Raw genomic sequence first — 72,089 nt, 5'->3', positions numbered from 1 at the left:
TTAGCACCCTGGAATAGATGGGTCACAGAATTCCCTCTTTTAGATCCAAATTCCTAGTCTAAAATAAACACTGAAAGAATAGGACACAAGGCTTAGATATTATAAGAAAAATAGAAAAGCTGACTTATTGTATATTAGTTTTGAAATGTAAATGTAGTCAAGTTGAACATATATGGTGTAAATCTAAGAATATTGATGATAAAGAGAGATGGCAAATAACTTTTAAAAATTATAAATATCAGAGAAATTTAGCTAAACAAGCATATTCTGAACTTGTGGGGATCAGTCATTCTAGTGGAGTGGAGGATTGGCCCAGTGGTTAGAGCACTGGTCTTGTAATCCAGAGGTGGCCAGTTCAAATCCCACCACTGCTCCTTGTGATCTTGGGCAAGTCACTTAACCCTCCATTGCCTCAAGTACAAACTTAGATTGTGAGACAGAGAAATATCCAGAGTACCTGAATGTAACTCACCTTGAGCTACTACTGAAAGCAAAATCTAAATAAATATTGTATTGGCAGCAGTAATACAAATCAGAGGCAATAGATTTATGCAGAATTACTCAACAATGATGGTAAAGTACTGAATTTATGTACCTGTCAAGGCAGGGTAGAGAACACACACACAACCCAGTCCAGAATAGTATTAGGACACCTGACTCCCCAGGCACTATGAAGGAAAAGGAATGTTTAACCTGACAGATAGGGAAGACTATCCCACACTCATGAACTCTCGATCTGGAGACAGTCAGAAACTTGTTAGGATGGAGAAGGCAACACAGCTGGGATAACAGATGGTCCTTCTCTGGATGATCAGGCAAATGGTGGTCAGCAGCAGGTGGTCTCACTCTCAACCAGGTGACCCTAGTCAGTCAGCAGGCAGTAGCTCTCCCCAGTCGGGCAAGAGCATTCAAGCAGGTGATGCTACAATTAACAAGCCTTCATCATATGGCTGGCTCGGGCCAGACTGATAGCAGCGCTCTCGTGAACTGCACAAGATAACAGCCAGCATACCTCATAATGCCTAGGGAGGTTTGGTGCTATGCTAACTAGCCAAGTAATTGGGCAGTTGCTATTTATGTTATTGGAGGAAAAAGCCTCTGTATTCCCGATTCAGAACATAATGACGTCTGTTAGACCGGGGTGGAATCTTCATTGGCTAAAAAAACCTCCAGGTAACATAGTAACATAGTAAGTGACAGCAAATAAAGACCTGAATGGTCCATCCAGTCTGCCCAACAGTCATAGTCATTATCATAAGAACATGAGATTAACCATACTATGGTCCATCTAGTCCAGTATCCCATTTCCAAACAGTGGCCAAGCCAGGTCACAAGGACCTGGCAGAAACCCAATTATTAGCGACATTCCATGTTTCCAATCCTGGGGCAAGCAGCTGCCTCCCCATGTCTGTCTCAACAGCAGACTATGGACTTTTCCTCCAGGAACTTGGCCAAACTTTTTTTTTAAACCCAGATATGCTAACTGCTGGTACCACATCCTACGGCAAATAGTTTCAGAGCTTAACTAATTGTTGAGTGAAATAATATTTCCTTCTATGTGTTTTAAAAGTATTTCCATGCAACGTCCTTCGAGTGTCCCCTAGTCTTTGTACTTTTGGAACTAGTAAAAAGAAATTGATTTACTTCTGCCTGTCCTATACTACTCAGGATCTTGTAGACCTCAATCACATCTCCCCTCATCCATCTGTTTTCCAAGCTGAAGAGCCCTAACCTCTTTAGCCTTTCCTCATACAAGAGGAGTTCCATCCCCTTTATCATTTTGGTCTTTGAACCTTTTCTAATTCTGCTATATCTTTTTTGAGATACGGCGCCCAGAACTGAATGTAATACTCAAGGTGCTTGGAGCAATACAGAGGCATTATAGTATTTTCTGTCTTATTCACCATCCCTTAATAATTCATAGCATCCGGTTTGCTTTTTTGGCTGCCACCGCACACTGAGCAGAAGATTTCAGCGTACTATCTATAACGACACCTAGATCTTTTTCTTGAGTGCTGACCCCCCCCCAACCAAGGTGGACCCTAGAATCAGGTAACTAAGATTTGGATTAATCTTTCCAATGTGCATCACCTTACATCTGTCCACATTAAATTTCATCTTGAAACTTTAATTAACAATTAATCCCATCAAAAAATGAACACTTAACTTAGTGCCGCAGGTGCAGTATGGTTTCAATCTTGTACGCTCGACGGGATCCCGTTTCGCCGTCGCAGGCTTTATCAAGGAAACAACCTTGTACTGCAATGTGGAATTTGTCGTTCTGTGCAATTTTGTCAAGAGAAATTGCACAGAACAATAAATTCCATTTATAAATTTGTGCAGAGTCTGTGAGCATTTAGAACTGTTATTGGTGAAGGAAGGGTTGGTAGAGGTAAAGGGAGGGAGTTTTTTTTTTTTTTTTATAGTTTAAATGGATGACAATGCTGATCTTAGGAATATTTTTTACATTTATTGTAGGGAATTGGGGGTTTCTCTTATGGATGTTTTTAACATTATTATTTATAGTTGCATCTCTAGGATATTGTTTTAAGGTTATGTTGCTGTTCACTGTTATTCTGTTTGCTAGCATTTTCTTTTCATTAATTTTAAAATAATAAAAAAAAGTTGAAAATGGCTAATTGGAAGCATTCTGGCAACCAACTCCTGATCAGAAAGGCCCTACTTTTAAATGTGGAAATTGTGGATCCCACATCATTAAGCTCCTACTCAACGTTTGGCAGTTCCCTAGTTCTGAAAGAGTTTGGTTTGTGAATTTCTGTATGTCATTAGACATAGATGATTTTCCCTATAGGAAATAAGGAAAGAAATGGAGTCGGTCAGCTAGTGACCTCAGGCATAGGAGCCAACTTTTCAAAATTAATGGGGGTGCTAAGCCCAATGGAAATAACCCTTCCCTGGATAGATACAAGGAATTTTCTCAATATTGGGGGTGCTCAAGCACCCACAGCACCCACAGAGTCGGCTCCAATGACCTCAGGTGCTAATTTAAGACAAGATATCTTTAACAATACTTGTTGTTGAACCATGAGGTGGAGGAGTGGCCTAGTGGTTAGGGTGGTGGACTTTGGTCCTGAGGAACTGAGTTCGATTCCAGGCACAGGCAGCTCTTTGTGACTCTGGGCAAGTCACTTAACCCTCCATTGCCCCATGTAAGCCGCATTGAGCCTGCCATGAGTGGGAAAGCGCGGGGTACAAATGTAACAAACATGTCAGAAGCACATTCAAAAATGCTTAATGAAATTTCAATGTGATTTGACCTTCCTGACATATGAACTGAATTGTCCTATAGGAAATAAAAAAGAAAGGAAGGTGTCAAAAGTATATGAAAAGTGTGAGGCTGGGTATGCTACAGTCAGTCTGTGGCAGAAACTTGAATGAAATCAGATGAAAAGTTATTAGATGAACAGAAAAATACACGGGGAGGAGGGGGAGGGACAGATAATGATCTTACAGGAGGCTATCACAGGATCTGGAGGATTTTTTTTAGCATTGGTTTTCATTAATCAGTCTATGATGCCATCAGCTATGTGATGTGTTCCTTCTGGGCTGCAGTGGTAAGGAAGCATAGCTGCTATCTTCAAAGTTACAATGCTTTCTCTGTCTGTACAAAGAAAAAGCAGGCAACAAGTTATTAAGAGGAAAAACGTGCTGTTCTAGAAAGACAGATTGTGCAGGAAACCCCCCCCCCCCCCCCAGCTCATTTCCACTTTGCTCACTTTCATCTATTAACTGCTGTACCAGGACAGTAAATTATTTGCATGTTCCATGGCAATGTACCAATAATAAACCTCAAGAGACGCCCCCTCATACTGAGCATAATTCCTGTAATTAGTTACTTAGATGGTTTTCTAAATCAGCTTCCACTTCCTCTTACACAACCCACTCTCAGCCTGATATTGATCTGTGGCTGGAAGGTCTTTGATTTTCAGCAGGACGTTATCATAGATCTGATGCTCTGTAGCACATTGTAATATTAAAGATTTACGGGGCAAGTCTATAATCTCGGTGCTCATATCTACATATACATTATCCCCCTAATTCTAGAAACTTATATGAACAAATTTGCACTTGCAAATTAAAGAATAAGGTCAGTTGCACACATAACTGTTTAATAATGAGCTGATAATTGGTGTTAACAAGCAATAATAGACTATGATTGATCTTAATTGGTGCATATAGAACATAAGAACATAAGAGTTGCCATACTGGGACTAGCCAAAGGTCCATCAAGCCCTTGAGTTGACCTACTGACCACACAATGATGGACTCCCCCACCCCCTATGGTTTTCTTGGCACGATACAGGACTGCTTTGCCATTGCCTTCTCTTGTGCAGTATGAGCCACCACTATGTTGATGTTGCCCAACATAGAGGGCATGACCCAAACTGGCATTGCTGCCAGAACCTTTCCAGCATTGGGCCCAAGGCAGTGTAGAAGCTGCCATGAGATTTGAACCCGGGTCTTGGCTGCTCTAACCATTAGGTTACTCCTCCATTCTCGTGCAGGCATAGGACAAGCACAAAGGAACTTTAGTGTTAGAAGGTGGGAGAAGACCAATTAAAAACACAATAGACAGAAACAAATGGGCAGACAGGATGGGTCAAGTTGTGCTTCTCTGATGACATCTTCTGTGATTTTATTACTCTCTTCCAGTTCCCAGTCAGTAGCAATTTTCTGCCAGGTCATTCTAGGTCAACAACTTGGAGCATTTTGTCACAGACCAAGTACCATTTAGAATTTGCTTCCTTTTCCCCATTGCAGCTGGAAATAAAGATGGAGTTCCACTCCCCATCCAAGCACTGGATCCCACACTATCTTTTCTAGAAAATGGCTCTTGCACATAACACTTCAAATCCTGAAGACTAATACAGACACGTACGTCATTCTTCCTGATTGAAGGGATGTGATTGCCATGCTATCCACTTAGAAACATAAAAATAGAGGTTAACAAGAATAGGTGGTACAATTTGCACAGACATAACATGATGCTTCTTTTGACTAATGTTTGCAAAGTAAATTCCCTTAATAAAGTCAATATGACGGGAATGTACAAGTGGGGATGGATTTATTCATATTGGACTAGATTTAGTAAATGGCATCCAAATTTGGGTGCTGAAAAAAATGTACACGGCGTGCTATTCTATAAACAGTGCTCCGAGTTGGGTGCTGCCCAATTTTGGGCATGAGTCTTTACACCTACTGAAACCCGGTGTAAATCTTCACGTATAAATTAGGCGCAGAGCCCCTGAATTCTGTAATAGTGAAAGCATCTTTAGTGAATGCCCCTGACCCACCCTTGCCCCTCCTATAGCTACGCCTCCTTTTCAGTTACACGCTAAAGATTTGCACTCGCATCTTTATAGAATAGCGCTTAGCAAGATGCACGTGTAAATCCAAATTATTGCAAATTAGTGCCAATAATTGATTGTTAGTAGCCAGTTATTGGCACTAATGAGCTCGTTACACAATTAAATTGCACATGCAAATTGAGCATTCACCCAAATTTGCATGTGCAACTTTGAGCGCCATTTAGAAAATCCAGGAGATTGTGACTCCTAAGCTGTAACATTTAAGAGGCCCATTTCAATTAAGTAGGAAGTAAATTTTAGGTTTAATAGTTTTCCATGCTTGTATGCATAAAATGCCACATCACATACATACACTTTTATTAACTACTAGTAAAAAAAGACCGTTGCTCATTGAAATGAAACGGGCGCTAGCAAGGTAATGACCTTCTGCCATTAATGTTTTTAAGTGAAGATTCTTCTCCCCTTCCATTCTCTCCACTTGCCTCCTCCTTTGATGCCTTTACCTTGGAGTTCATTTTCAGGGAGTGGAAGAGAGAGATACACGTAGAGGGACATAATCGAACGGCACCGGCCATCTATATGGCCGGCACCGCAAAGAGCAGTCCTGAACCATATTATCGAAAAAGATGGCCGGCCATCTTTTGTTTCTATAATACAGTTGGGGCTGGACAAATGTCAGAGATGGCCGGCATCGGTTTTTTGCCGATATGGAAACCGATGCCGGCCATCTCAAACCCGGACAAATCCAAGGCATTTGGTTGTGGTAGGGGCCAGCATTAGTAGTGCACTGTCCGTACCTCGAAGTTCAACTTTCTTGAAAGTGAGAGTCCTGTCAGGCGGTTTATGTGCTTCCTGCCACCGTGGACCTCTGTTCTCTGGTCGTGGCGTTACTATGCAGCCTTCTCTTCCCTCCGAGGCCGGGGCATTGAGAGCAAGTGCGGGGCAGTGATCGGGAGTGCAATTATGAACCCCACGAACACTACACGGCTTCACTGCCACGCTGCCATGGCGTCAGCTTCAGAACATTGGAGGTGCGAATTATTATATTAGATTATTAAAGTAATGCATAATAATAATGAGGCTCTTGCAATGTGAGGCATTAAGCTGAAGCTTATCTAGTTTATAGGTAAATCTTGCCCTGTATACAAGAAAATGTTATTTTTCATTAGGGCAGGAATGGGCAAATATTTGGGCCAAAGGAACACATTAGAGGCTTGGCCCGAAAAATGGTGGGTAGGGTGTATAGAGAGGAATGGGATGAAATTTCCATAGAAGCCTGATGGTGAAATCCCTTTTGAACAACTAATGTCATTTCCAATCACAAGTGAGAAGCTTTTGTTCTGCAGGCCAGAAGGAACCTTTCTATAGCCAGATACAGCCTAAGGGCCATTAGTTTGTCCAAACTCTTTATCAAAGCATCAAGCATTTGTTTTCAAAGAAAAAGGATGTTTTTAGAGAGGGGCGTAAACTAAGGATGACAAGGAGAAACTGCAGAATTTACAGCTAGCTATAGGAAGGCTATGGGGCTTTGTAAGTCTAAGTGCTTTGAAAATACATCTTCCTTTGTCTGATAATGCGTTAGGAAATAAATTTCTATCCATATAATCCCCATTAGAACTCTGCTCTATATCTAAGTATATGGAAAGTTTGCATTAGCCTGGATAGACATTCATTTCTTCATTTCCAGAGCTGTAAATTCTTACAGTTTTGAAAATAAACACTTGGGGTTCTGATGAAAAGAACAATTTACCTTTATATTCAGGCAACATCATCCTTAGCTCATTTTGCATTAAGTTGATAAAAGAAAACCGCTCTCAAAAGCTCATCAAAGGTATTGAGTTAGTCCAAGAGAGGTATCACTTATAGCTTGTTTCTACATAGTGTTTCACAGAATTAAGTCTCATGTTTGCTCAAATGCAGGTACTTACGCATATGTGTCTACTTACACCATCATGTAAAAGCATCTAGTTGAAAAAGTTTTAAATAAACTTCCAGGAAGTCTTATATAAATGCCCTTATTAGTTTTCAGAACTTTAAGCATTTTGCTGGAACCAGCCCAGTGACTGGGCTGCAGTGCTGCACATGGATTTGATTACCGGGCCAAATCTCCTGTTCCCCAGGAAGCCAAGGCTGGTGATGCAGTAGAAACAGCACCGGAACAGCACAGGGTGTTATTGGACCTATGATCAGAGATAATTGCATGTAAATGTAAGCACTCAATTCTCTCTGATCATGGGATAGAAGTGCGGGAGGATTGTGCCTGAGCATGTGCTCAGGCACTATCCTCCCGCACTTGTTTGACAGCCCAGACCTGTAAAACACAGGGGCTGGAGGTCCATGGAACCACCAGACCCCAACTACACCTGCCCTGAACAAGGCAAAATGGGGACTGGAGGTCCGGCGGACCTCAGGTCCCCTGATCCCCTCCAACACAGGTTCAAGGAGGGCTGGCGATCTGGTGGGTCTCCAGCCCCCCCCCAGCATTTGTAAGAAGTCCCTGGTGGCCCAGTGGGTGACCGATGACCCCCCAGTGACAGGGGGCTGGAGGTCTGGTGGACCTCTGGTCTCCCCTCCCCTCCCCCACACAGGTTCAGGGGGGGCTTGAGATCCAGTGGGTCTCCAGCCCCACTAACCCCCCAGCATTATAAGAAGTCTCTGGTGGCCCAGTGGGCCATGGTCAATCCCCCCACCCCCTACTTTGAGTTGGAGGAGGGAGGTGGCCTCCCTCCTTTTCCTTTGGTGCTGCCTGCAAAATGGCGTCACCCAGCCCTGCCCAGTGTATCCTGGGATACGCTGGTGGAGCTTCACACAACTCAAGGTAGGGGGTGGGGGGATTAACTGTGGCCCACTGGGCCACCAGGGATCTTACAATGCTAGGAGGGACTGGAGACCCATCGGATCTCCAGCCCCCCTGAACCTGTGTTGGGGAGGGGGTTGGGGCACCAGAGGTCCGCCGGACCTCCAGCCCCCTCTCGCTGTGGGAGGTGGTCGTCAGTTCCTGGGGGGAATGGGGGCTTGCTAGCATGAAAATGCATGCTGGATAGGGCTCACCATTCCTCCCCAATGGTCTGCAAACCCTAACGCCAGCTCCAAGCTGGCATAGGGTTTGCTGCGGCCAGTGTGCCAATCTTTGGTGCGTTGGTCGCTGATCATTGGGGATGAATAGGTTTAGCATGCATTTACATGCTATTTGCGTTCAGAGCCCGCGAGTGCGTTGTTTCACGGACTCGGGGGCTCTGATCATGGTGCAGTAGCAAATGCAGGCGCCAGTATGGTGCTAACAGCCTCTAGTGCCTGTGTTTGCTTCTGATCATCAGCCAGTACATGCGCCTCAAGGACTGGGTTGAGAAACACTGGCTTGGGGATATGGGTAGCACAAAGAGCCCAGAAGTCAGAACCTTCTTGTGGCCCATGCAGTGCAGCCTAGGAGCTGTCCACCAGTTGTGGTGCTGAACTGACTTTGCCATACATCCCCAGATTCTATATATGATGCCTAGATTCCACACGAAAATGCGGGCATAATGTAATTGGTGTAACAAAGTAATCAGCATTTTTAACAGGACTTAACAAATAATAATGAGCATTAATTGGCAATAATTACAATTTATGCACAGAAATTGCTAAGCGTATTCTATAAAGATCTGTGCCTAAATTATAAAGCACATGGTTCAAAATAAATGCACATAGCTTTAAAAAGGCATGTTTATGGGTATATTTATGGGTGTTTGGTGGGTGTTCCAAAATTTCCATGCATAATTACAGAATATGGGTCAGTGCGCCTAAATCTACGTGCAGGAATTTATACCAGGTTTTTATTGGTGTAAATGGATGTGCATAGATTTAGGCACTACGGTATCAACTAAGCGTATTCTATACACTGCTCCTAAATCTTATAAATACGCTTAGTTTCACGTGGATTTTTTAGGCACCATATGTAGAATCTGCTCCATAGTGGCTCATACAGTAAGCTATGCTACCTGTAAGCACAACCATTTACAAAGTAGCAATTTACTCTTGATTTCCCATACTAATTTTACTCCCGATGCAAGAAGAAAGACTAGTATGGGAAAATCAGTGTAAAACCACAATGCTAAAGGGAAATGCAATCAGTATGCAAATCACTGCATAAAAGATAGCCTCCAATGTAAAACACTGTGTTCAAATAGTCTGTTTTTATTCTTTTTGCACTGCTGAATCTTTATACCAGTTCATGCTGATATGATGATGCAGCATGGGAGCAGAGGATGATCTGAGGTGAAATGCAAAACTTCACCTCAGATCAATGAAGATTCCTGGTGAGTCCGGTGAGCACCCAATCCCCTTGACTCACAAAAAACTAATTGGTGGCCCAAGTGGGCCCTTCAGATCCCTGACCTCAGTGGCCCAAGTGAGCCCCCTCTCAGGCCCTCCAGCCCCCCCCCCCATGAACCTGCAAAGGGATGCACTGTGCAGGATCAGGAACTGTCATTTTTGAAGATGGTGTCACAAAGGAGTCAGTATGTTGGGAGGGGGCCTGCTTGGCTACTGAGCTCATTTGTGGAGTTACAGGAGTGGGTCCAGGGGCCCCCTTGAGGCTCCAGGGATGTTTGTGAGCCAGGGTGGTGGGAAATCTTGGGGGCTTACTTGACCATTTATGTGCATTTTTTTGTGGTGGCAGTAGAGTCTAGGAGCCCACATAGGTCACCGGTGTTTGTTTTCTTGTGGGATATGGGTGGGGTATTCAGGGAGTCAGGGGATCAAGGGTAAGGGATTGGGCATGTTGGTGGGGAAGGGAGCAGGAAAGGAGTTGGAAGTCCAGCCTGTGTTTTTTAAAAATGTCCTTTCCTGTCAGTGTAATCCTTGCTCATGCAGTGAGAGGAAGGGAAATATTTACTTACAATATAGCGAACAGCTGCATCTTATTGCTTTAGTGTGCACTGGTTTTTTTTAATGATAATGCACATTTTCTAAATACAGCAATAATTTGCTTGTCATTAATTTACTGCATTGGGAGTAAACATTTGCTTTAGCATATGAATTAGAATTCTGTGCACTGGACTTTACTGAAGCATTGTAATGTAACACTTGCTGCACTGAGGCCATAGTAAAATGAGAGCAGATAAAGACCAAGTGGGCCATCCAGTCTGCCCAGGTGATAGCCTTCTTCTCTGGTTCTTTACCACTTTGGGTAGATAAGCATATCATTTCCTACTAGTAAAAAAGGCCCGTTTCGGTATGAAACGAAACAGGCGCTAGCAAGGTTATCCCTCTCTCCCTCCCTCGCTCTCTCCCTCTGTCCCCTCCAAGTCCCATGGCCCTCTTTCTTCCCTTCCGATTTCCAGGCCCTCCCTCCTTCCTTCCCTCTGTCCCTCCCCCGAGTTCCAGTTCCCCCTCCTCTCTGTCTCACAGACACGTCCTTGCGATGCCTCCACCCACGGCCCTCCCCTCCCCGACACTGGCCCCGCCCATCCCCCTAGGTGCACGTCGCCCCCCCTCCAAAATCGCCAACCCCTCTCTGCTACCCTCCCCTCCCCCCTCTTACCGGGGTCCCGGCAGCAGCAGTGAAGAGCCTCGCGAGTCTGCTGTCTTCCCTTCTCTTCGCTCTGACTCTGGTCCCGCCCTCATTTCCTGTTTCCGCAAGGGCGGGACCAGAGTCAGAGCTGAAAGCGAACAGAAGGGAAGGCAGCAGACTCGCGAGGCTCTTCACTGCTGCCACCGGGACCCCGGTAAGAGGGGGGGAGGGGAGAGAGGATAGCAGACGGGGGTTGGCGATTTTGGAGGGGGGGCGACGTGCACGTAGGGACGTCTCTGCCCGCTCCCGCTGTTCTTTAACGCGCGTCTCTCACTGGGATCGTAACCCCCTGCTGACGTCAGGCAAGCAGGGTTCTACTGCTGGCCAGTGACGTCAGCAGGGGGTTACGATCCCAGGTAGACACTTTAGAACGTTCACATAGCAAATTATTATATTAGATATTTAAACCAACACCTGCTTCCCCTTTCCCACCTGATGTCATTTATCTGCTGTTCCTGTCAGTGTCCTCAGTATCTGTCCAAAGCATGTTTAACTTTGGTTGTAATGTGGACTTCCATCACCTCCACTGGTAGCCTATTCCAGGTCATGTTCTCTTCTTTTTCGGTTTTTACCAAACACATACTAGACTAAAGGGCCCTTTTACTAAGCGTTGGGAAGCCCAACGCGGGCTTACTGCTCACTATTCCAGAACAACTGCCAGGCTACCACGGAAGCCCGATGGTAGTTCCCACCTTCTATTCATGCCATTTCCAGTGCTACAGAAAATATCTATTTTTGTAGCGCTGGTACTGACCCGTCAGTAATCGTTACCTGGTTACCGCCAGGTTAGCACCGGAGCCCTTATCACCACCTCAATAGGTGGCGGTAAGTGCTCCCCCCTGAAACGGCCATGTGGGCAAGTGGTTCACTTACAGCATGGCCATTTCTTTGTGACCAAAAAAGACAGCTTTTTACCCACTGCGGTAAAAGGGGGCCTCAGCGCATGTCAAAAAACATGTGCTGATGCTAACGCAGGCTCCCCCGTTTACTGTAGCTTAGTAAAAGGACCCCTAAATGACTATCTTTCCCCACTGTTTACAAAACTGCACTAGCGGCTGCTACGTGGCAATGCCGACAGCCCATTTATTTATTTATTTAACACATTTGTACCCCACATTTCCCCACCAATTTGCAGGCTCAGTGTGGCTAACATCAAACCGCAAAGGCAGTCGCCAATCCGGTAACTATACAGATAACATAGTGTAGAGGACAGGGAGATTAAAAAAAAACAAGGTATAAGGGCAAAAGGTGAAAGGGTAAAAGTGGTCAATACGGTCCATTAATTTGCTGTGTTGCAGAATATATTTATTTATTTGTTACATTTGTACCCCACATTTTCCCACCTATTTGCAGCCTCAATGTGGTTTACATGGTACCGTAGAGGCTGTTGCCAATTCAGTTGATAACAGATACAAAGTTATGTGGTGATCATATGAGGTAGGTTGGGTTCAGGTATCAAGGGGTCGAAAGAGGTCAAGATTATACATTGTCCAGTACGATCATTGGTTAAGATATGTTGCTGGGTGCTGGGATTTTATGTTGGATCGTTGGGATAGGAACTTATGTTCAATCCTTGGGGTAGGCCTTTCCGAATAAGCTGGTCTTGAGTGATTTCCTGAAATTAAGATGATTGTGGATTGTTCTCACAGCTTTTGGCAGTGCATTCCATAGTTGTGTACTTATAAAGGAGAAGGTGGATGCATAAATGGATTTGTATTTGAGACCGTTGCAGTTAGGGTAGTGGAGGTTTAAGTATGAACGGGATGATCTGGATATATTCCTGAAAGGTAAATTGATTAGGTTTGTCATGTATCCCGGGGCTTCCCCATAAAGAATTTTGTGGACTAGGGTGCAGATTTTGAAGGTGTTACGTTCCTTAATTGGAAGCCAATGCAGTTTCTCTCGAAGGGGTTTAGCACTATCGAATTTGGATTTTCCATAGATTAATCTGGCTGCTGTGTTTTGGGTGGTCTGTAGTTTCTTTGTAAGTTGTTCTTTACATCCTGCATATATTCCATTGCAATAGTCTAAGTGGCATAATACGATTGATTGTATTAGATTACGAAATACTTCTCTCGGGAAGAAAGGTTTTATCCGTTTAAGTTTCCACAATGAAAAGAACCTTTTCTTTGTAGTGGAGTTTATTTGGCTTCCGAGTGTTAGATTGCGATCAATTATAATACCAAGTATTTTTAGGTTGTCACCGGTAGGCCGCTAGTGCGTCTTTGTAAAAGGGGGTTTGATAGGCTTATCTGATGTTTCTGCCACAAATAAAAAATGGTATCTTCCCAATATGGCACACAAAAGGAATTTTAAAAATTCTAGTTATGAAATGTACAGAAAGCAGGCATATACTTCCATTCATTGAGTTGAAAGAAAAATGTGACATTCTTAACAATCAATTATATATGTACTAGGAAAAAAGGCCCGTTTCTGACACAAATGAAACGGGCGCTAGCAAGGTTTTCCTCAGAGTGTGTGTGTTTTACAGAGTGTGTGTGAAAGTGAGTGTGTGAAAGAGAGAGAGTGAATGTGTGAGTGTGTGCGACAGAGAGAGAGAGAGAGTGAACGTGTGAGTGTGTGTGACAGAGAGTGAGACTGTGTGTGTGTGAGAATGAGAGTGTGTGCCAGGGGCCCCCTTCCTCCCAGTTTCAGGGTCTGCCCGCCCTCCTCCAATTTCCAGGGTCCGCCCTCCCTCCCACCCACCCAGTTCCAGGGTCGTTTCCTGCCCTCTCCCCCTCCCTCCCAGTTTCAGGGTCCACCTGGCCCCCCTCCAAGTTCCAGGGTCCACCCAGTTCCAGGGTAGTTGCCCCCCCTCTTCCCCCCCTCCAGCCACCCTGCGATGAGCTGTGTAGTGTAATAAAACGCACCTGCAACATTGTGAAGCTGACTCCGTGGCTTCATTGAAGTGAAGGGTTCGTAAGGTTTGTCAGATTCGTCAGTCTGTCACCATCTCTTTCGGCCCCGCCCTCACGCCTCTGATTGGTCCGCCGCCCTTGATGTCAAAACGTGATGACGTTGAGGGCGGCGGACCTATCAGAGGCGCGAGGGCGGGGCAGAGAGAGATAGTTACAGAGCGACGAACCTTACAATCCTTACGAACCCTTCACTTCAGTGAAGCCACGGAGTCTGCTTCAGAATGTTGAAGGCAGGGGTGTGCTGGTAAATTTTTAACAACAGGCTCTTTCTCCGAACTTAGCCAGCTCTGCAGTTGGAAGGGCCAGGGGTGGCCGGGGGGGGGGGGGGGAGCAACACTTGCCTCTCTCTCCTCCCTCCCTTCGTGTGGGCACGCTAGGCATACCTTTGCTGGCAGCCAATAAATGGACTGCCACCACTCCCAACGTCTGCCTTGAGCAGCATGCTGGAACTTCTCTCACATGCTTGAGAAGTCCCAGCCTGTTGCCCAGAGCTGGAAACAAGGAGCAGGGAGCAGCAGTAGTCTATTTACTTGGCTGGCAGGGCTCAGCATCCCCACCAGTAAAGTAAAAGAGAATTCAGCAGGGGGCCCAAGCCCACATTTTGGGAGCCAGTTGTTAAAGTAGCCATGGAGGGCCCTACTTTAACAACCGGCTCCCAAAATTCTTAAAAACTTAACCAGCTCTTGCGAGCCTGTGAGAGCCTGCTCCAGCACACCACTGGTTGAAGGTGCCTTTTATTATAGTAGAGATGTGCAATGTCATTATACAGTAATACCTCGGTTTTCGTTGACTTTGGTTATCGTCGGTTTCGGTTTTCATTGATTTTTTCCGCCAAAAAATTTGTTTCGGATTTCGTCGGTTGCCTCGGATTTCGTTGGCGTGCCCATGTGACCTTGCTGCTAATTTTGCGAAAACGCGTTCTCCTGCTCAGTGTGGCGTTGTTTCTCGCGTCTAGCCAAACAATTCCATTGCTTTCCAGTGTTTTTGTGCTTTTTTCTTTTATTCATATGGAAATAATTGCCTCGGTTTTAGTCGGTTTCGGATTTCGCCGATTGTTTTCAGATGGATTATCGACGAAAACCAAGGCATCACCGTATCTCTAGCATTAAATATAATGAGGTGCAAAGAGTGGTAGAGCAGGGCGTTCTGTGATATTTTCACAAAGCAGCACAAAGGAATAATAATGATCCCAAAATGTGGTACAATTTGGGAAAGTTTAAGTGATACAATGCTAGAAGCATGAAGTAAATGCTGGACAGAAAATTGTACTGCATCCATTATTATAGATGATGCAGCACATTTATTCCTGCAAGCACACTCTGTTCCAGTGGCTCTGAGAACGGCAATTAAAAATTATGCATATGGCTTTTGTTGATAAGATTTTATAAAACAACACTTACAGATTCAGAACTATGAGTGAAGTGTAAAATTGGTAAGGGTACTTTTATTCACAGCTTGCAATCTACATTTTTGGGAAAAAAAACCCCCAAAGGGAGATATTTAAAAGGAATATTAACCTGTGAAACGGCAAGGACCATACTAGGTTTGAGAACAACAGGCGATGACAATGTTAACCGTTTATTTAATTTAACTTTAGTACTACCGGTAACTAGGAAGCTTATATTCTTAATATGGTTGGATGATACACCATGAAATAAGGAATTGTGACAAAGACTAATCCTTGAAATATTTGAGATGGATAAAACTACAGTCATGGTTTTATGACGTTTATTGATCTCTGGCAACCATTCATGATAAGCCTCCCGTTAGAAATACAGCAAATAGTTATCACACTGTAGCAGAAAATTCATGGGACGAAACACTCATAACACTTTGGACATGATATTAACAAGAATATATTACAGCATTATGGCAACATTTAAGCTTAGTCACCAAGACTAAGTATATGTGTTTGAATGTGGGATATGTATATACTAGTAAAAAAGGCCCGTTTCTGACACAAATGAAACGGGCGCTAGCAAGGTTTTCCTTGGAGTGTGTATGTTTGAGAGAGTGTATGTGAGAGTTACTGTGTGTGAGAGAGAGAGTGAATGTGCAAGTGTGTGTGTGTGAGAGAGAGAGAGAGAGTGAGTCTGGGTGCGAGTGTGTCTGTGAGAGAGAGAGAGAGTGTGTGTGTAAGAATGAGAGTGTGTGCAAGTGCGTATGTGAGACACAGTGTGAGAGACAGTGTGTTTCACACAGATACAGTGTGTGCGAGAGAGAGAGTGTGTGTGAGACACAGACTCTCTGTGAGACTGAGTGTATGAGACCAAGAGAGTGTGTGAGTGACTGTGTGACACAGTGAATGTGATACAGTGTGAGGCACCAGAGTGTGTGAGAGACAGTGTGTGAGAGTGAGAGAGAGAGAAAGACATTGACTGTGAGAGAGAGAGTGTGTGTGTGACAGAGATACCTCCCCCCCTCTGGTGTCAGGCCCCCCTCCCTCTCTCTCCCTGGTGTCAGGCCCCCCCCCCTCTCTGGTGTCTGAGCGTTACTGTGCAGGATGCTGAGCTCTGGCTGTGCTTCAAGGAACTGACCAATCCTATTTAATAGAATGCACCTCCAACATTCTGAAGCCGAGAAACCTCGTGTGGTTGGTCACTTCTGCTTGTGACGAACCCGGAAGTACGTGATGTCAATTCAGGAGATGGATACAGAGAGCAGGAATGCCTCAGCCATGCAGTCAGCTTCAGAATGTTGGAGGTGCGTTTTATTATATAGGATGGGTAAATTTGGTTATAAATATGGGAAAGATTATGCTCAAAGGGGGACAGTATACAGTATATTAAAGAGCTAAGGTCCAGGTTTACTTTGCTAATGGTATTGATGCAACAAGAGAAATGCATTTGTTGAAAAATAGCTTGCAGGTGATGAATGGTAACTTGTGATACTTCATTTCTTTGTTTCTTTGTTCTGACAGTGGCTGAAAGACCTGCCCCCTACACCAATGTCATCATGCCTAGCCTCTTTGGCATTATTTGTTTCCTGGGCATCATTGGGAACTGCATTGTCCTTTACACAATTGTAAAGAAGAAGAAACTCCGCAGCAAGCAAACCGTACCAGATATCTTCATTTTCAACCTATCCATAGTGGACCTTCTTTTCCTCTTGGGCATGCCCTTCCTCATCCACCAGCTCCTAGGAAATGGTTCCTGGCACTTTGGAGCCACTCTTTGCACTCTCATTACTGCCCTTGATACCAACAGCCAGATTACCAGCACCAACATCTTGACTGTAATGACACTGGATCGTTACCTAGCCACGGTCTACCCACTCAAGTCCACCAATGTCCGAACACCATGTGTAGCTGCCTCTGTTATCTGCTTGGTGTGGCTTCTCTCCTTCTTGACCATCATCCCTGTCTGGATGTATGCAGGGTTAATGCCTTTGGATGATGGGACAGTTCGATGTGCCCTACTGCTTCCTAACCCAGAAACTGATATTTACTGGTTCACTCTTTATCAGTTCCTTTTGGCTTTCGCTATCCCTCTCGTTATCATCTGTGTGGTGTATTTCAAAATCCTACAACACATGGCAACCACTGTGGTACCTTTACCCCAGAGGAGTCTCAGGGTAAGGACCAAGAAAGTCACTCGTATGGCAGTTGCTATCTGCTCTGCATTTTTCACTTGCTGGGCACCTTATTACATTCTTCAACTGGTTCACCTGGGCATTGATGAACCTTCAGTAGCTTTCTTCTATGCCTATAATGTTGCCATCAGCTTGGGCTACGCCAACAGCTGCATCAACCCTTTTCTTTACATTGCCCTAAGTGAGACTTTCAAGCGTCAGTTCATGGTGGCCATTCGCCCAGCAAAGGAACAATTCCGTATCAACAACAGCACCACAGAAGCAAGTGTGTGCCTGAAACTTGCCTCTGAATCCACCCAACAGACACAGTTCTTGGAAGATTTTTCCCCACACTCACTGCCTGTGACTGTTGCAGTTCATTAAGGGGAGGTTCTCTACAAGCAACTGTGCTATGGACCATGAGCTCCATGAGAAAGGAATCTCATTTTCCACTTAAATTAAGGACCATAGTCAGCACTCAGCTCAACTGAGTATCTAAAAGGAAGCCTCCCAAGTTCTGTTTGGCCACCATGTGTGCCTAGAGAAAAGGACAGTGAATGTCTCAGGAGGCTAAGTGGAGCTCAGTGACACTGTGGGGAAAATGCAAGGCAGCCTCCATGTAATGCTTTTGTGCTCTAACTTTCCAGCATTTTCCAGTCACAACTGTAGACAACTAAGGAACTTGATGTTTTCTTGTTTCCTAGACCAACTTTAGAGACAGATGATCATAATAATTATGTTACAACATGTACATATATAATGCTAGAAATGTGCATGGTACTACCCAAAATCATTGGCATGGCTACAATGTATTTGTTACAAAGAACTTGCAATGTATGTTTGAGAATTGGAAGATAAAGTATCTTCCTGAAAGTCTTAGACTGAGTGATGTAGAGAGTGACAAAGTAGGGGACTCCCGGTTTACAGCTTTGTACTTTAAGAGAGCACAATAGTGTGAAATAAGCTCAGACTTGCACTTAGAATGAACACTACATGAATCTAACTCCTCGACCCTTTTTTTTAAAATATGGAGAGCCACGTTTTCTTTAAGAGAAGAGATGTGGTGGAAAGTGACATCTGACATCCAGAAGCTGCTGGAGTAAGCACCGCCTGAGGAAAGGCAAGCTGTACTAATCAGTCATCAGCTCCTATGGTTTGTTAGGCTCCTGGCAGAGGAATTGTCAGGTAGCTGCAGGTCTTAATGGATCCCGGCAGACTGTTGGTAGTGCTATTACTGATGGTGGCAAGATGATATAAGACCAAGTGAGGAAAAGGTTCTGAGGTCAAGGTAGAAATTTGAAGCCTTCTAGCTGTGTTATTGTGATGCTTCAGTGATCACATTTACTCCCCCCCCCCATCACAGTGATTACTTAGGTTCCACCATTATTCCTTGGTATCTGCTCCGGGGCCATTTTTAGGAATATCAGAGGCTCAAAGACAGACTCCTTAATGTTAGGTAAAAGAGAGAGAAACTATCTTGCAACATTTCTGAAGGTTTGTACAGGCTAGGAACAGAACAAAAGGTGAAATGTGGAGGATATCAGAGTGACTGGATTACGGAGGAGGCAGATGCCATAAAGCCTTCATGCTTGTTTTAAATACCTCTGTATGACATTAAGAATTTTTACCAGTGACTGATCTGATCTTGAACAGCACAATCATAAAGAATCACACATATAGCACAAACATACAAACAGACACATGGTTCAAACACCACATACAGAATGAAATTGCACACATACATTGTGACAGCACAGTAAACAGGTACAAATGAGCATCTTAGATGAACCAAGTTGCCCTTTTTGGTCAACATTTTTTGTGTTCTACATTCATTCTCACACCACTGCACAAAAATAAACATTGTCACTTACAACCACATACACATTTTGTGATACATTCAGAATCACACTGGCCCACAGTTAGCCAGGGGAAGACAGTGCAGGGTTGCTGAGAGGGGGGGGGGGCAGGGGGGGGGACAAAATTCCCCAGGCCCGGACCTCCAAGGGGGACCCAGTGCCACAGTCCCCGGTCTCATCCGCCCGCCTTCGGCTCCGTCGACAGCTCCCCCTTCGTCTGCCACTGGGCTGGGCCCCCTGCATTCAAATCACAGCGCCTCACCTCCATGTGAAAGCACAGCGGCAGATCGGCTCCCTTTGGGCCTTCCCTCCTTGTGTCCCGTCCTCGTCTGATGTAACTTCCTGTTTCCGTGAGGGCGGGACACAGGGAGGCAGAGAAGGCCCGAAGGGAGGTGATCTGCCGCTGTGCTTTCACACGGAGGTGAGGCGCAGTGATTTGAATGCAGGGTGCCTGGCCTGGTGGCGGACGGAGGGTGGCTGTCGACGGGGACCGGGGTGGGCGGGTGGAGACTGGGGACTGCGGTGCGGTGGCCTCGGGGGGGGGGGGGGGGGAGGCGGGGCCCCAGGGGCGGCCTTGCCCCAGGCCCGGCCCAGTCTCTCGGCAGCCCTGAGACAGTGCATACCTGAAAAAGAGGAGAAACATTCCCATCAGAGTGTTTTGTTTTCTGCAGTGAACGCCAGTGCTAAAACTCCAATTCATTCTAAGCAAAAGCACATATGAGGAATCACAGTGCTCTTACTAGAGAAAAAGCTGAACATGAATGCTCACGTCACTAGATGGTCAACAACAGCTCAAATTCACTCTGAGCTGAACAGAGCTCCCTTAAAACTCCTTTGTATTGGGAGCCGGTGGTGGGAGGCGGGGCTGGTGGTTGGGAGGCGGGGATAATGCTGGGCAGACTTATACGGTCTGTGCCAGAGCCAGTGGTTGGGAGGCGGGGATAGTGCTGGGCAGACTTATACGGTCTGTGCCCTGAAGAGGACAGGTACAAATCAAGGTAGGGTATACACAAAAAGTAGCACATATGAGTTTATCTTGTTGGGCAGACTGGATGGACCATGCAGGTCTTTTTCTGCCATCATCTACTATGTTATGAGTCTTTGTATGTTGTGCTACTTTCCATGGAACTGGTGTGAGAGTTACCCAGCGATGCTGCACATGAACTTTCGAGGCCCCCTAGTTTCTTAGTTCAGATGACAGATGCAGTACAAGCAGAACTCTTCACCACCGCTTCAACAAGAGGTGCCTTTTCCTGCTGGGCTGCAGAGTTCTACTCGTCCCTGCCCACTCAGGTTGCATCTTTACCCCCTTTCTTCCCCACTGAGCCACATCACTGTCTGTTCCTCCTACTGCTTTGCTGACCACATCATCCTGTTTCCCCCACCCATTCCCCCTGTGGCTGCGTTATCCTCCAGTTCATGTCCCATCTTCCTTCCCCCCCTCCTGCACCCTAGCCTTGCTGGACTAATTTCTCCCTTTGCCCTTCTCTGCTGCTTTGATGACCATGTTTCATTGTTTCACCTCCCATAAGAGCCAACTTTTCAAAATGATTTGGGGTGCTGCAGCTAAGAAAGCAAATAGAATGTTAGGTATTAGTAGGAAAGGAATGGAAAACAAAAATGAGGAAGTTATAATGTCTTTGTATCGCTCCATGGTGCGACTGCACCTTAAATATTGTGTTCAATTCTGGTCACCGCATCTCAAAAAAGATATAGTGGAATTAGAAAAGGTGCAGAGAAGGGCGACGAAAATGATATAGGGGATGGGATGACTTCCCTATGAGGAAAGGCTAAAGCGGCTCTTCAGCTTGGAGAAAAGGCAGCTGAGGGGAGATATGATAGAGGTAGTTGAACGGGTAGATGTGAAGCGTCTGTTCACGCTTTCTAAAAATACTAGGACTAGGGGGCATGCGATAAAGCTACAATGTAGTAAATTTAAAACAAATTGGAGAAAATGTTTCTTCACTCAACGTGTAATTAAACTCTGGAATTTGTTGCCAGAGAATGTGGTAAAGGCAGTTAGCTTAGCAGAGTTTTAAAAAGGTTTGGACGGCTTCCTAAAGGAAAAGTCCATAGCCCGTTATTAAATGGACTTGGGGAAAATCCACTATTTCTGGGATAAGCAGTATAAAATGTTTTGTACATTTTTGGGCTCTTGCTGTGTATTTGTGACCTGGATTGGCCACTGTTGGAAACAGGATGCTGGGCTCGATGGACCTTTGGTCTTTCCCAGTATGGCAATACTTATGTACTTATATACTGTGTGGTGAACTCAGCCAAGTGAGGTCTCTGCCAGACACACTGAAGATTTCACTCAGTATTGGTGCTGCTCAAGCATCCAACAGAGCTGGCACCAATGCTTCCGTTCACCACACTTTCTGCAGGGTTTCCGCACACACAAGGGAAGAAGGACAGTGGGGAAGGAAATGCTGGGGAAGGGGGACAGCAGAGAATTAACATTAAGGGGAGGGGTTAATACATAAGGCAGAATAGGTGTGAGGAGGGGGGGAGGGAAGTAGAGGAAGGTAGGAGAAGAAATGTGCCAGAAGCAGGAGGGAGCATCTGGGGGAAGTGATACAAGAGGAAACATTGTGGGGAGAAGAGGAAATAATGCAAAAAGAAAGAAAGGGAAAATTGATGGGGGAATGGGGAAGGGATAGAGAGGTAAGATAGGGAAAAGGGAATAGATGGAAGGGTGACTGTGGGGAACGGGCAAGGGATGGAGAGGTGGGGGGGGGGGGTAAGAGAGGATTGGTGGAAGGGTGAATCTGGAGAATAGGGAAAATATAGACAGGTGAAGCAGAGGAAGGAATGGGGTAACAGTGGAGAAGGGAGAATGAGGGGTGAGTGAGGGCAAGAGAAAAGGGATGGAGTGTGAGTGTGGAGTAGGTTGAAAGCATGAGAAAAAAATGGTATGACAGAATAGCGAGGGGGTGAGAGATAGGGAGAAGAAGAGAGATTGGGGTGAGATAAAGGAAAATGGTGCAAAATTAGAAGGGGAGAAAATAAACATCTAGATAAAAAGAACCATTGAACATGATTGTAGATCAGGGCATAAGACTGATCTACAATCTGCAGAATTTACCTGCTGGTGCATGCCACAGACCCCAGCTGATCTCTGCTTTCCGCCTCGCTTCACAACTAGGGATCCTCTCTGTACATCCAAGGTTTTCTTGAATTATCTTACGGTTTCTGGGTGGTGGAGACAAAAAGAAAGAGACTCAGAGAGTAGAGGTAGTTGAGAAGAAAAAAGAGGTCCTGTTTGGGAGAGGAAAACTCTAGAATGAGAGAGCATAGGATGAAGTTATGATGAAAACTCTGGAATGAGAGAGCATAGGATGAAGTTAAGATGAAAACTCTGGAATGAGAGGGCATAGGATAAAGTTAAGAGGAAATAGGCTCAGGAGGAATCTAAGAAAATACTCTTTCACGGAAAGGGTGGTGGATGCGCGGAATGGCCTCTTGGTGGAAGTCTTGGAGACAAGGACTGTGTCAGAATTTAAGAAAGTGTGGGACAGGTATGTGGGATCTCTTAAGAAAAGGAGGGGTTGGTGGTTACTGAGGATGGGCAGACTGGATGGGCCATTTGGCCCTTATCTGCAGTCATGCTTCTTTCTGTGTTTCTAACAAGCAGTCATGAGACAGAGGGATAAGAGAGAGAAAGAAGTAAGGAAAGGAAGTGGCCGAAAGAAAAGTAATTACAAATCTAAGAAGTGAGAAATCTGAAACAGAAAAGATTTTGTTTTTTTAAATGAGTCAGAAGAACAGATCAAATCAGTATAAAGTTTTATTTCAAAGTGAAGTTTAGAAGTAAATATTGATTTGCAATGAAAATGTGTTTCTATAATTATGTGCCAGTTCATGCAACATCCTACTGCATCTTGTGCAATGGGCCTCAGGTTTCCGACCCTTGCCAGAGAAAGCACCCCTGAGCTGTTGATGGAAGAAGGGGTGGGGGTGGGGGGGGGCTTATCTGCAATGCCGCAGAACTGATCATCAATCCTCTGTTTCCTTTTCCTCATCCCTTTTGGAGCCCTTTCTAAACAATCTGTGCTTTCACACCCACACATCCTTCATTTTTACAACTGGTAGAAACAAATAAACAGGAAATAAGTAGGATAAATGTGATTAGAAGCTGCTGGAAATCAGATTAAGCATTAAAAGGCAGCTTGTGAAGGCTTCCATTTAAAGCCTGCTTAAGTCAAGAGACAGGTGCGGTGCTTTCAGACTCCAGACTTGAATGCTGTGTAGAGAACAGAACGCTATTCCCAGATAACATGTTTGGTCATTAAAATAATTCCAACAGAATGTCAAAATAAAGAAAAAAGAAATGCTTTTCATGTAGCTGTTGCTAAATGTGCTTTCCTCAGGGTCTGACTGCACCAGTTAATTTGAACTTGCTTCTCCCTGTGGGAAGAACACACAAGGTTTTATATCTCTGGGTTCCAGTAGTTTTAGGTTGATCTGTCATGGTCTTACATCTCTTCTGAGCATTTTACTCATAGGTTATGGGGAATGGGATGAGGGATATCCCTTTTAAAATCAATAAAACAATGCTGTCATAGTCATATAATTGTAAGGCTATATTGTACAATGAGTCACTAAGGTCAGGGATGATAGATAAGTATTGCCACACTGGGACAGACCAAAGGTCCATCAAGCCCAGCATCCTGTTTCCAACAGTGGCCAATCCGGGTCACAAATACCTGGCAAGATCCCAAAAAAGTTCAATACATTTTTTGCTGTTTATCCAGAAATAGCAGTGGATTTTCCCCAAGTCCATTTTAATAATGGTCTATGGACTTCTCCTTTAGGAAGCTGGCCAAACCTTTTTAAAACCCCGCTAAGCTAACCTCATTCACCACATTCTCTGGCAACAAATTCCAGAGTTAAATTACACGTTGAGTGAAGAAAACTTTTCTCCGATTCGTATTAAATTTACTACTTTGTAGCTTCATCGCATGCCCCCTAGTCCTAGTATTCTTAGAAAGAGTAATCAAACAATTCACATCTACCCGTTCCACTCCACTCATTATTTCATAGACCTCTATCATATCTCCCCTCAGCCATCTTTTCTCCAAGCTGAAGAGCCCTAGACGCTTCAGCCTTTCCTCATAGGGAAGTCGTCCCATCCCCTTTATCATCCAGGTCACACCCAAAGAAGCAGATCCGGTCCTCGTTTTCCTCATTGCTTGCATGAAATTGTACTTCTGATATATCTCCTGACAAAATCAAGACTGGCTCAGGAGGTAGCAGCACTGCTTGAGCTGGGTCTCTTGAGGACCTTAGGCTTACAAGCAGTGTGGACATTAAGCTGCCTTCAGAGATACCAAGTTCCAGGCTGGAGAGTTTGGGCTAGTCCTAGATTTGAACTTGCATCCCGAAGTAATGTGGGTTTTGTAGTATCTGATTCTGCTCATTGAAATCAATGCTGCAAGTCCCACACATGCATAAGGATGAGGTGGTCAGAAATCCAGGACTGTTCCAAAATCTCCAGCCTGGAACTGGGTAACGTGGCATCTCTGTGCATCACACATGCATCACTTGTGCTTAGCTTTAAAACAAAATAAATTTATTTGTATCCCACATTATCCCACCTCTTTGCAGGCTCAATGTGGCTTACAATTCATCATGGATAGTGGAAATGAGAAGAGGTTAAACATTAGGAGTTGCAGAAGGGTTTGTGTTGAATGGTAATGGAATGCATAAAAGTAAGAACAGAAGGCATTGATGGTATAGGTGTGAGTTGCCTCCCTAAACTCACAAAACCCTTTTTATGGGTACTGGTTTGTCACATACATTTAGTTTTATGGGGGGTTGGAGAGAGTAAATGAATCAAAGTATGGCCAGCATTCCTGGCTTTGCATTAATGCCTATATGGTGCAAGATTTTGAAAAGCAGGAAAATGTAATCAAGAGGATGGAAGGTGAATGCAGAACATGAGTCAAACGCCAAACTTCATTAAGTCTCTTCAAAGAAGGGACCTGGACTTTCAGAGCAACAGCCACAAAACATTATCTTTAAATACCTCATATAGGGTCTCAAATGGATCAAAGGGGTTTTTTCCCCCTGGTATTTACCTTCCCTGTTTCTGCCTGTCTTCACCATTTCCTAAAATCCTATTTGAGTCCATTTTTGAATGAGCTCCTGATCTCCCAAGGTTGCTACTGTGGGCTCTGTGTCATAACGAAAAGACTAATGCAGTCCTGGTTTTACCAGTTCATATTGAGGATGCCTTCTAATAGTTTCCCTAAAAGAAGCCAAAGTGTATTGAAGGTCACCCCAAAGGTCAGTTTTCTTTTCCAAGTATTTCTGTATTTGTTTTCCTGAACACGTTGTTACTAATGCAGTGTTATTACCCTCTGGTGGTCAGTCTAAGTAACCCCCCGTACTGTGTATTTCTCCGGGATGCCCATCAGCACTGACAGAGCCTGAGCAAGGCAGAGAATGGGCACATTCCAAGCTGACCCCATATCTCGGGGCCAAACTCCTCCATCCTCTGCTGTCAGTGACGTGCCTGTGCATTTATTTCCATTGCTCTTTGGGCTTTGTCAGGATGTTGTGTTCATTCACGATGTTGTTCTATGCCGAAATAAAGAAAAAGATCAACTTCATGGTGCTGAGCAAATCCTAGTGTTTATTTCGGAGTAACAGGTATGGCAGCATCTCACTTCTGTGTCTGTCAACTTGTGTGTGTGTGTGGGTCTGGGTTCTTGAAAGTTGTACTAAAATTGGGATTCCTCCCTCACCCTTCATCTCTCTTCCACTTTGCACTGCTGTAGTTTCAAGCAAAAATCTACACAGCTTATAAACAGGAAGCTCTCAAATTGCTTCCCTCCTCTTGGGATTTAGCTCGCACCTTCTTCAGTTGTAACTGAAGGCAAGTTACGTACAGCTACAGCAGGTATTTTCCTGTCCCTGGAGGGTTGGAATCTAACAGGATGATATTCAGCTCCTGGCAGAGAGAATCCTTTAACAGCGCTGATCATCATTGACAGAATTAGGGGCGTAGCTAGACTTCGGCGGGAGGGGGGTCCAGAGCCTGAGGTGAGGGGGCACATTTTAGCCCCCCCTGGTGCTGCTGACCCCCCCACCATTGCCGATTTTGCCCCCCTGCCGCTGACCCCCCGCCATTGCTGACTTTGCCCTCCCTTGCCACCGACCCTCTCGACCCCCCTCCTGCCACCAACCTGCCGTCAACCCGCTGTCGCCTACCTTTGCTGGGGGGGACCCCAACCCCCGCCAGCAGAGGTCCTTTTCTTCTCGTAAAAGGCTTCCTTCTGTTTCTGACATTATACGTGCAGGACGTCAGATACAGAAGGAAGCCTTTTTGATAGAAGAAGAGGATCTTGGCTGGTGGGGGTTGGGGTCCCCCGCCAGCAAAGGCAGGCAACGGCGGGTTGGCGGTGGGAGGGGGGTCGGGCAGGGGGGTCCAGGGCCAAATCTATGGGGGCCCAGGCCCCCCAGGCCCCACGTAGCTATGCCACTGGTTGTATCCATATAGCTCACTTCAATGTCGGCTCTTCCTATCATTGTGAAGCAGAATTTACCACGCGTTGGATTGTTCACCCACTAATAGGGAACATAAGAGTTGCCATACTGGGTCAGACCAATTGTCCATCTAGCCCAGTAGTACTGTTTTCCAAACAGTGGCCAAACCAGGCCACAAGTACCTGACAGAAACCCAGATAGTAGCAACATTCCATGTAGAACCCCAAAGAGTAGCAAGATTCCATTCAGAATCCCAAATCGTGGCAACATTCCATACTACAAATCCCAGGACAAGCAGTTGCTTCCCATGTTTGTCTCAATAGCAGACTATGGACTTTTCCTCCAGGAATTTGTCCAAACATGAGCTGAGTTTAGTTAATTTTACCCTACTGATGATGTGTCTTTGTGATAGTATCCTGCTCAGTACAAGAGGAACCGCAGGTTCAGACATTTGGTGTATGTGCTTGGCTGAGGAGCCAATGGGGCGAAGCTACCATCTGTGAGATTATGATTGAACGCTTCTAAGTCAGAATCCCCCCCCTAAATGGAATGATACTGCAGCACCGAGGAGCCTCGGTTGGCCAGGGATAGCTGGCCGGTGAGTAGAGCCACATGCCTCGGAACCGGAGCATGGACAGAAGGGGGCCGCCTCTCTCCCATAGTGTACCACATGTTCATGGGGAACCTAGTACTAAATCATTGTTATGACTATCTTTTGTGTAGTCCAACATGCCCAGTTAGCACCCATACTGGATATCAACAGTGACCAGAACTTCCAGGTCCACCCCGGCACTAATCAGAGTTCCACAACAGTCAGAGCAGATATTCAGCAGCACTGTCCAGTTAAAAGTGCTATTAAATATCTACCACTATGATTTAACCTGGTTAAAGCTCTTGGAATATTGACTCTTAGGTTTGTACCTGAGGCAGTGGTGGGTTAAGTGACTTGCTCAAGATTGCCACAGTGGGATTTGAACTTTGGCTTCTCTGGTTCACAGCCTGCAGCTCTAAACATTAGGCTCCTCTCTCTCTCTCTCTCTCTCTCTCTCTTTCTTTCCTTCTTGGAAGCCATTTTCTTTCCCTCACATCCATAGTTTCCTCTAATTTTTGTCTAAACTTATTTTCAGCTACAGGGATCTCTAACCTGTTTCTATGGCCTTTTCCCCTTTCTCACTCTTCCTTAAGCTTCCCCAGCCACTTCCTAAACCTTTCCTCTCATTCCTTCTTGATCACTTTACCTTTCAAACTCTTCACTTTCCACTTTCCTTGTAAGCCACCTTTCTTTCTTTTGTACCCTTCTTGCCCCCTTCCCTTTTAGTATTGTAACAACCTATACCTCTCTTTGAGGCCTATCCTGGGGAGGAGGAGGAAGAGGGGATGAGGGAAGAAGGGGACATTTTGGGATTCAACTCACACCTTTTTCAGTAGTAGCTCAAGGTGGGTTATATTCAAGTACAGTAGATATTTCTCTAGTCCCCAAAGAGTTCATGGTCTTTTTGCCTGAGGCAATGGAGGGTTAAGTGAGTTGCCTAAGATCACAAAGAACAGCAGTTGGATTTGAACCCTGGCTTTCATTCCATTGCTCAAACCATTAGGCTGTTCCTTCACTCCACTCCCCATCACTTCACCCTTGGAAAGGACAAATTGGAATGACTAATGCAGCTACAGGTTTGGGGGTCTTTGTGCTATGATCTTTTCCATCCCACCTCCGGGCATTATCCTGTTGCTAACAGTTCCATGGGGCACCATCCTTTCCTTCTTACTTGCACCTGCCTACCATGCAGGCCCCCTAGTCTTGCAGAGTCCACCAGCTGTACAAGTTCTTCCGTCAAGCTTCACATTGAAACTGGCAGAGGAGATAGAAAGGTGGGATGGAAGGAAGAGGGGAGAAGGCTGGAGTGGCAAGGAGGGAAGAGAAGAAAGGAGGATTCCCTGGGAGGAGGGGGAGGAAGGAGACAAACACTGAGCAATTCTATAAAGTTGCGCCTAGAGGCTACTTACACACATCAAAGGTGTCATGAAGTTGGCAGTTAGGCACTTATATAAGAGAGCACCTAAGTGCCATAGTTCCTTACTGCAAGGGGGCATACACATGGGTGGATCATGACTGTGCCATGGGTGTGTCTCCCAGTTACAAGAGGAGTAACTTATAGAATAGTATAAATTATGCACATTACTTGGCGTACCTAGGTGTGGTAACATGGCCTAAGAAAGTGTGCCTACACATGGAAGCACCAATGCCAGTCTTACACTACTATTCTATAATGGAATCTTGTAGCCAAGATGCAATTATAGAATTGGCAGTAAGCACACGGTATTTGGGCATCTAGACTGAGGCATCAATTTATAGAATTGCCCTTGTAAGGGAGTGAGTGGTACAAGGAAGGGTTTCCTTAAGGACACTTCCTCACTGAGGTTAGAACTGAGCTACCTTTAGGCATAGAACATGTATGGTATTCTGTCTGGCCTGGAGGGCGGGGCTCATTCAGAGAGCAGGAAGTTAAAAGCCCTTGAGTAAACAACAGGGAGGCCCAGAGCAAGAGGAAGGGATCCTTCCTGAGTGTTCCAGGCTGAGGCTGCAGTACCCGAGGGAGAGGGAAGCAAAATGGCCTTTCAGCAGACATCTGTATCATCCAGCTGTAAGCAGCAAAAGCATACTCCAGGTTGGAGAAGGTTTACCTGGAAACCCTGTGAGTTATTAATCCTTGTGGCCAGATTAGAGGCAGGTCTAGGTGTGTTTAATGTAGAGCCTGTCAGGGACCCTAAGTTCATATGAAGTCTGTGAAGCCTGTCAGGGACAGGACTTTAGGAAGACTGCAGGAAATTAAAGATACATTGCTTTATCCAGTCTTTGAGCTAAACAGGCTTGTTTACATGAAAATACAATAAAAAGTGTCTGACTGTATTTCTGCAGGTTCCAAACCTGGCCACAGGTCCACGCTACCACAGCCTTATTGTATTGGAGTGGAGGGGAAACAGTAAAGTATGGGTGTGTGTGCATCAGGGAGTAGGAACTTGTGAGTTGGGGGAGGTGAAAGAGGGGACTTGTTGCTGGAGGATGTGTCCCGCTCTCATCTGACGTAACTTGTGTGAGGGCGGGACACAGGGAGGGAAGGCCCGAAGGGAGGCGATCTGCAGACTGCTGCTGCTACGCTTCTTTCACACGGAGCGAGGTTGAGGTGAGGCGCTATGATTTGAATTCAGGGGGGGCCCGGCCCGGAGGGGGGCGATGACGACAACGACCTCGGGGGGGGGGGGGGGGGGGGGGCGGCCTTACCCCAGGCCCAGCCTAGTCTCTCGGCGGCCCTGGCTCAGCAGACAGCCCTCCAAACAACAGCACTGTTCCTGCTGCAAACCCTAAGCCAGCTCAGAGCTGGCATTAAAGTTGAGAAGAAAGAAGGATTTATGAGGAGAAGATAGACTTGGAATCTCTCTCCTTTCAACTGAATAAATACAGCATAGGCCTTAAATTGAGATGCGTTAAACAACCTAATCTAAAAAAAAAAAAAAAGACGTTCTCTCAAATTAAAGCTCTGATTCGGCTCGGGAAGATATCTTCTAAATTGCAATCCAGATAATGGTTTAAGGAGCTCCTCTGCACTTACCGGCAGCTGGCATCTCTTCCTTCTCCCCCTGGGCATGCACTTAAGAGCTGTGCTTAACACGCAACTCTTTAGCGCATGTGCCAGACACTATCCTCCCGTCGAAGTCCCTAATGCTCGATGATGTGAAAGCGTCTACATTTGTATCTCATTAGCGTTGAGCATTAGGGAGTTGTTCTGCACCGATCCAGCGATATTTCTCCGGCACTATTCTGTACGGCGCAGGAGTTTTGAGCATCTGGGTCAGTTTTCAACTTGTGATTCTTTTTTTTTTTCGTGTGTGTGTGTGTGTGTGTAACACCTGGCATTTTCACAGAAGCAACTGTGGATAACATCTGAGCCTCTGCTAGGGTTCAACACCCACACCCTGGCTCTCCCTGAACAAACAGCTGCTTATTACACAGATCCATTAGCAAGCTCGTTCAAGAAATGAATGCACACTTGAACGGCTGGATGAAAAGGCAACAGAAGATGTTAAAAGGGAAAACATTTAGCAAACCCTTCGGCTGCTATGTGAATAATCACACCTCTTTCATTTTCTTTCTATAGCAAAAGAACATCTAACAATGTGCAGTTTATAATTTGTGTGTACACTGGATCTAACACTTCAGGATACTCCTGTGAGTCACCGTATAAGAGTTTAGCTTAAGAAGTCCTTCATGACACCATATTGTGTTAACGGAGACCATGACATTCTCTGACTGTATTTAAATCTGGTTTAGAGACCCACCAGCCACCTTTTGAGATTGCTTTTAAATTTCAAAACCTCTGGCTGCTTCTAATCTCAGCACTCTCACATTTAACACGTTTTACTGTAATCACTAAGGTGCCCTTTTACTAAAGCTTAGCGTATGCTAAATGCTAAGCAGCCCACAGGTATAAAATAGGCTTCTTATCATTTAGCGCGTGCTAATTCTGTTAGTGCATGCTAAGCTTTAGTAAAAGGGCTAAGTAATTATGAGAAAATTATTTGTTTTGTTTCTTTGCTCTTTCAAAAAGTACAAAGACCAGGGGACACTCCATGAAATTACATGGACATGCTCTTAAAACAATTAGGAGGACATATTTTTTCACTCAAAGAATAGCTAAGCTCTGGAACTTGTTGCTGGAGGATGTGGTACCAGCAGTTAGCGTATCTGCATTTTAAAAAAGTTTGGACAAGTTCCTGGAGGAAGAGTGCATAGTCTGTTATTGAGATGGACATGGGGGAAGCCACTGCTTGCCCTGGGATTAGTAGCATGGAATGTTGCTACTCTTTGGGATTCTGAATGGAATCTTGCTACTTTCTGAGATTTTGAATAGAATCTTGCTACTCTTTGGGGTTCTATATGGAATGTTGCTACTAATTGGGTTTCTGCCAGGTACTTGTGACCTGGATTGGCCACTGTTGGAAATGATACGAGGCTAGATGGTCTATTGTTCTTATGACTGTCTATTTGCTGCACATACTTAGGCCCTGATGCTCAGAAACAGACGTGGGCGCTAGAGGCCATTAGCGCCAGATTAGCACCCATGTTTGCCAGCGCACCAGGCTTAAAGGCCCCTACTTTGGGGAATAACAACCATACCAAGGGATAGCACAACCAGCTTGCAAATGCTTGCTGATAAGCTGATTCCCAATTCCTCCACAATGCTCAGTGGCAATCACGCCAATCAAGGGTGCTCTTGCTGCTGAAAACCCTACGTCAGCTCAGAGCTGGCGTTACGGTGTCCCAGAAGGAGAAGCAAGTTTACCGCAGCATCGGGGCATGTCAGCTCAGCACCACTGCCCTGTCTATTTAAATTGCCAGGTTGCTAACTCATAACTTGAGTAGGCTAAAGACAACTGTAGGCAAAGATTGGGGTAACAACAGCCCCTCATCACACTCCAGCAAGGAGACCACTGCACGCAGAATGCCAAACACTGTGTGGAGGGAGCTGCAGGCTTGGTCCTAGGGCAAAAGTGAGCAGTTCTCATCAGGTCCGCACCTCTTCTTCCTCCTTCCCTTCTCCCCACCTGGTGCTCTGGGAATGCACTCAAGAGCTGTGCTTAACACATAATTATTGAGCTCATGCACCAGGCATAATCCTCTCCCTGGACTTCCTAATGCTCAATGCCAGGGCCGTGCCGATGCGGTAAGCGGGGTAAGCGCCGCAGGGGGGCGCCATCTTCTGGGGGGCGCCGCCGCTGCGTGCTTATCTTGCCCCTCCCGCTCCCATGTAGGAACTGCCCGCCCTCTTCTCCCCCCCAAGATCCCTTTCCTTTTTTTTTCTTTTAAATTTACCTTCCTCCGGCAGCGCAGCGTCAGTGAAGGAGGCGGCGCTCCCAGTCCTGACGTCTCTAGCCTTCCAATGGTTCGCTCAGTGTCTCGCCTTCTTCTGACGTCATCCTTGACGTCAGAAGAAGGCGGAACACTGAGCGAACCAATTACTTAGCCCCTCCCGCCCCCCCTTGCTACACCACTGGGTAGGGGTTTCGGGGGCTACAATAGGGTCCTGCTAGACCACCAGGTATTTGTTTTTACATTGAGGGCTGAAGGTCCACCAAACCTCCAGCCCCCCATGTTGGAGATCGGGGGGGGGGGGTGGTGTCCAGGGGTCTGGGGGCACTAGGCCACAGGGGGGGGGGGGGGGGTCCTTAGCCATTTGTTTTAAAAATATTACAATGAAACTTCATTGAGTGTCCCTTAGTCTTTCTACTTTTTGAAAGAATAAACAATTGTTTCACATTTACCCATTCTACACCACTCAGGATTTTGTAGACCTCAATTGTATCCCGCCTCAGCTGTCCTTTTTCCGAGATAAAGAGCCGTGGAGGGGCATAATCGAAAGGGACACCCAAGTTTTGCTGAGTACGTCCTCGCAAAACATCCCGGTGGAGGGGCGGGGAAACCCGTATTATCGAAACAAGATGGACGTCAATCTTTCGTTTCGATAATACGGTCATGGATGCCCAAATCTTGACATTTAGGTCATCCTTAGAGATGGCCGTCCCTAGACTTGGTCGTTTCTGATTTTTGGCGATAATGAAAACCAAGGACGCCCATCTCAGAAACGACCAAAGGCATGCCCTTTGGTCGTGGGAGGAGCCAGCATTCGTAGTGCACTGGTCCACCTGACATGCCAGGACACCAACCGGGCACCCTAGGGGGCACTGCAGTGGACTTCATAAATTGCTCCCAGGTACATAGCTCCCTTACTTTGTGTACTAAGCCCCCCAAACCCCACTACCCACAACTGTACACCACTACCATAGCCCTTACAGGTGAAGGGGGGCACCTAGATGTGGGTACAGTGGGTTTGTGGTGGGTTTTGGAGGGATCACATTTACTACCACAAGTGTAACAGGTAAGGGGGGATGGGCCTGGGTCCGCCTGCCTGAAGTGCACTGCACCCACTAAAGTGCTCCAGGGACTTGCATACTGCTGTGATGGACCTGAGTATGACATTTGAGGCTGGCACAAAATATTTTTAAAGCTGTTTTTTGAGGGTGGGAGGGGGTTAGTGACCACTGGGGGAGTAAGGGGAAGTGATCCCCGATTCTGTCCGGTGGTAATCTGGTCAGTTCAGGCACCTTTTTGTGGCTTGCTCGTAAGAAAAACAGGACCAGGTAAAGTTGTCCAAGTGTTCGTCAGGGACGCCCTTTTTTTTTCATTATGGGTCGAGGATGCCCATGTGTTAGGCACACCCAAGTCCCGCCTTCGCTACGCCTCCAACACGCCCCCGTGAACTTTGGTCGTCCCCGCGACGGAAAGCAGTTGGGGACGCCCAAAATCTTTTTTCGATTATGCCGATTTGGGCGACCCTGTGAGAAGGACGCCCATCTTCCGATTTGTGTCGAAAGATGGGTATCCTTCTCTTTCAAAAAGAAGCCTGCTAATCTCTTAAGCCTTTCTTCATATGAGAGGACTTCCACCCCCCTTTATCATTTTGATCGCTTTTCTTTAAACCTTCTCTAATTCCGCTACATATTTTTTAAGATACAGTGACCATAATTGCACACAATACTCAAGTTGAGGTAGCACCATGGAGCAGAACAGAGGCTTTACAGTATTCTTTATCTTATTTTCTATCACTTTCCTAATAATTCCTAGCATTTTGTTTGCTTTCTTGGCTGATGTTGTACACTGGGTGGAAGAATTCAATGTATAGTTCATGATGACACCTAGATCTTTTTCTTGGGTGTTGACGCCTAAGGTGTAACCTAACATCAGGTATCTATGATTTGGTTTATTTTTCCCAATGTGCTTCACTTTGCATTCGACTACATTAAATTTTATCTGCCATTTGGATGTCCAGTCTTCCAGTTTTTAAGGTCTTCCTGCAATTTTTCACAGTCTGTACGCATTTTATTTTAACAACTTTGAATAGTTTTGTGTCATCTGCAAATTTAAACACCTCGCTCATCATTCCCATTTCTAAATAATTTCTAAATAAATTAAATAGCACCAATTCCAGTACAGATCCCCACTATTCACCCCTCTCCACTGAGAGAAATGGCCATTTAACCAATGATGTGGTAAGGATATATATATATATATATATATATATATATATATATATATATATATATATTTGGGGAGTTGCATTAACCTGCAGTGTATAATGTTTAAGGACATGTGCTCAGAAAATAAGGACTAGATTCTTATTCTCAGGTACAAATAAAGTTTATTTACACTACAGATAATGCAATAATTTTAGAAGGCAGTTTAGAGATCTTACACAAGGGAAATGTGCCACAAGATAAATATTGTTAGCAAGGCAGAATTTTTAATTTTGCTGGATTAATATTAACTCACTTTGACTGAGGCTCAGATGTATTCTTTCTGCTATTGGTTGGAGTGGTGAAGGAGGTTGTGTCTCTTGTAGCTGAATGGTGAATATTTGCTGGGGGAAAAAAGCCTTCTATGTGTAGAGTTGGTGGGGAATGGAACCCAGAGAATGTCTTATCTTGGGTGAGTGTGGAGCCTAGCAAGGCCCAGGAGATCTTCAGGCAAGGTACAGAAAAAGGTGCAGGTCCAGGGTCCAGAGAAAGAAGAGAGGCAGAAAATGTGTTCCAGTTTTTTTTTTTTTTTTTTTTTGCAATTCTTGTTGGGCCATAGGCTGAAGTCAGGAGGGGTGTACTGATCTAATCAAAACTCAGGGTCAGGTGAAACTGGTTCTCTCTGGTTTTTGAGATAGAGACATGACAATGTTGTTTTCCTGGCTGACCAACTACTGCTACCTACTGTGGTATATACCACAGAAGGTACTTGACAGAATTAAGAAATTGTCTGGAAGTTTCAGGTAGATGGTCTGTCTTTTGTTAAGTCCAGCCTTTGTAATTGCTGTCGATATGTAGATTCTGTTATCGGAGAATGTGGTGATTAACTTTCCAGTATCCACCTAGCTAGTTCTTGTTATACACTGATGACTCTATTGTTTCAGGTTATCGGTGATCTGAAAGGGGGAAGATAGAGCCAAATCTATTTCTGAGCAAGATACTTTCAAAAGTCTTTGCCAAACATTTTTATATGTTTGTATCCAGCAAAATCAATAACTCTGAAAATTCATCATATCATGCTACACAGGAACTTGTCCAACCCCTTTTTAAACCCAGATACACTAACCACCATTACTAAATTTTCTGGTAACGAGTTCCAGAGCTTAAATATTCTTTTGAGTGAAAAAATATTTCTTCCTATTCATTTAAAAAATATCACCATCAAACTTCATTGAGTGTCCCCTAGCCTTTCTACTTTTTGAAAGAATAAACAATTGATTCACATTTACCCATTCTACACCACTCAGGATTTTGTAGATCTCAATCATAGTCCTCCTCAGCTGTCTCTTTTCCGAGCTGAAGAGCCCTAATCTCTTAGGCCTTTCTTCATATGAGAGGAGTTCCATCCCTCCATCCCTTTTATCATTTTGATCGCATTTCTTTGAACCTTTTCTAATTCCACTATATATTTTTTAAGATACAGCGATCAGAATTGTACACAGTATTCAAGGTGAGGTCACACCATGGCGCAAAACAGAGGCATTATGGTATTCTTTGTCTTAATTTCTGTCCCTTTCCTAATAATTCCTAGCATTCTGTTTGCTTTCTTGGCTGCCGCTGTACACTGGGTGGAAGATTTCAGCGTATAGTCCATGATGACACCTAGATCTTTTTCTTGTGTGTTGACTCCTAAGGTGGAACCTAACATCAAGTAACTATGATTTGGATTATTTTTCCCAATGTGCATCACTTTGCATTTGTCTACATTAAATTTCAGCTGTCATTTGGGTGTCCAGTCTTCTAATTTTTTAAGGTCTTCTTGCAATTTTTCACAGTCTGTATGCATTTTAAGAAATTTGAGTATTTTTATGTTTCAACACTTTTATTAAGATCCAACTGACACAGTGCAAACATTACACCATTCACAAGAAGTACAAACATAGGCTTGCAGTAAGTTCACACCCTCCAATACTAGTCCATACTCTGTGGGATTTTTTACATGTACAGAACACTCAAGAATAATTCAAAGTAAATTTATGTTTTAGGTGTAATCCCCTCCTTCCCTGTCCCCCTCCCCCACCCCCTTCCCATGAATCCACCCCCCGCCCACAACGATGCAACTAAAGATTCTCCATAATAAGGCACATTTGCATCCAAGTAATACATCCTGTACCTTCCCCCCTCCTTTAAACTCCCCTCCCCCCCTTTAAAAAAAAACAAAAAACAAAAAAAAAAACTTATAAACCGTTTAACACTGAGCTGCGCGCGCGTGGAGTCAGAGACTGGATATAGGGACCCCAAGTCTCCAGAAACTGTGTCCTCTTCTTCTGTGATGAAATTTGAGTATTTTTATGTCATCTGCAAACTTAAACACCTCACTCGTCATTCCCATTTCTAAATCATTAATAAATAAATTAAATAGCACCAGTTCCAGTATTGATCCCTGGGGCACTCCACTATTCACCCCTCTCCACTGAGAGAAATGGCCATTTAACCCTACCCTCTGTTTTCTATCCATTAACCAGTTTCTAATCCACAACAGAACATTGACTCCTATCTCATGGCTTTTTAGTTCTCTCGGGAGTCTCTCATGAGGGACTTTGTCAAAAACTTTCTGAAATCTAGATACATTACTTCAATCGACTCGCCTTTATCCACCTGTTTATTCACGCCTTCAAAGAAATTAAGCAAATTGAAACGTCAAGACTTCCCTTGGCTGAATCCATGTTGACTCTGTCCCATTAAATCATGGTTGTCTGTGTGTTCAGTAATTTTATTTTTTATAATAGTTTCTACTTATTTTGGCGGGCACTGACACCAGGCCTATCGGCAGGGCTTTTTTTGAGGGGGTACTTGGGGGTACTGAGTACCGGCACCTTTTCCAGTGTCTGCTAAACTTGACCCATGGTTCTCGTATTTTAATGAAAGAGCTCAGGTTCTACATACAAATTCTGCTTTGTCATAGATTCTATGACTGGTTGCAGGGGTCCTGTCTATTGTAGGGTGGGTCCCTCAATGATCACTCCACCTCTGAAGGGTGGCCTGGCATTTGAGTACCGGCACCTTTTTTGCTAGACAAAATGCACTGCCTATCGGTCTGTAATTTCCTGGATCACCCCTGGAACTCTTTTTAAAAATTGGTGTTGCATTGGTCACCTTCTAATATTCAGGTACCATGGACAATTTTAAAGACTAAGAACAGATCAGCAATCTCATGTATGAGTTCCTTCAGTACTCTGGGGTGTATTTTATCAGGTCCAATTGATTTACTACTCTTTAATTTGTCAATTTGGCTCAGTACATCTTCCAGGTTCACTGAGAGTTCTTTCAATTCCTCCGCACTGTCACCCTTGAAAACCATTTCTGGTACAAGTAGATCTCTTACATCTTCTTCAGTAAAGACCGACCACAGCAAAGAATTCATTCAGTTTATTTTTTTTATTTTAGTTACATTTGTACCCCGCGCTTTCCCACTCATGGCAGGCTCAATGCGGCTTACATTCCATGTAGAATCTCCAATAGTAGCAACATTCCATGTAGAATCTCCAATAGTATCTATTTTATTTTTGTTACATTTGTACCCTGCGCTTTCCCACTCATGGCAGGCTCAATGTGGCTTACATGGGGCAATGGAGGGTTAAGTGACTTGCCCAGAGTCACAAGGAGCTGCCTGTGCCTGAAGTGGGAATCAAACTCAGTTCCTCAGTTCCCCAGGACCAAAGTCCACCACCCTAACCACTAGGCCACTCCTCTCTCCTGAGTGCCCCTTTTACTCCTTGATGATCCAACGGTCCCACGGATTATCTTACAGGCTTTCTGCTTCTGATATACATGAAAAAGTTATTACTATGAGCTTTGTGGCAAACGTCTTGTTCTCTTTTGGCTTTCTTTATCAATGCTTTGCATCTAACTTGCCAGTTCTTATGTTGCTTCTTCTTTTCTTCATTTGGATCCCTTTTCCAGTTTTTGAAGGATGCTCTTTTGGCACCCACTCCCCCTCCATGCTGCCTCCACCAAACAAAGCCTCCCCCCCCACCCCGCTATGAGCAGACAGATCCCATCTCCCGGGTCTACCTTAAATCTTCAGCAGCAGTCATGAATCTGCTGTTGAAGGTCTTGACGGCCATTTTGACCACAGAGATGGAAGGGGGGGGGGGGGGAGAGTGAACGGGGATCGCTCCTGCCTCAGTTAAGCCACTATGGTAGCCCCGGGGAAGGCTAGGGATGGTGAGAGGGCGGCAGTTTTGGCTGGGAGAAGTTTTGGTTTCAGCTGAAAATGCGCTGGGAATTTCGAGCCACGTTTGGCACCAAAACTGAAATTTGGCTGGCCTCCAACCTGGAGTAACAGCGCAACTAGACTTTCTGCATCAACCCCAAATGAAATGGGGGAGTGGCAGGTGGGCCAGGGGCAATAGCAACAGGAAGGGAGGGGCTGGAATAGAACACCCTGCTGCTCTGGAGTCTAAAAAGAAGAGATGCAATTGTATTCCAGGCTGTTATCGTGGCAGTGTAACTACAGAGTTCCATGGGAAATGTTTCTTATTAAAATGAAAGCACAAAAATATAAAAAAATAAAAGTAACAAGAACCACAAAATAAAAGACAGTGAGACAGAGCAGAAAAGAGGCAAGAAACAGGCACCTAGGAATCTCCTTGTTTGAAGTTCATTATTCAGAGCAAGGGAGGCTCAGGGGATATTCTTCACAGAAAATTGGTGCTAGACACAGTGTGTGATAGAAAGAAATCTTCTGGAGAGGGAAAAGGAGCCGAGCAATACAATTTAAATTACAAGCATGCCTTCTGCAGCACTGAGCAGCATACATCACCTTACAACTCATACAAATGAATAAATAATACTAATCGTCTTTACTGTAGCAATAATGTGGTTCTTTGGTTTCTTATGATCTGGGACTAGTTGAATGGCAATTTCTGTGCTAAAAACATCAGGGCCGGTGCATGTATATTAGGAACCCCAGACCAGTGTTTCTCAACCTGACCTTTAAATGCATCCATTCTGCAGCTCCCCCATTACCTCTCCGCTCTCATCTCTCCCTACATTCCTCCCCGTGAACTCCGCTCACTGGACAAATCTCTCTTGTCGTCCCCCTTCTCCTCTACTGCTAACTCCAGACTTCGTTCCTTTTCCCTTTATGCCTGGAATAGACTTCCTGAGCCTATACGTCTAGCTCCATCTCTGCCTGTTTTCAAATCTATGCTAGAAACCCACCTTTTCTCCACTGCTTTTGGCTCCTAGCCACTACTTAATTTGCCCTCCCCTTGTTCCTTCTCACCCAGTACTTCCCTTGTCCTTATTTGTTTTGTCTGTCTGTCTTATTTTTAGATTGTAAGCTCTTTTGAGCAGGGACTGTCTCTATGTTGGATGTTCAGCGCTGCGTGTGTCTGGTAGCACTATACAAATAATAATAATAATAATAATAACCTAGCTCACAGGCTACACCTAGCCAGTCAGGTTTTCAGGATATCCACAATGAATAAAGCATAGTAACATAGTAGGTGACAGCAGAAAAAGACCTGTACGGTCCATCCAGTCTGCCCAACAAGATAAACTCATATGCGCTACTTTATTTGTATACCCGACCTTGATTTGTATCTACCATTTTCAGGGCACAGACCGTAGAAGTCTGCCCAGTACTAGCCCTACCTCCCAACCACCGGTGCTGCTACCCAATCTCCGCTAAGCTTCTGAGGATCCATTCCTTCTGAATAGGATTCCTTTATGTTTATCCCACACATTTTTTAATTCCGTTACCGTTTTCATCTCCACCACCTACCGCGGGAGGGGCATTCCAAGAATCCACCACTCTTTCCGTGAAAAAATACTTCCTGACATTTTTCTTGAGTCTGACCCCCTTCAACCTCATTTCATGTCCTCTAGTTCTACCGCCTTACCATCTCTGGAACAGGTTCGTTTGTGGATTAATACCTTTATGCAGAAGAGATATTTTATGCACTGCCTCCTTGGTATATTTATTGTGGATATTCTGAAAACCCGACTGGCTGTGTGTGCCATGAGAGCTGGGTTGAGAAGCACTTTCCTAGACAAGGGTTGTCCAACCTTGGTCCTTGAGGGCTGAATATGCATGAGATCTATTTCCATGCCTTGCCTCCATTGTATGCAAACAGATCTCATGCATATTCATTGGGGAAATCCTGAAAACCCGACCTGGCGAGGGCTGAGGTTAGACACCCCTGACCTAGGTGAACCTTCAGCGTGTGTCTCTATTATGCCTGTAGGTTCTTCCCCTCCGATAATGAAACTTAGCAGTTTTGATCCCCTCAGTACCAGCTGTCCTAAACAATCTTGTAAAAACATAAAAGTGCACAAGGACACACTGATAGTTCTTTGAGTTTTAGGGACTGTCAGGACCTATCACGTACTATGTTACCACATGTAGTTGCAAAACTTCTATAGTAACTATGTTACTAAAGAATTTTTGCAACTACATTTAAAGCAGTTTACATAGTATATACAGGTTCTTATTTGTACCTGGGGCAGTGGAGGGTTAAGTGACTTGCCCAGAGTCACAGGGAGCTGCAGTGGGAGTTGAACCCAGTTCCCCAGGATCAAAGTCTGCTCTGCTAACCACTAAGCTACACTAGCAACAGTCCATGTAGAATCTCAAATAGTAGCAACATTGTACATAGAATCTCAAATAGGGAAAGGGATATATCATCGCCTTTCTGTGGTTTTTGCAACTACATTTAAAGTGGTCTACATAGTATATACAGGTACTTATTTGTACCTGGGGCAATGGAGGGTTAAGTGACTTGCCTAGACTCACAAGGAGCTGCAGTGGGAATTGAGCCCAGTTCCCCAGAATCAACCTCTGCTGCACTAACCACTAGGCTACTCCTCCAGTCAATAAATTCAATAGGACAGAAGGAGAGTAGAAAACAGTCTTGAAGCCATACACACTACAGTCTTAGAGCAAGCACCAAATGCACTGTGATGGGCTTGCTGAAAATGAAATACAGGAAAGATTGGGGGGGGGAGGGGTGGCAGCAGAGAGCAGGACAGGGATCTTGTTCTACAATCCTAAGTGTAACCCTTTGCTATATTGGAGCCCCTGGGTGGGAGGAGTCCATCTAACACTTGAGAGTGCCCTGATTTGTGGAATCTCAGTGTGGGGTGGAGCTGGTAATTATTATATAAGGGAGGACAATATTGTAGAATTTGTCCTTGGTAGCCTGTGTTTGAGAACTTATATACCCCCACCAAGTGACCCAGTGGAAAAGAGAGAGGGGGTAGCTGCTGAGCCAACCCTGACATTGGAGTGGGATCAGGGTCATTGCTGTTAATCTCCTTAGCCAACAGAGGAGCCGACCTGTGAGCTGAGGTTGGGGAGTCTCGCTGCATACCAGGCTTAAGGATAGGACACTGTCTGCTCGCGGCTGGTTGATTTCTTTCAGGGTAAATCCCTGAAAGGCTTGGACAGTTGATGCTGGATCCAAATCTCTGGTGGTAATGGTGTTACATCAGAGAAATTGTTTGTGGGGTGTCATGTGGCTACAGGTCAGGTGAAAGGGGTTGTGAACTAACTGTTAGACACCACACCAGTTACAAACAACGGCAAAGATATACCAGATGTCGATAACCTTGTAAAATACTTCAAGGAGAAAATTATACAACTACGACTCAAAATACCCGCTAGTCCTATAGAATACGCCACTGTTCTAGACTGTCTAGATCCAGAAGAAGGAACACACCCAGCAGACAGAACCTGGACAGAATTCGAACCACTATCAGAAGACCTCATCTCTAAAACTCTCAAAAGATATGCCAAATCCCACTGCAAACTAGACATATGCCCAAATAACCTCGCGAAATCTGCTCCGCAACAATTCATAATAGACCTAACGAACCATGTAAATTACATGCTACAAAACGGACTTTTCCCAAAAGAAAAAGGAAAAATCTTACTCACCCCAATTCCTAAAGATACAAAGAAAAGCAAGAGCGAAATAACCAACTACAGACCAGTAGCATCCATACCTCTAATAACCAAGATAACCGAAGGAATGGTAACTAAACAACTCACAAACTATCTAAACAAACACTCAATACTACATGATGCCCAATCAGGATTCCGGGCGAATCATAGCACAGAAACAGTATTAGCCACCCTTATGACCAAATTTAAACAATTAATTGCAACTGGCAACAATATACTCCTCCTACAATTTGACATGTCAAGCGCCTTCGACATGGTTGACCACGGAATCCTACTACACATACTTGAATACTTTGGCATTGGAGGAAATGTCTTGAACTGGTTCAAGGGGTTCCTAACCCTGCGTTCGTATCAAGTCACATCAAATTCAACCACGTCTAAAGCATGGACACCTGAATGTGGAGTTCCACAAGGATCACCCCTCTCACCAACCATTTTCAACCTAATGATGATCCCTCTGGCAAAACTCCTATCAAACCATAACCTCAACCCATATATATACGCTGATGATGTGACAATATACATCCCTTTCAAACAAGACATCAAAGAAATCAATCAAAGTCTATACATCATGAACACATGGGCAGATGCATTTCGTCTGACATTAAATGCAGAAAAAACTCAATGCCTGATACTCACCTCCCAATACAACACAAATGAATTCACCGCGATAAATACACCAAACCTAAATCTTCCAATCTCAGAAACGCTAAAAATCCTTGGAGTCACTATCGACCGCCACCTAACACTCGAAACCCATGCAAACAACACAACTAAAAAGATGTTCTACTGCATGTGGAAATTGAAAAGGATAAGACCATTCGTCCCAAGATTCGTCTTTCGCAGCCTAGTGCAATCTCTCGTCCTCAGCCATCTGGATTACTGCAACTCACTATACGCAGGTTGCAAAGAACAAATACTGAGGAAACTCCAAACAGCCCAGAATACAGCAGCCAGACTCATCTTCGGAAAACCAAAATATGAAAGGGCAAAACCACTACGAGTGAAACTACACTGGCTTCCACTTAAGGAACGCGTCACTTTTAAAGTATGCACCTTAGTCCACAAGATCATTTACGGTGAAGCCCCAGCCTACATGTCCGAGTTGATAGACCTGCCACCCAGAAATGCTAAAAGATCATCCCGAACATACCTCAACCTCCACTTCCCTAATTGCAAGGGCTTGAAATACAAGACTCTACACGCGTCAACCTTTTCCTACATGAGCACGCAGGTTTGGAATACACTGCTGCGCAACTTAAGAACAATTCACGAACAAGCTTCCTTCCGCAAATTATTGAAGACCCATCTTTTTGAAAAAATTTACGGAAAGAGCCAAAACACATAGAGTCCACACTCACTAATCTTCAATGCACCATATATCCACTTCTGATCTCTCATTCCCCGTAATCTCACATCACTCATACATTTACTCACAGAAAGATGTACACCATATGTCTTTGTGTCTTAATTCTGCCCTTTAAGCTTCCCATTGTCTCCTTCCAATGTTTCAATGTCTATGTCCCATTGTTACATTCTTAACGATACTTCGATGTAATCCATAACCAAGTTGTAACATATTGTATTTCCATTATTCATATCATATTGTAAGCCACACTGAGCCCGCAAAAAGGTGGGGAAATGTGGGATACAAATGCAATAAATAAATAAATAAATAAATAAAGAAGGAAAACGTTATCTGCTCTTGTGACTCTGTAAGTCCTGAGATGCCATCAAAACTGTATGCTGAGGATTATCAGGTCAACTGTGACTTAGATCTAATTTGTTAAATAAAGTTCAGTTGATTTTCTTGACTCTCCTGACTACCGTGTGGTTCCTGGGTTGGATTTGGAGGGAACCTGGAGCAGTGCACACCCAGTCTCCCAAACCCCAAGGTCAGTTCTCAGAGAAGACCAGAGAGCCTAACCCGGCTAAGTGAGAAGAGCGGGTCACATACGGGTGCCAATGAATCTTGGGATCTGGCAGTCAGCAGCGACAGGAAATTATGTGGTTAAAAAAGTTTTACCTATAGAGCAATGCAATTCATTTTCCACTTGGTCACCTGAGGGTTTGGAAACGGCCATTGATCAGTTTCAGTAACTGATACTCCATTACCACTGTGTTTTGAGGGCTCTACTACCTGTCTCTCTTGACTGATGCTCACAAAAAGCACTCTGAACATGTTTTACCTGCATCTCCAAAGATTCATGTGAACAAAAACCTCAGTACAGATGACTACATACAGCAATGGAAGAGAAAGTGAATTTGGTGCGGGCTTGATGGCTTAGGTTAGTGCTTTGCATTGTTATAAGGAGCACTCGTTTAGTACCTGGGACCTACTTTTATTTCTTGGTTCAGTGTTCGTTGTCCCCAATGTCTGTGTGGGATGAGGGAGTATGAGTCATCATGCGGTGGTGACACCTAGTGGGCAGATTCAGTATGCATAAGTTGGAAGGAGACAGGGTTTACAATGGTCCTTGGCCAGGAACTGTCTTCTAGTGACAGGGCTAGAGAAGAAAGGAGGGGGGGGGGGGGGGAATGCAATTACAAACCAGCTAAAGAGTATGGTATGTTAGGTATTATGAATGATCAAGAACTGTGTGAGCTTGAGGTCCGCCATAGCTGGGAGATGACTTGTCTGTGTTTGGATATGGACTGATAATGTTTAATGATGCTATGCATGTGGATATGCTTGTTAAGCTGTATTATGTAAGAGAAAACAAAAACAAAACTAAAAGTGTATGTGGTAGTGGAAGAGGTGTGGGACACCAGCTTTGTCTTAGGAACTGTGATAGGCTTTGGAAGGTAATTGTATAACAGGATGTCTAAGTTAATAGGGCAGGAAAGTGCCTATTTTATAGAGACGCATAGGTACTTTTATAAAATACTAGCATAAATCCTGCAAAAGTCATGTCTAGATTGAAAGTGTTCAGATATTATACCTCATCAAACAGCAGGTGTAAATGTATTTGCATACAATGCATGAGATCACATGGAAACTGTGACTCCGCCCACCCTGTGGCCAAAACTCCATCCCTGAGCATGTCCACTATACAAGCATGTGCTGGCTTGCACTATGGTGTCAGAGCCCTAATGCAGGCTCAGGCTAACTGACAAGCAGAAGAGAAGTTCTTTGTAAAAGAGTAAATCCTCAAGGCACTACAAACTGCAGTGTAAGCCTCTCTGCAGATATACTAACCAGAGAGCTGTCTCAGGGGACTCAATAATCAGCGAGACCTCTTGGGAGATTCAATAGCCAGTGAGACTTCTCAGGGGGACACAATAATAATAATAATAATAATATTAGGTTCTTGATATACTGCCATTCTGTAGTACAATCAAAGCAGTTTTTCTGTCCCTAGTGGGCTCAAAATCTAAGTTTTTGTATCAAGGGCAATGGAGGGTTAAATGACTTGCCCAGGGTCAGAAGGAGCTGCAGTGAGAGTCAAATCTGGTTCTTGTCCCATTGCACTAACCATCAGGCTACTCTGTCACTGAATGCGCTCAATAACCGGTGAGATGTCTCAAAGGGCACAATAACCAGAGAGCCATCTTAGGGGATTCAATAATCATTGAGACATCTCAGGAGACTCAAACACCAGCTAGACATCTCAGAGGAGCCAGTAACCAACATCTCAGGGGACACAATAGCCAGACAGACATCTCAGGGGATTCAACAGCCAAGACATCTCAAGTGGCTCAGTAGCCGTCAGAATTGCAACTGCTTCTCACATCAAGAGAGACAGACGCTCAAAACTCTGGCAATGTTCAGTTCAGCACCAGAAAAATACCCCCACAGCAGGGCTGCAGCACAGTTCCCTCCTAATGCTCAACGCTAATGACATGCAAATTCAGGCACACTGTTAGCCTTGAGCATTAGGGAGTCCAGGGGGAGGACTGTGCCTGGTGCATGTGCTCAAGAGCTGTGCATTAAGCCCAGAACGCCACAGTGGGAGGAGGGAAGGGGGAGGACTTGGCCACTTGAAAACTCGGCCATCGACAAAATGTGTATGTATGTACACCAAAGTTACACACAAACTTTCTACTGTTACTTGGATTCTACTGCTGTGTAATTTCAATTGCTTTTAAACTAAAGGAGAAACCCTCAATGGCACAATTTCCAAAATAAATGGGCACTCTGCTTAACAAAGGCGGAAAATATTTTTCCCTTAAAGAAGGGTAAAAAGAGCTTTACCTATTCCTTTTTCTCCCGACCCAGCTTGCTGCCTATTTACACACCCTAACACCAGCTCCGAGCTGGCATAGGGTTTGCCACGGTAGGTATGCCCTCATTCTGCACGCTGGTTTTCAAGCATCTGGGGGGGAGGGGGAGGAATAGGTAATAACCTCCCTTTGAATACATTTGAATGCGATTTGCGTAGAACTGGGAAACACTCCTTATTGTCCACGGCAGGCGCCTCTAATGGCCCGATGCTCAGAAACAAACACAGGCGCTAGAGGCCATTGGTGCCGGACTAGTGCTTGCGTTTGCCGGTGCACAATGTTTAGTCTTCCCAGGTTTTTGCAACATGAGCACCCCAGGGGGCTTGGGCTGGTGGGATAATTGAGCAGAACTGGAGAGAGAGAGGGAGCGCATTTGATAGTTTGATGTAATTATGCAGCAAGTAAACAGTAAATCTGTTTGTAGGTTCATGTCTGGTGTTCACTGGAACAGCTAATCTACCCTGCATCTACCTCTTGAATGATATGTGACAGGAGATAAAGCGTGCAGCTGCAGTCAGGCAGGCAGAGCTGAAAATAAATTATGAATTTCAGCACAATACAATGCAGCACTTCTGCCTGCCTACATCTCTCCACCACAGTAACACAACTCAGTACAACACTGCCACAGCTGTTACACAGCACAACCCAACATCCTTCCGAGTCCTACCTGCATCTCTCCACCACAGTACAACACTCTTCTACCTGCATTCCTGCACCACAGGAACACAATACAGTACAAAATCCCTTCTACATAGTAACATAGTAGATGACAGCAGAGAAAGACCTCTACGGTCCATCCAATCTGCCCAACAAGATAAACTCATATGTGCTACTTTATAGGTATACCACCTGACCTTGATTTGTATCTGCCATTTTCAGGGCACAGACCGTAGAAGTCTGCCCAGCACTAGCCCCGCCTCCCAACTTCTACCTGCAACTCTGCACCACAGTAACACAGCACAGTACAAAATCCCTCCTACTTGCCCCCTCCACCATTCTTACAGAGCACAACACAACATCCTGCAGACTGTCCCACTTACTAACTTCTGAAAAGGATACTACATATTTATTTTTTTAAACAAGGGTACCAATGAAGCCACAGATGTCAAATTATCTAGTTCCAGGAGGGAGATTTTGGGCCACTCCCTTGATTTCTGACAACTCTATCCTGATGCATTACGGGACCTATAGTACTGAGTTAAATCCGTAGTATCAGGGACTACAAATACCACAATGCATTGGGATGCAAATTCAAAACTAGGACAAGCCGAAAAATCTTTCCTGGTACTAGGTTGCTCTGTAAACTGACCTTTGATACAGACCATATGGCATATAGAAGCACCTTTGTCAGGGACATTAATATTTAACATGCAAAGTTCTTCTTAACTTCTTAGCCGAGATTGGGTGGCAGAGCTGGGGGGGGGGGGGGGGGGGGGGACTGGTGGTTGGGAGGTGGGCCTTGTTCTGGGCAGACTTCTACAGTCTGTGCCCTGAAAATGGTAGAAACAAATCAAGGTCAGGTATACACATAAAGTAGCACATATGAGTTTAAATTGTTGGGCAGACTGGATGGACCGTGCAAGTCTTTTTCTGCCGTCATCTACTATGTTACTATGTTCCTATTTCCTCCTCAAGGAACAAGATGTTCTTGTCTTCCACATTACATTCAATATTTTGTTAAACAGCATTTACCAACCTGTTTGAAATAAGGGTTCATGATTACAAACATGCTGTCCCATGCCCCCCCCCCCCCCCCCTCTGTGAGTTCAGTTACTGTTCTTGCTGCATTCAGACTTTGGATATGATCAGGGTGTTGCTGACTGAAGCTTAGGATGATGAACAGAACAGCAACACCTCACTTCTTGTAAATTAGGATGCAGGAGCTTTTCAAATACTTCTCTTATTTCACTCGTACAATAAAATAGAAAACAGAGCTTTCCTAGGTTTATATGCTACTGATATGTTAGGTTTTCCTGGTGTCCAGTTTCAGAGAAACATCCTCACCCTAGGGCAGATGTAATAGTGAATATTTGCATTGTACACATCCAACAATTTGGCATTTCACTGGAGCCACCCTTGGCACTTACAAAAGAAAAGAAAATTGGGACACATATTAAATTTCCTACAAAGCGGTAACAGTATTTAGAGGTATCAAGGGCTCATGGTTTATGAAATGACCTTTAATATTAAAGCCGAGAGGAAAAAGGGATTGTTCGGCATTGGAATTGTGAGCAACAGCTGAAGGACTAAATGTTTCTCCGAAAGCTGTCTTCTTGCTGGTGTTCTTGCTTTACCTCTCCCCATTTCTCGGGATGTCTTTTTGTTTTCTAAGTGCTGCTGCCAGAATGTGTATCTTTCTTGGGACTCCAGCTTGGATTTCTTTCTACTTTTAAGTAGAGGAGTGTGGTAGCCATGTTAGTCCACTCTTAAGATTATCAATAGAAATCAAACAAAATAAAACATGGAAAAGAAAATAAGATGATACCTTTTTTATTGGACATAACTTAATACATTTCTTGATTAGCTTCAAAGGTGGCCCCTTCTTCCTCAGATCGGAAATAAGCAAATGTGCTAGCTGACAGTGTATATAAGTGAAAACATTCAAGCATTACTATGACAGTCTGACAGGGTGGGAAGTCAGAATGATTGAATATTTTAACACCCAACAGAAAGGACTTAACAAGGACCTGGGGTTCCTAGCCCATTATAAACCATAAAGCTGTATGTCTCTGTTGATCACCCCACCCCTCACCTATCCACACCCATCCTGTTAGAATATCAATGATATGCTTTGATGTCCCCATGCATACCTCCTATCCACCCCGATCCTCCCACCCTGTCAGACTGTCATAGTAATGCTTGAATGTTTTCACTTATATACACTGTCAGCTAGCACATTTGCTTATTTCCGATCTGAGGAAGAAGGGCAACCTTCGAAAGCTAATCAAGAAATGTATTAAGTTATGTCCAATAAAAAAGGTATCATCTTATTTTCTTTTCCATGTTTTATTTTGTTTGATTTCTATAGATTCTACATGGAATGTTGCTATTCCACTAGCAACATTCCACGTAGAAGTCGGCCCTTGTAGATCACCAATGTGGCCGCGCAGGCTTCTGCTTCTGTGAGTCTGACGTCCTGCACGTACGTGCAGGACGTCAGACTCACAGAAACAGAGCCTGCGCAGCCTTCTACATGGAATGTTGCTAGTGGAATAGCAACATTCCATGTAGAATCTCCAATAGTAGCAACATTCCATGTAGAATCTCCAATAGTATCTATTTTACTGTCATAGTAATGCTTGAATGTTTTCACTTATATACACTGTCAGCTAGCACATTTGCTTATTTCCGATCTGAGGAAGAAGGGCGACCTTCGAAAGCTAATCAAGGAATGTATTACGTTATGTCCAATAAAAAAGGTATCATCTTATTTTCTTTTCCATGTTTTATTTTGTTTGATTTCTATTTCTACTTTTAGCAGCTGGGATTAAGAGCTGATGCCAGTGCTGCTGCTGTGCTGTGCCAAATGTATACGGAAAAGGTGGCATAATGGCAACATCACATTGGACACAACCAAGAGCAGAGGAAGCGCCTGGATAGGGACTGGGCACGCTTACTGAAAATATGTTTCAGACTAAACAAACTTCCTTCCCGGATTTCTGCTGTTGCATCTGCAGTAGAGACCCGTCTGCTGTGCAAAGCTCACATGACCGCCAGCTAATTCTTAGGTAGATCCAGAGAAAGGTATCGCACCCTGCAAAGAATCAAATATAAATGGAAATTCTGAAAGGGAAAGTGCAATAGAAAGTGGCAGAAGGAAAGAAAAGACACAATTAATACCTGCAGTCCATACTTCGCAATGTTCCATATACCACATGGATGAAGTATAGGGAGAAATATTCAGCTGGTGACAGTCAGTGTTCCTTTAAACCAGGAGAGTCTAACCTGGGCCCTCGCCAGGCCAGGTTTTCAGGATTTCTCCAATGAATCTGCTTGAGATCTATTTGCATACAATGGAGGTAATGCATGCAAATAGATTTCAATATTTTTTTTTTGTTACATTTGTACGCTGCACTTTCCCACTCATGGCAGGCTCAATGTGGCAATGGAGGGTTAACTGACTTGCCCAGAGTCACAAGGAGCTGCCTGTGCCTGAAGTGGGAATCAAACTCAGTTCCTCAGGACCAAAGTCCACCACCCTAACCACTAGGCTACTCCTCCACTGTTGCTACTATTGGAGATTCTACATGGAATGTTGCTATTCCATTAGCAACATTCCATGTAGAAGTCAGCCCTTGCAGATCACCAATGTGGCCACACAGGCTTCTGCTTCTGTGAGTCTGTAGCCTTCTATAGCAATAGCAACATTCCATGTAGAATCTCCAATAGTACCTATTTTATTTTTGTTATATTTGTACCCTGCGCTTTCCCACTCATGGCAGGCTCAATGCGGCTTACATGGGGCAATGGAGGGTTAAGTGACTTGCCCAGAGTCCCACTAAAAACATTCCATGTAGAAGTCGTCCCTTGCAGATCACCAATGTGGCCGCGCAGGCTTCTGCTTCTGTGAGTCTGACGTCCTGCACGTATGACTCACAGAAGCAGAAGCCTGCGCAGCCTTCTACATGGAATGTTGCTATTGGAATAGCAACATTCCATGTAGAATCTCCAATAGTAGCAACATTCCATGTAGAAGTCGGCCCTTGCAGATCACCAATGTGGCCACACAGGCTTCTGCTTCTGTGAGTCTGTAGCCTTCTATAGCAATAGCAACATTCCATGTAGAAGAATCTCCAATAGTAGCAACATTCCATGTAGAATGTCCAATAGTATCTATTTTATTTTTGTTACATTTGTACCCCGCGCTTTCCCACTCATGGCAGGCTCAATGCGGCTTACATGGGGCAATGGAGGGTTAAGTGACTTGCCCAGAGTCACAAGGAGCTGCCTGTGCCTGAAGTGGGAATTGAACTCAGCTCCTCAGTTCCCCAGGACCAAAGTCCACCACCCTAACCACTAGGCCACTCCTCCACGCATTGGGGAAATCCTGAAAACCTGACCGGACCGAGGTTGGACAACCCTACTTTAAACGCTGACTTCTGCTAGATAAATTAGACCCAGATACTCAGTGCTGGTCCCTATCTGGCATCGGCACTGAATATCTGGGTGTTTGGTAGAGTCTTGATCTTATCTGGGTACGGCCGATATTCAGTGTCATACCCAGAGAGCTATCTGGGCATATTTAGGCGTGCATTATATGTGGCCCAACATGCCCTGCTAGCTCTCTGGGCACTGGCATTGAATGTCTTTGGTGCCGGCATAACTTCCATTTCCATCTCGACTCTGCCTCTGCATCACCCCAACATTAACTTCATGGTGCGGTGGGGCTCAGAGCGGGTATTCGGCGACACTGACCGGTTAATTAGTGTGCAATGTTCCCATCAATCTGTTCCCATATGGCTTATTACGGGTACATTGGACACTAAAGGGTTAAATGCCACTGGATATCTGCTCTAGAGCTGGCCAGCATGATTTTACCAGGCAGGTGATACTTTTTTTTTTTATTGGATGAACTGATTACATAAATGACTAAGTTTTTAAGGATCATATGCCCTTTATCTGTCCAGTGAAATAGTGAATCTTGCTAATTCAATGAAAAGGCAGATTGAGATCGTTAATTTTGAACTCAGGAATTGATAGCTGTGCTCTGGTTATGAGGAACCGTGAGCCCCTATTTATGTCTTCATAAATATTAATAGCTGAAAGGCTTATCAGCCATGCACACACTCTTCCTCACTGACTGTCAGTCAGTGTCCTACACTCTGTCTGCCTCACCACACACTGCCTCATTCTGTCCCACACCCTGTTCACACACAGATAATGCCTATTGCAGACACGTGCTTGGCCCCAACTCAATCTCTGTATTAGGCACATAGCCCAATTTTGGGCAGGACTGAGCCCAAAGCGGTTGGGCACAACACCCCCTCACTTAACTCCACTCCCTTGACCGCCTCCCGGTACCTTTAAATCCTTTAGGTCTTTGCTGGCAGCAGCTTGCACCAACCCTCTGATGCAACTTCCTGGTCCTGTAAACAGGAAGTTGCATCAATGGGAAGGCTGGGGCTGGCACGAGCAGGGGGAATGTGTTGTTGCTCACTGTCAGCGAAGAACTAAAGGGTTAAAGGTAACAGGGGTGGGGAAGTGGTGTTAAGTCACCCCTCCCCCGATCTCTTGGGAGGAAGGGAGAGATTTATTTATTTATTAGGATTTATTTACCGCCTTTTTGAAGGAATTCACTCAAGGTGGCGTACAGTAAGAAAATATCAAACATGCGCAATAGGCAATTACAGCAGTAAAAATATTCAAATAACAATACAAAGTATGGCGTGGAGGGGCATAATCGAACGAAAACGTCTATCTCCATGGGCGTTTATCTCCGAGAACGGGTCCGTGAAGGGGCGGACCGAACCGTATTTTGGGAAAAAATAGACGTCCATGTTTTATTCGACAATTTGTGAGCTGCGCGTTTTTGTTTTTCAGCGATAATGGAAAATGAAAGCGCCCAGCTCAAAAACGAATAAATCCAAGGCATTTGTTCGTGGGAGGGGCCAGGATTCGTAGTGCACTGGTCCCCCTCACATGCCAGGACACCAACCGGGCACCCTAGGGGGCACTTTTACAAAAACAAAATAAAAAGGTAAAAGAGCTCCCAGGTGCATAGCACCCTTCCCTTGGGTGTTGAGCCCCCCAAATCCCCCTCAAAACCCACCACCCACAAGTCTACACCATTACTATAGCCCTAAGGGGTGAAGGGGGGCACCTACATGTGGGTACAGTGGGTTTGGGGGGGCGGTGTGGAGGGCTCCCATTTACCAGCACAAGTGTAACAGGTGGGGGGGGGGGATGGGCCTGGGTCTACCTGCCTGACGTCCACTGCACCCCCTAATAACTGCTCCAGTGACCTGCATACTGCTGCCAGGGAGGTGGGTATGACATTTGAGGGTGAAAATAAAAAGATGTGAAATGGCATATTTTTGTGGTGGGAGGGGGTTTGTGACCACTGGGGGAGTCAGGGGAGGTCATCCCCGACTCCCTCCAGTGGTCATCTGGTCATTTAGGGCACTTTTTGGGGCCCTATTCATGGAAAAACAGGGTCCAGGAAAAGTGCCCTAAATTCTCGCTAAAAATGCATATTTATTTTCCATTATCGGCGAAAGGCGCCTATCTCTGATCGGCCGATAACCAAGCCCCAGTTCCGCCTTCACCACGCCTTTGACACGCCCCCATCAACTTTGTCCGCATCCGCGACGGAGTGCATTTGAAAACGTCCAAATTCGGCTTTCGATTATACCGCTTTATTCGTTTTTGTGAGATAAACGTCTATCTCCCGATTTGGGTCGCAGTATAGGCGTTTTTCTTTTTCAATTACAAGCTGGACAGTGTACTACTTACAATGTCAACACAATATATAATAGAGCATTTTAATTGACAGTGAAGGGTATAAGAAAAGATAGATAGATAGATAGATAGATAGATAGATAGATAGATAGATAGATAGATAGATAGATAGATAAGAGAGTAAGAAGAGTTAGAAAGTAAGGTGACTAATTTAAAGAAAGTGCACATGAGGTCAGAGGGATGGTTAATATTATCTCAGATAGGGTAGGAGTGGATAAAATGTCCTGCTACAGTATGTGCAGATGCTGGGAGATGCTTGAGAATCCCCACCAGCCACATCGCTGCACCCAGACCTATGCATGGCTAATCTAGAAGAGGCCATCTGTGTGTGCAATCTGACACTAGGGTGCAGGGCCGCCGAGAGACTGGGCCGAGCCCGGGGCAAGGCTGCCCCCAGGGCCCTGCCCCCGCCCCCCTGAGGTCGTTGTCGTCGCCGCCCCCCCTCCGTCCACCACCGGACCGGGCCCCCCTGAATTTAAATCATAGCACCTCACCTTGACCTTGCTCCGTGTGAAAGAAGTGCAGCAGTGGCAGTCTGCAGATCACCTCCCTTCAGGCCTTCCCTCCCTGTGTCCCGCCCTCGCACAAGTTACGTCAGACGAGGGCGGGACACAGGGAGGGAAGGCCCGAAGGGTGGCGATCTGCAGACTGCCGCTGCTGCGCTTCTTTCACACGGAGCGAGGTTGAGGCGAGGCGCTAAGATTTAAATTCAGGGGGGCTCGGTCCGGTGGTGGACAGAGGGGGGCAGGTGGAAGGGACTGTGGCACCGGCCCCGGGGAATCTTGTCCCCCCTGCCCCCCCTCTCGACGTCCCTGCTAGGGTTGTAATATTTACATTTAATGTGTGCTGCTGGCATTTAGGAGATATTCTAAAGCTGTAGGCCTCTAACTAGGTGTGCAGAACATGTCCTGGTAAAAGTCCGTTCAACAAAGGAATGTAAGGACTTATTTGCAGTATAGGATTCTAGTGGACCAGCAAAAAATACACACCTATAATTTAGGTACAAGCATTACACCAGGGCTCAGAGCTGGCATCAATGCCCCTAAATGCTGGAAAATAAGCGTGTAACATGGAAGGGCATAATCAAACAGCGCCAGCCAAATAGACGGCCGGCCATCTATTTGGCTGGCGCCGCAAAGAGTAGTCCCGAACCGTATTATCGAAAAAGATGGCCGGCCATCTATTTGGCTGGCGCCGCAAAGAGTAGTCCCGAACCGTATTATCGAAAAAGATGGCCGGCCATCTTTCGTTTCGATAATACGGTTCGGACCAGTCAAATGTCAGAGATGGCTGGGTTTAAGATGGCCGGCATCAGTTTTCGCCCATAATGGAAACTAACGCCGGTGATCTCAGACCCAGCCAAATCCAAGACATTTGGTCATGGGAGGAGCCAGCATTTGTAGTGCACCGGTCCCCCTGACATGCCAGGACACCAACCGGGCATCCTAGGGGGCACTGCAGTGGACTTCAAAAATTGTTCCCAGGTGCATACTTCCCTTACCTTGGGTGCTGACCCCCCCAAACCCCCCCAAAACCAACTCCCACAACTGTACACCCACTACCATAGCCCCTTATGGGTGAAGGGGGGCACCTATATGTGGTACAGTGGGTTTTGGGGGGGGGGGTTGGAGGGCTCCCATTTACCACCACAAGTGCAACAGGTAGGGGGGATGGGCCTGGGTCCACCTGCCTGAAGTGCACTGCACCCACAAAAAAACTGCTCTAGGGACCTGCATACTGCTGTCAGGGAGCTGGGTATGACATTCAGGCTGGCAAAAATATTTTTCTTTTTTTTTGGGGGGGGGGGGGTGGGAGGGGGTTGGTGGACCACTGGGGGAGTAAGGGAGATCATCCCTGATTCCCTCCGGTGGTCATTTGGGGCACCTTTTGAAACTTGGTCCTGAAAAAAAAGGGATCAAGTGAAGCCGGCGAAATGCTCGTCAAGGCTGGCTTTCTTTTTTCCATTATTGGGCGAAGCCGGCCATCTCGTACCACGCCCCCGTCCCGCCTTAGCTACCCTACCGACACGCCCCCTGGAAGTTTGGCCGGCTCCGCGACGGAAAGCAGTTGGCCGCCGGCCAAAATTGGCTTTCCATTATACCGATTTGGCCAGGTTCAGGAGATCGCCGGCCATCTCCCAATTTGTGTTGGAAGATGGCCAGAGATCTCCTTCGAAAATAAGCCGGATAGTATTCTACAAGTTCTATATGTACATCTATCTGCAAAATGCATGCTATGTAAGATACACGTGTATTTATAGAACAGTGCTTAGGTGGAATGGTGGCATTTACATATGCATATATATGCCATTATCATAATGATTTTGTGCATTTAATCAGTGCCTAAATCTTAGTGTGTACATTACAGAATTATCCCCTACATGTACACTATGAGCTCCTAGATCTGTAGCACATGTGCTAATGTAGAAAATCTTCAAATGTAAATTCTTCCCTCAATATGCAAAATAAGACCCAAGATTATTATAATGCCACTGTATCGCTCCATGGTGCAATCTCACCTTGAGTATTGCGTTCATTTCTGGTTGCTGTATCTCAAAAAAGATATAGTGGAATTAGAAAAGGTTCAAAGAAGAGCGACCAAAATGAGAAAGGGGATGGAACTCCTCCCGTATGAGGAAAGGCTAAAGAGGTTAGGGCTCTTCAGCTTGGAAAAGAGACGGCTGGTGGGGGTAGGATATGATTGAGGTCTATAAAAATCCTGAGTGGAGTAGAACGAGTAACAGTGAATCAATTTTTTACTCTTTCAAAGACTAGGGGGACACTCAATGAAGTTACATGGAAATACTTTTAAAAGGAATAGGAGGAAATATTTTTTCACTCAAAGAATATTTAAGCTCTGGAACTCACTGCCAGAGGATGTGGTAACAGCAGTTACTGTATCTGGGTTTAAAAAAGATTTGGCAAGTTCCTGGAGGAAAACTCCATAGTCTGTTATTGAGATGGACATGGGGGAGGCCACTGCTTGCCCTGGGATGGAATGATGCTGCTAATTGGTTTTGTGAAAAATTTGTGACCTGGGTTGGCCACTGTTGGAAACAGGATACTGGACTAGATGGACCATTGGTCTGACCCAGTATGGTTATTCTTATGTTTCTTATTGCAAAATGGAGTGGCCTAGTGGTTAGGGTGGTGGACTTTGGTCCTGGGGAACTGAGGAACTGAGTTTGATTCCCGGCACAGGCAGCCCCTTGTGACTCTGGGCAAGTCGCTTAACCCTCTGTTGCCCCATGTAAACCGCATTGAGCCTGCCATGAGTGGGAAAGCGTGGGGTACAAATGTAACGGAAAAAAAAAAACACCCAAAGGACATCAAATCCATTATCAACTGCTCCCCAAATCCCTTGGAAAGTGCTTGTTTTCAGCATGACTAGCACACAAATGCTAAGAAAATTATCCAGAAGGGATTCTTCACATGATTCATTAAGCTTTCCTTCATTGTTTTATTTCCCTCAGTTAGAACATGTGAGGGAGTGAGGGAAAAGGAACCATGTAAATACACGCGTATGATATCCCACGGCAAGGGACATGAGATGATGAATCAAAATAGAAGCAGAGGTGCTTGCAGGGGATAGACCCATAAAATTAAGGCACTCCAGGGACCCTTTTCAATCTGAGATCAAGGCATGTTACCTATACAAAAGATTACTGCACTGCATGACTGATAATCTAAACTGAATTTGAGACAATGGGGGGGTGACGTGATTTGCCCAAGGTTGCAAAGAGCATCAGAGAGAACCTATTGATGCATAGGCCCTACTCCTCCTCATAACTAATTGAGAGTACCTAGGGGCTTTCTTCAGACCTAGGTGGAAGCGATTATAGGAGAGTTTGTGACCCTGAAGTGAAGCATTGATTGATGGCTTGAAAAATGGTGTTGTGTCCGGGAGGGTGATATTTGAATATGAAGCCAGAATCAAGTACATTCGCTGACAGATAGGTAGAACTATTTTTGCTTGAAAGTTGGACTGCGTTTTCCTGTTTGGAATTTATAGAAGAAAAATTAAAAATAAAATACTATATGTATATGAAGGACCAATTTTTATACTTATTGGTGAACATCTCCCACATATAGGGCCAGATTATATAAATGATGCCGAAAAATTGGCATCTAAAGTTGGGCATGGGGATTGCCCCTAAGAGTGATTCTATAAAAGCCCACACCCTTTATAGAATCGTGCTTAGCGCTGATTTTTTTTCCAGCACTGAATTTTGAGCACCATTTATAGATTTCCCTCCTCGAGTATTGTGTTCAATTCTGGTCGCCGCACCTCAAAAAGATATAGTGGAATTAGAAAAGGTGCAGAGAAGGGCGACAAAGATGATTAAGGGGATGGGACGACTTATCTATGAGGAAAGGCTAAAGCAGCTGGGGCTCTTCAGCTTGGAGAAAAGGCGGCTGAGGGGGCGATATGATAGAGGTCTATAAATAATGAGTGGAGTGGAAAAGATAGATATGGAGCGTCTGTTTACGCTTTCCAAAAATACTAGGACACGGGGGCATGCGATGAAGCTGGAGTGCAGTAAGTTTAAAACAAATAAGAGAACATGATTCTTTACTCAGCGCGTAATTCGACTCTGGAATTCGTTGCCGGAGAATGTGGTTAAGGCAGTTAGCTTAGCAGAGTTTAAGAAAGGTTTGGATGGCTTCCTGAAGGAAAAGGCCATAGAATGTTATTAAATGGACATAAGGAAAAATCCACTATTCCTGGGACAAGCAGTACAAAATGCTTTGCTCCGTGGATCTTGTCGGGTGATTGTGACCTGGATTGGCCACTGTCGGAGACAGGGTGCTGGGCTAGATGGACCTTTGGTCTGTCCCAGTGTGGCAATTCTTATGTCTTAGTGTATACAAATTAACAGATTGGTGAGACTTTTTTGATAGCTAAGGTTCAAAAAAATACAGCAACACAAATGGAAAAGAAGCCAATTTTCTCTAGGATTAACAGACTATTAGAAGAACGTTACAGTGTGTAAGAGTTCCTTCAATTTCCACACACCATTTTGCCAATCCCTTGTGAAAATTGCCAATGGAGAGAATAATGAATCCCTGGCCATCACAGTCTGCATATCTGTACTTAGAAAATCTCCTTCCATAAACAACAAACAATGAGGGAATAATAAAAGCTAATACTGAATTCATGGTGTATAAGATATCTATCTACTTAAAATTCAAAAGAATTATTCTGCTGCACCTGTAGTCAACACATGCTGTTCTGTTTCAGATAACTGGGAAATTGTTCTTAAAGAATTTTAATCAGGAACTGTCCTCTCAATTCCTCCCAACCTTCTTGTCTTTTTCTTTGTTTCATCCCCTTTCAGCTTCTCTCTGCTTTCCCTTCCTTTCCTCTTTGCCGTCTCTCCTTTTTGCCCCCACCTCTCTGCTTATCATTTGAATATGATACTCTAGAAGGGTCTGTTGGTTTTCATTGAACCAAAAGTTCATTTTTTTAATGGATGGATGTTATTGTACACGAAGCCTGAGATCTCAAAGGTCTGTTATTCAGAGGGCTTTTTCTAATCCACTTATCTATAATAAAATTTGAAAGCAAAAGTATTTTAATTAGCTCTGTTTTATCAGTTCTGTAATCAGCGTAATTAGAACATCTTCATGCATGGTGAGGTGCTGGCCCTGCAAATTCAGCGTGGCATTAATTATGTCCTTTACAGGCTAGTTAATAATGTCGGAAAGCAGCAGGGGGGTAAAGTAGGAAGAGTTAGGAGGCAAGGTTAAGAGACTCAACACGGCACATATCACACAAACAAGCCTAGCCCTGGCTCTCTCAGATCTTCCTGTTTTGGGAACATTTCACCTAGGCTTGTCAAAAATCTCCATGTCATAGGTTGAACCAATCCTGGTTTTGTCCCATTTGCCCCTACGCACTTATAACAATGCCTTTCATAGAAAAACTGAATTTACGAGTCCATGCGTGCAATAGGGTTAAGCCAGGATTGGTACCTCTTGATATGGAGCTTATTAATAAGCTGTGACCCTACTACTACTAGAGATCAGTCTTCCATATATATGGGGGAATGGGGTTTGCTCCTGCCCTGATGACCCACTTGGCCACCAGGGAACTTAAGGTAGGTCTGGGGTGTGGGGGGGTGGGGGGTTACTTGGACATGAGAGGTATGAGAATCAGAGGGGGCCTGTATTGGTGGCAGGGTCTGGGGGGATTAGGATGGGGGGACTTGCAATGGTGCTGGGGTCTGGGTGTGAGATGATTGATCCCTCTGTGCAGACCCAGTCAATACTCAGCTGGAACCTGCTCTTGACTAGTCAGCCCCAAATTTTCAATGCCAATGCCTGGACATGGCCCTCCATTGAATATTGGGGCCACTGGGTTCTGTGGACACTGCTAATGGTAGAAGCCAGGCCGTTTCTAGTATATCACTTCTTACCCAGTTAGGCTTCTGTTGTACTCGCTGTGCTCTGATTTTCAGTTTATGAGTGAAATCAAATTATTCTTATTTTTGAAAGCTCCTTCTGGTTAACCACTCCCAAGAATGACTTAAGGTCCACCTTCTGGCTGATATTCAGCCTTGGCATCTCAGTGGTCAAAGCTCTAGATATTGAGTACTAGGATCCGGATAATGGACGGCATTGAAATTTGGATTCAGTGGTGACTGGCACTGCTGTCTGGATAATAGTGATATTGATCCACTATTTGGGATAGCTAATGGATAAAGTTATGACAGCCTTTTTGTTGTCCTAACTTTATACAGATAGTTATCTGGTTACTGGCAGCGGTGTAGCTGAAACTCGATTTATGGGGGGGGGGGGGGGGGGAGCATGTCCTCTCAGTTTTTTCCCTGCCTCCCACTGCTGTCATCACCTCCGCCAAATCATAGCTTTGCTGGTGGAGATGCTCAAGTGCAGCCAGCTGAAGAGATTCACTGCTGGAGCCCCTACCTGTGCTGCCTGAGCAGTGAGAAAGCTGACAGGGTGCTCGAGCCTCTGATGCTGACACTTCTGCACATGCTCAGTTCAATGCTGGCATTGGTGGCTGGAGCACCGCACCCCACCGACTTCCTGCTGCTCAGGCAGCATGGCTGGGGGTTCAGGCGGTGAATCACTTTGGCTGGAAGGGCTTGAGCATCCCCTCCAGCCAGTCATCCAGTGCTACACTTTTGAAAAGGGCCTGAGCGTGCTCTGAGCTGAAGCAATCTTAGCACTGTCCAGAAATATCAGTGGATAACTGAGACTAAGGGAAATATCTTGTTATCTGCAGGAATCATTCAGATATTTCCCTTTGAAGATTGGGCACAATCCCCCAGATTCTGGGACCTGAGTTGTGTGTGCAATTCAGGTAGTATTATGCATTGTGCGTGGAACTTAATTATCTTAACAAGCCAATCAGCGTCAATAATTCCCAATTAACAAGCAATTATTGACACTAATTGGCTTTAATTAGAATTTACATGCACACCTTGCTCATGTGCATACATTCTAATGTGCGCTGCCAAAAAGAGGTGTTTCCATGGGCGTGTTGGCATTGGACGTAACATACTATGCCATAATAGTATGACTCAGGAAAGATGTCAGGAAGTATTTCTTCACGGAGAGGGTGGTGAACGCTTGGAATGCCCTCCCGCGGGAGGTGGTGGAGATGAAAACGGTAATGGAATTCAAGCATGCGTGGGACAGGCATAAAGGAATCCTGTGCAGAAGGAATGGATCCACAGAAGCTTAGCTGAAATTGGGTGGCAGGGGGAAGAGGGGTTGGTGGTTGAGAGGCTAGGATGGGGGAGGGCAGACTTTTATACGGGGTCTGTGCCGGAGCCGGTGATGGGAGGCGGGACTGGTGGTTGGGAGGCGGGAAATACTGCTGCACAGATTTATACGGTCTGTGCCCTGAAAAAGATAGGTACAAATCAAGGTAAGGTATACACATATGAGTTTATCGTGGGCAGACTAGATGGACCGTGCAGGTCTTTTTCTGCCGTCATCTACTATGTTACTATGTTACTATGTTACTATGTATAATGTGTACTATCATTTGATTATTTTCACTGCTTTAATCATGTATTGCTTATTTTCAGGTTACTCTCGCTGTACACTGCTTTGGAAGAATTTCTTTTAAAAGGCAGTAAATAAATCCCAGTAAGTAAATAAAATAATTATAATAGAGACATTCAAATACCACAAAAGGTAGGGTTTATCAGAGAGGGTTTTGTCACCAAACCCATCACTACTTCAAATAGTTGACTCAGCTTTGAAGCTGGAATTTTCTGGGTGAAGTAAGTTGACCAGAGACTGAGGTGCACATAACATTGATTCATGTCAAGCAGGAATACTGAACAAACAGCTGAAAAGGGTTCTCCAGAAATCTAGCTAATGCTGCTATATGTAGAAGCCATAAGAACACAGTACATGATAGAGGAAGAGTACTGTAACGTTCATCTAGTCCCGCCCAATTTTATTCTTGGTGCAAAGCCAGAGGATCTCTGACTTCCACATTAGCTTCTTTCAGGGGCCCTTTTACTAAGCCACGTAAGCGTCTACACGCGCCCAACCTGTGCCAAAATGGAGTTACCGCCTGACTACCGTGTGGCTCTTGCAGTAATTTCATTTTTGGCGTACGTCTGATACGCGCGTCTGAAAAATATTTTTTTATTTTTTGGGCGAACATAATGGATGCACGCCAAGTGGCATTTGGTGCGTGTAGGTCGTTACAGCCCAGTTACCGCATGAGTCTTTACTGCTAGGTCAATGGCTGGCGGTAAGGTCTCAGACCCAAAATGGACGCGTGGCAGTTTTCATTTTGCCGCATGTCCATCTTCGGCAAAAGAAAAGGCCTTTTTTACAGGTGCGCTAAAAAATGGATCGGTGCGCGTCCAAAACCTGCGCCTACACTACCGCAAGCCATTTTTCAGTGCACCTTTGTAAAAGAACCCCTCAAGGAAAGAACCTGGGTGCCTATCCCAGGTTCTCTTGATTTCCACTTCTGTTTTTAGGCTCTGCTATCTTCCCTGAAGGGCAACTGTGTGCATCCACCACACTTTTTGTGAAGCTAGCCTGTTCCTTTCTCTTAATCCTTCAGGGATATTTATAATGCAATCCACATCATGATGGCAGCCATTTGAAGTTACGCTGATGTGTACTGGAGCTCCCTGGTTGAAGCCCACCCCTCGTTATTCTTCTCACACCTGTGATTGATGAGCTCTGCAGGAAGGCAGCCGTAACAATTTCTATTGAGGTGGAAGTGTGAAAGCATTAATATGATCTGACTGTACATGATTCTCTAACTTTCATTTCAAAGAAAGGAGATCAAAAACAGTGTGGTTGTTTTAATCTGAAAGATTTTCATGTCTTCTCTACTGCCTAACTTCTACTATAATGAGGGTTGCCAGAGGGTTGATACAAGAGTATTGGGCACTTTAGGCAAACCTTCAGTCTTATTGCCTATCCCAACCCAACTGACTTTCAGGTTCCTAGATCTACAATCATGATCTATAATTCTATAAAAACTCATAATTGGACGTCATATTTTTAAATACTAATTTTTTTTGCAAATAAAAGTATGTGTAAATGGGTTTTTTTTAGTTTGTCTGGCTGTCAGGGCTATTGCTTTGCTTTGACTACAGCTGCTTTAAGCTGCCCCCTAGAAGCTGCTGCTGCCCTAGGCGACCAACTAGTCTTGCCTAATGGTTGGAACAGCCCTGGATTGCCACCGTACTCAGGTCAAGAACAGCCTGATCCAGCCCTTGTCTTGCCCCATTGCATACATAGAAATGTCGATCAACTTTCCTTAAGGAAACTAAAACAATGCCTTACATGCAACAGGTCAAACACAGGATCAGCTTGTTCCAAATGACCTGGGTGAGGTGGAAACTCTATTTCTCTGCATAAAAAGGAATCAGCAACAGGTAGTCTAAAGCAGTGGTTTCCAACCTTGTCCTGAAGGTACACCTAACCAGTGTGATTTTCAGGGAATACATTGTTTTCATGGATGGTTTATGTGTATATCCTGCCTTGTATAAATTTGTATAAATAAATAAATAAAACTAAAAAGAATGAATATGCATGAGATATGTTTACACATATTGGAGACTCAAAGAATGCAAATGTATCTCATGCATATTCTAGACACATATTACATTTTCTGAAGTTTTATTTTACAGGACACACTAGAAACTTCCTTAGATCAACAGTGATTTCCAGCCATGTATGGAAAACAGGTGTGAGGATGTTATAATGCCGTTGTATCGCTCCATGGTGCGACTGCACTTTGAGTATTGTGTTCAATTCTGGTTGCCGCATCTCAAGAAAGATATAGTAGAATTGGAAAAGGTGCAGCGAAGGGCGACAAAAATGATAGCGGGGATGGGACGACTTCCCTATGAAGAAAGACTAAGGAGGCTAGGGCTTTTCAGCTTGGAGAAGAGACGGCTGAGGGGAGACATGATAGAGGTATATAAAATAATGAGTGGAGTGGAACAGGTGAATGTGAAGAGTCTGTTCACGCTTTCCAAAAATACTAGGACTAGGGGGCATGCGATGAAACTACAGTGTAGTAAATTTAAAACAAATTGGAGAAAATATTTCTTCACCCAACGCATAATTAAACTCTGGAATTCATTGGCGGAGAACGTGATGAAGGTTGTTAGCTTAGCAGAGTTTAAAAAGGGGTTATACGGTTTCCTAAAGGACAAGTCCATAAACCACTACTAAATGGACTTGGGAAAAATCCACAATTCCAGGAATAACATGTATAGAATGTTTGTACGTTTGGGAAGCTCGCTGGGTGCCCTTGGCCTGGATTGGCCGCTGTCATGGACAGGATGCTGGGCTCGATGGACCCTTGGTCTTTTCCCAGTGTGGCATTACTTATGTACTTATGTACTTTCTCAACTTGCATGCACAGCCTTCCATTACCAGGAACAGTGACATGGCATCACAAAAATAGGTTCATATGTCTACTATATTGAATCATTTTGAAGCTGATTCAAGCATATGTTTTCATAGAAAAAGATACTACCATCATTGTGTATAACTCCTGAAGCAGGTTTGTGTCAAAACATGGCCATGTCAGGTTTATGTCTTTCTAATAAATTATAGGAGAGAGGAAATATACCAAAAAGCAAAATTCAAAAAGCCATGTTTGCATTTTTTTTTTACATAATAAGTCCAACAGGAGATAATGCAAAATAAAATTCACTTAACTACAGATTTAAGTAGCACTAAAGATCAGACTCGACATGGCTGTGTTTCAGCAGTGATGCCTGTGTCATGAGCCATACAATCTAAAACAGAAACAATCAACCAATATACACATGTGTAAAGAATAAAATAATACAAACATTTAAAAATAAGAGCACAATGCTATAAAAATCTTAACAGTAAAATTGAAAATATTAAGGCATTGCATGATCAATAAAATTACACAATCAATAAAAATATATACAAAGGACAATAACGTTTGAATACACAGCCTTGAGAGAGGGCAAAAATAAGAGAGTTCAAACAATAAGACATTAGGCCCATTAGAGTACATTAAAAAGATGGGGTTAACCAGGCTGCAGTATTGGACATTGAGATGCGCTTTTACCAAGTTGCGGGAAAAAGGGCCCTGCGCTGGCGACAGGGGCCGTTTTCCCCCCATGCCAGGGCCCTTTTTACTGCAGCGGGTCAAAAAGCCTCCAGCACACATGGCCATGTGACCAGGGGCCCTTACCGCCACCCACTGGACCAGATGGTATTCATCCCAGAGTACTGATAGAACTGAAAAATGAGCTTGCGGAGCTGTTAGAAATATGTAATTTATCCTTAAAATCGAGCATGGTACTGGAAGATTGGAGGGTGGCCAATGTAACGCCGATTTTTAAAAAAGGTTCCAGAGGAGATCCGGGAAATTATAGACCGGTGAGTCTGATGTCGGTGCCGGGCAAAATGGTAGAGACTATTATTAAGAACAAAATTACAGAGCATATTCAAAAGCATGGATTAATGAGACAAAGTCAACATGGATTTAGTGAAGGGATATCTTGCCTCACCAATCTACTACATTTCTTTGAAGGGGTGAGCAAACATGTGGATAAAGGGAAGCCGATTGATATTGTGTATCTGGATTTTCAGAAGGTGTTTGACAAAGTACCTCATGAAAGACTCCAGAGAAAATTGGAGAGTCATGGGATAGGAGGTATGGTTCTATTGTGGATTAAAAACTGGTTAAAAGATAGAAAACAGAGAGTAGGGTTAAATGCTCAGTATTCTCAATGGAGAAGGGTAGTTAGTGGGGTTCCCCAGGGCTCTGTGCTGGGACCGCTGCTTTTTAACATATTTATAAATAACCTAGAGATGGGAGTAACTAGTGAGGTAATTAAATTTGCTGGTGACACAAAATTATTCAAAGTTGCTAAATCACAGGAGGATTGTGAAAAATTACAAGAGGACCTTACAAGACTGGGAGACTGGGCGTCTAAATGGCAGATGACGTTTAATGTGAGCAAGTGCAAAGTGATGCATGTGGGAAAGAGGAACCCGAATTATAGCTACGTCATGCAAGGTTCCACGTTAGGAGTCACGGACCAAGAAAGGGATCTAGGTGTCATCATTGATGATACGTTGAAACCTTCTGCTTAGTGTGCTGCTGCGGCTAAGAAAGCAAATAGAATGTTAGGTATTATTAGGAAAGGAATTGAAAACAAAAATGAGGATGTTATAATGCCTTTGTATCGCTCCATGGTGCAACCGCAAGTCGAATATTGTGTTCAATTCTGGTCACCGCATCTCAAAAAAGATATAGTGGAATTAGAAAAGGTACAGAGAAGGGCGACGAAAATGATAAAAGGGATGGGACGACTTCCCTATGAGGAAAGGCTAAAGCGGCTAGGGCTCTTCAGCTTGGAGAAAAGGCAGCTGAGGGGAGATATGATAGAGGTCTATAAAATAATGAGTGGAGTTGAATGGGTAGATGTGAAGCATCTGTTCACGCTTTCCAAAAATACTAGGACTAGGGGGCATGCGATGAAGCTACAATGTAGTACATTTAAAACGAATCAGAGAAACTTTTTCTTCACTCAACGTGTAATTAAACTCTGGAATTCATTGCCAGAGAATGTGGTAAAGGCGGTTAACTTAGCGGAGTTTTAAAAAGGTTTGGACGGCTTCCTAAAGGAAAAGTCCATAGACCGTTATTAAATGGACTTGGGAAAATCCACTATTTGTGGGATAAGCAGTATAAAATGTTTTGTACATTTTTAGGATCTTGCCGGGTATCTGTGACCTGGATTGGCCACTGTTGGAAACAGGATGCTGGGCTCGATGGACCTTTGGTCTTTCCCAGTATGGCAATACTTATGTATGTACTTTATTTATTTATTACATTTGTACCCTACAAAGTATTGGTGGAGAGAAATAAGTTGAGTATTATTGGAGTAATAAAAGAAATGGGAATGTAGAAATGCAGGGATGAGGGGAGTAGGAGGACTTATGTGACTCTGGGCAAGTCACTTAACACTCCATTGCCCCAGGTACAAAATAAGTACCTGAATATAATATGTAAACTGCTTTGATTGTATCCACAGAAAGGTGGTATTTCAAATCTCATCCCCTATCTCTGTCACCAACATGCACAGATGTAAACAAATTTCAAACCATTTCTCAAATACATGCGCACAAACCCTCAATTTTTCAAACACACTGTAGATTCAGGCTGACACACACAGACACAAACCACTTCCCTCACACACAAACGCGTAACGTTTCCCTCTTGCATAAAATACACTCACAGCTCTGTCTCTCAGTCGCACTCACACAAAATCAAATTCTTTCTCTCGTGGATAACAGGGGCATTTTCGATATGACATTTTGCAAAAAACATCCAAAATCTGAATAGGAAAGAAGGCCATTTTCAAAAAAGAAAAACGCCTATCTTTTGTTTTCAAAAATACTGTTCCGAACGTTTTGTGATTTGAACGTTTTGTTTTTTGGTCCATTAAAAAAAGAAAACGTGCAAGCGCAAAACGCACAAAATCAAGCCATTGGGATGTAGGAGGAGCCAGCATTTTTAGTAGATTGGTCCCCCTGACATCCCAGGGCAGCAATAGGGCATCCTAGGGGGCACTGCAGTGGACTTCATAAAATGCTCCCAGGTACACATCTGACCATTGCTTCCTTACCTTGTGTGCTGAGTCCCCCAAAACCCACTACCCCCAACTGTACACCACTACCATAGCCTTTACAGGTGAAGGGGGCACCTATATGTGGGTACAGTAGGTTTCTGTTGAATTTTGGAGGGCTCACAGTTTCCTCCACAAGTGTAACACGTAGGGGGAGGTAGGAGCCTGGGTCCACCAGTCTGCAGTGCACTGCACCCAACACTAGACTACTCCAGGGACCTGCATGCTGTTCTAATGGACCTGAGTATAACATCTGAGGCTAGCATAGAGATTGGTAAGTAATGTTTTTCATCACATTTTTGGGGGGTGGGTGGGGGTTAGTGACCACTGGGGGAATAAGGGGAGGTCATTCCTATTTCCCTCCAGTGGTCATCTGGTTATTTAGGGCACCTTTTTGTGCCTTATTTGTAATAAAAACAGGTCTAGCTCAAAACGTCTAAGTTTTAGTCCTGGACGGTTTTGTTTTGTTCCATTATGGCTGAAAAACGTCTAAGTCTTAGGAACGCCCAAGTTCCGCCCTAAACACGCCCCTGACAAGTCCCCTTGTGATTTGGACGCACTTCTGATGAACTTCAGAGAAAATCGTCTATACATAGGTTTTGAAAATACAGATTTGGACGTTTTAGTGAGAAAACTGTCCAAATGCAGACTTATCCCACTTTTTGGACGTTTTTCTCTTTTGAAAATGAGCCTGAAAGTCTCACTCTTGCTCACACACACAAACACGGCCTATTCGTATCTGTGTCACACACATGGCCAGCAAATTTGAAAACTGGAGCGTACACATTTCGAAATTTGAATGTACACCTCTTCAGTCTTATTAAAAATGCAAGTACTATGTTTAGCATTTAAACCCCCATCAAAGGAAGAGGAGTCAGGGTAGCAAAAATACTGCTTTTTCCAAGATGCCAGAAACTAATATACCCTATATTCAGCGGGATTCTCCTATCAATGCACGCAACTGTGGAATGCACTTCCCAAAAACCTAAGGTGCATAAATCAATACCTCAGTTTCCGTAAACATCTCAAAGCCCTCTTCTTCAGAAAATGTTACTACGAAGACAACAACCAAATCGCAAACTAATTCAGACAAATCACTACAAGCGTTGCATTCAATGATGTATTCGTTTATAATAGATTTTCTGTCCTTCTGACTGCTGTATATGTTCTAAATGGTTTGCTAATTCATTTGTTGTCCTGGTAAGGCACAGTGAACCAATGTACATTGGAAACTGGGGATATAAATGCTACCAGCAGAGTAGGAAACATCACCAAATGAAAGGAGAACCCAGTTTTATCAACCAAGGCCTACAGTTCCTCAACGACAAACAAACCTCAAAAAGAATGATAAAGCACATTTCTGGGAGAGCCTGGCAGAGGGCTAGATCTGAAGTTTAGGCTCTGTCCTTCACATCTTATTATCCCTTCCATGTCAGCTCCTCTGACCTGACAAAGTTTCTGAGTATCCATCATGAGAAGCAAAAGAGATAGAAGACAAGGGAATGGAGTGCTGCATCTCATTCGGTTCTCCAGGAGCCCAGGTGGCACTCAAAGGCTTCTTTGCTGATGACTGCTTCTTACTTACACCTGCCATTATCCAGCCATAAAACTTTTCTCCCTGCTGGCACTGGGTAATTGCAAATATCCTTTTACAGAGCCAGGCTGTGGTGCGGTCTTTTCTCACCTTGACAGCGGTGATTATTCCACTTTGACTTTGCTCCCCCTCCTCCGTTGGTTATTTTTTATCAGTGAGTTTTGATATATAGTGGGAAATTTTCCTGAATTTACCGATGGTAGCACATAACAGGGCATCCAGAGATCTGCAGCCCCTCAGCTTTATGTACCAGGTTCACATGCTGACACCGGGTCCACTATTACTGGTTTGCTATGTTTTATCCACTCCTTTCTGAAGTTTCTAAAGATAGCACTGCTGTGTTAGTACTACTACTACTACTACTACTATTTAGCATTTCTATAGCGCTACAAGGCATACGCAGCGCTGCACAAACATAGAAGAAAGACAGTCCCTGCTCAAAGAGCTTACAATCTAATAGACAAGAAATAAATAAAGTAAGCAAATCAAATCAATTAATGTGAACGGGAAGGAGGAGAGGAGGGTAGGTGGAGGCGAGTGGTTACGAGTCAAAAGCAATGTTAAAGAGGTGGGCTTTCAGTCTAGATTTAAAGGTGGCCAAGGATGGGGCAAGACGTAGGGGCTCAGGAAGTTTATTCCAGGCGTAGGGTGCAGTGAGACAGAAGGCGCGAAGTCTGGAGTTGGCAGTAGTGGAGAAGGGAACAGATAAGAAGGATTTATCCATGGAGCGGAGTGCACGGGAAGGGGTGTAGGGAAGGACGAGTGTGGAGAGATACTGGGGAGCAGCAGAGTGAGTACATTTATAGGTTAGTAGAAGAAGTTTGAACAGGATGCGAAAACGGATAGGGAGCCAGTGAAGGGTCTTGAGGAGAGGGGTAGTATGAGTAAAGCGACCCTGGCGGAAGATGAGACGGGCAGCAGAGTTTTGAACCGACTGGAGAGGGGAGAGGTGACTAAGTGGGAGGCCAGCAAAAAGCAGATTGCAGTAGTCTAAACGAGAGGTGACAAGGGTGTGGATGAGGGTTTTGGTAGAGTGCTCGGAAAGAAAGGGGCGGATTTTACGGATGTTGTAAAGAAAGAAACGACAGGTCTTGGCAATCTGCTGAATATGAGCAGAGAAGGAGAGAGAAGAGTCAAAGATGACCCCAAGGTTTCGAGCTGAGGAGACAGGGAGAATGAGAGAGCCATCAACAGAAATAGAAAACGGGGGGAGCGGGGAGGTGGGTTTGGGGGGGAAAATGAGAAGCTCGGTTTTGGTCATATTTAATTTCAGGTGGCGTTGAGACATCCAGACAGCAATGTCAGACAAGCACGCTGAAACTTTGGTTTGGATGCAAGGTGAGATATCAGGAGTAGAAAGGTAGATTTGGGAGTCATCAGCATAGAGATGGTAGGAAAAGCCATGGGATGAGATTAATGAACCAAGGGAAGAAGTGTAGATAGAAAAGAGGAGGGGACCAAGAACAGAACCCTGAGGTACGCCGACAGGCAGAGGGATAGAAGTAGAAGAGGATCCACCAGAGTGAACACTAAAGGTGCGGAGGGAGAGGTAGGAAGAGAACCAGGAAAGGACAGAGCCCTGGAATCCAAGTGAGGACAGGGTATCGAGAGGTATGCTGTGATCGACAGTGTCAAAAGCAGCGGAAAGATCAAGAAGAATGAGGATGGAATATTGACCTCTGGATTTAGCCAGTAATAGGTCATTGGAGACTTTAGTAAGCGCAGTTTCGGTTGAGTGGAGAGGGCGAAAACCAGATTGTAGTGGGTCAAGAATAGCATGTGAGGAGAGAAAATCAAGGCAGCGGCGGTGAACAGCACGCTCAAGTAATTTGGAGAGAAAAGGAAGGAGGGAGATGGGTCGGTAATTAGAGGGACAAGTAGGGTCGAGTGAAAGATTCTTAAGGAGAGGTGTGACCACAGC

At 44.6% G+C, this 72,089-nt stretch overlaps 1 protein-coding gene across 1 annotated transcript; it reads left to right on the top strand.

Annotated features, from left to right (window-relative positions):
* Window positions 1–16,745: 16,745 nt before the first annotated feature.
* LOC115473504 (melanin-concentrating hormone receptor 1-like) lies at window positions 16,746–17,753 on the top strand. Its single transcript, XM_030208526.1, has one exon. It carries the CDS (start codon window positions 16,755–16,757, stop codon window positions 17,751–17,753), a length of 999 nt encoding a protein of 332 aa, XP_030064386.1. The 5' UTR covers window positions 16,746–16,754.
* Window positions 17,754–72,089: the final 54,336 nt, after the last annotated feature.

The sequence above is a fragment of the Microcaecilia unicolor genome, chromosome 6, assembly GCF_901765095.1.
Source record: "Microcaecilia unicolor chromosome 6, aMicUni1.1, whole genome shotgun sequence".
Taxonomy (NCBI): Eukaryota; Metazoa; Chordata; class Amphibia; order Gymnophiona; family Siphonopidae; genus Microcaecilia; species Microcaecilia unicolor.
Note: the sequence above shows the minus strand (reverse complement) of the source record. Positions and strands in the feature narration are given on the sequence as shown.

Coding starts and splice junctions, on each gene's coding strand:
- LOC115473504 (XM_030208526.1), top strand. CDS start 16,755: ATGCCTAGCCTCTTTGGCATTATTTGTTTCCTGGGCATCATTGGGAAC.